Source organism: Oncorhynchus clarkii, chromosome 11, assembly GCF_045791955.1.
Source record: "Oncorhynchus clarkii lewisi isolate Uvic-CL-2024 chromosome 11, UVic_Ocla_1.0, whole genome shotgun sequence".
Classification (NCBI taxonomy): domain Eukaryota; kingdom Metazoa; phylum Chordata; class Actinopteri; order Salmoniformes; family Salmonidae; genus Oncorhynchus; species Oncorhynchus clarkii.
In genome coordinates this window covers 24,969,385-25,041,473 of record NC_092157.1, presented here as the reverse complement: position 1 = coordinate 25,041,473, position 72,089 = coordinate 24,969,385, and the positions used below count along the sequence as shown (strand labels likewise).

The 72,089-nt window shown below is 41.8% G+C and overlaps 1 protein-coding gene across 1 annotated transcript; it reads left to right on the top strand.

The window, feature by feature from the left end:
* Nucleotides 1–38,829: 38,829 nt before the first annotated feature.
* Nucleotides 38,830–44,522, top strand: LOC139420405 (Kruppel like factor 6a). The gene is made up of 4 exons (XM_071170467.1): nt 38,830–39,268; nt 41,278–41,860; nt 42,894–43,017; nt 43,381–44,522. The coding sequence occupies exons 1-4, from the start codon at nt 39,167–39,169 to the stop codon at nt 43,430–43,432; spliced, it is 861 nt and encodes a 286-aa protein (XP_071026568.1). The 5' UTR covers nt 38,830–39,166; the 3' UTR covers nt 43,433–44,522.
* The last annotated feature ends 27,567 nt before the right edge of the window (nt 44,523–72,089 follow it).

Genomic DNA, 72,089 nt, shown 5'->3' with positions numbered 1-72,089 from the left:
AGCGCCAAACGGCCCAAACCCATATTGTGCCAATGTTTGTCATCATAGTCATGTGACCCAAGTGTCTGAATTGGTGTTTTGTATTTGAAAATAAAAGAGAATACAATAAGCCATCACCCAGCCATCGCCCATGCCCAGAAACAGTAATATCTTGCCTCGCTGGGTTTTATGTAGTCACTGGGACATTCATACTGCACACAAATGTGCAGGTAACTATCAAAATAAAGGAAACACTTGAGTATATGAGGGATACAAAGTATTTTGAAAGCAGGTGCTTCCACACAGGTCTAGTTCCTGAATGAATTAAGCAATTAACATCCCATCATGCTTAGGGTCATGTATAAAAATGACCAGTTGCCCATTTTCTGGGCTAATATGGTGTCACATCACTCCAATAGAGTTCCAGACACTGTAGAATATGTGCCAAGACACATTGAGGGCAGCAGGTAGCCTAGTGGTTAGAGCGTTGGGCCAGTAACTGAAAAGTTGCTAGATTGAATCACCGAGCTGACACAGTAAAAATTTGTCGGGCTGCCCATGAACAAGGCACTGTTCCTAGGCTATCATTGTAAATATGAATTTGTTCCTAACTGACTTGCCTGGTCAAATAAAAACATTTGTAAACAAACATTGAACTGTTCTGGCGGCTCGTGGCCCTATTAAGACACATTATGTTGGTGTTTCCTTTATTTTGGCAGTTACATGTAGGTACATAATGACTAGATAACTGAAGGATGATAAGTTGTTTTCTTGAAACAGCCATTACTAGTATTGATGAAGATGATGTCAGCCCCCAAAAATTCCTCAGTGACTATGTTGTAACACATACATCACTCTTGTCGGCCTTTAAAATGATTGATAACGTAAGTGATTTTTTTTCTCCCTCTCTCTGTTATTACTCTTTGCTTGGCAGCCTGCCAATGGGTTCTGATGATGTAGTTTACTACTGTGAACAAACAAAGGTGACTTACACCCTCAACTCCCAAAACTGCCATTATCTTCTGCTGTTCATGCTGGGCGGTGGCCATCTTTACGATCACATTATGTGCATGTACTGAACATGTATAGAACTACGTCAAGGAGAAATTATATTGCACTGATGTCTGTTGAAGTTTAAAACCAATACCTCAACAGGATTGTTGATACTTTGAATGACTTTGTTCGTGTTTGACATATTGAAAATTATACATTGCTATGTAGCTGGTATTCATTTAACAGGGAATCATTCAAATTTAAACGTCAAAGTTGAATTGGCAGCCCACACTATGTACTACAGTCATATGACCTTGAAAGAAGAAATGAAAGTTTGAGGCTTTACAGAAACATGACATAAGGAGTACAGTTTATACACAGTTAATGCACTGACATGTTGAACTGTTTGGAATGTTGATTGCCACATTGTATATATTAAGTCAACGTATGAGTTGGGGCTACAGTATACTTTGAGTATACATGCCGACAATAGTACAGACATGAATTAGTAATGTCAAAAGCTGTTTAGTTCCTTATGTAGAGAACATATGGGTTAGGCCAATGTATGATCACAAAATGTTAAACAACTGCTGAGTTTAATAATATATCTACGGTCAGTTATTCCAAAGGATTAGAGTGTGTAGACTTATGACTATATTTGGACTTAGATGCTGCAGTTGTGGATTAATTCAGGCACATGAGTAGCACGGTAAGCACATCATTTACTTCAATCTATTTGCTTGTTTTTCCTTCCCCGGTAAATCTTTTCTGGTGCTGTGCACAAGTTTACAAAAAACGTCGAGGCTGAGTTCAATCAATGCACTGCAACCCCAAATGGGAGATTTTATTGCAAGGTTTGACCCAGTTTGCAATTGGTCAATATTTCCAGGCAAAGTTCTGCTATTAAAGCTAGACTTTGACATGTACTGCATACCATCTCATACACTGTCTGATTCCTTCCTATTCATACCCTGAATATCTATTTTACATCCAGTTACATATTCAATGCATCCACTGGTATAGCAACCAGACCATTATACCCTTTTCCATTGCCCCAACAGTTCAAAGTTGCATGCAAGCCTTGACCTACCGGCTGGTCTGCAGCACACTCATCCTTCATGTTGAGGTTCATATTGAGTGCTGCGGAGGCCCCGTGGAGTAGTGGGCTACAGGGGCATCCCACTGGGACCTCAGGGTTATGTGAGGAGAGATGTGGCCCCGGGCCACTGATCTCAACTTGCTGACACAGCGAAACTCAAATGATGTTTTGACATGCAGCTTCCAGGAAAACTTGGGCAAACGTGTTTTTTTATTTTTTAACCTTTATTTCAGTTAAGAACAACTTCTTATTTTCAATGACGGCCTAGGAACAGTGGGTTAACTGCCTGTTCAGGAGCAGAACGACAGAGTTGTACCTTGTGAGCTCTGGGATTTTTACTTGCAACCTTTCGGTTACTAGTCCAACGCTCTAACCACTACCCTGCCGCCCCAGGGTAGCCAAGTGTCTTTTGTTAAATTATGAGGCCAGGTTTCAGATAGTATCTGTTTTATATGCTTTAGCTATGCTTAATTAAATTTACCTATCACAGTGGATCCAATCGAGTAGACCCAAAAGTGTAGATCCCTGAATCAAAAGCTCAAAGTACAGTGTATATTTGAAGGAAAACATACGTTTTTAACCGAGGACTGAGGGGGCCCCAGCCCCAGGTCTGATGTCATATAGCTGATACTCAGATGACATTTGAACACTAAAACCAAAATATATCTGAATTAATTGGGAGGACAGTACACACCACTGAGTTAAAACAGGCACCCTATTCCCTATATAGTGAACTACTTTTGACCAGGGTCCATAGGGCTCTGTGTAGGGAAGAGGGTGCCATTTGGGACACAGCCTAAGTCTCATTCAAAGCATCTGTCCACACCACAGATTGGCCTTCTCCTTTAACATAGTGTACATGCAGCTGGTTGGGGGTGGTGAGTCCTACAACAGGAAGGGAAGGGATAGAGTTGGTGTGTGTGGGGAGGGGAGGTTTGTCACGTTCTGACCTTAGTTCCTTTTTTATGTCTTTGTATTAGGTTGGTCAGGGCGTGAGTTGGGGTGGGTAGTCTATGTTCTTTTTTCTATGTTATATTTCTATGTGTTTGGCCTAGTATGGTTCTCAATCAGAGGCAGGTGTCGTTCATTGTCTCTGATTGAGAATCATACTTAGGTAGCCTGTTTTCCCCATTTTGGTTGTGGGTGTTTAATTTCTGTTTAGTGTCTGTTCACCTGGCAGAACTGCTTCATTTTCTCTTCATTGTTATTTTGTGTAGTGTTCAGTTTTTCAATTAAAATATGACGAACACTTACCATGCTGCATATTTGTCCGATCCTTCTTACTCTTCCTCAGACGAAGAGGAGATTCGTTACAGGGTTGTTCTCGACATCATTAAGACCTACTGTAGCAGTTCTCAGTAAACCTCAGGCTATACGAAGACAATCTAGACTCAATGGATCATGGATTTTCATTCAAAATGAATAGATGCTCAAACTAAACAAAGCACAAACCTGGCATGTGTCCCTCTGTGTCCTTTTCCCACTCAACACAATGCCAAATGTAAATCCTAACAAGCAAGAATAAACTCTATTGAGGTTCATGCTATTTACAATGTTTGCAAATGTAAACTACTTCTGCAGACAGCTAGTTGGGTTGAGTAATGGTTTTCAAAGAGGATGTCATACAAATTTAATTCAACCCTATAGTGTTAACATTAGGTACGGAAACCTACCTACCTTTCGGGCATGTTCAACGAAACTATACTGTAATGTAACTCATTCAGCTGGAGCATATTGCTATGCTAATGTTATGGGTTCATATTTTGTTTCCTGATTTGCAATAACCCAACTTCCTCCTCTATTAGAGGGAATGAATAATGCAACAATGTCTACAATGTTTAGAAACGCATATCTTGCGATATTAACATTTATGCCAACCTTGAGTCTCTCTCTCTCTTTCCCTCTCACACACACACACACACACACACACACACACACACACACACACACACACACACACACACACACACACACACACACACACACACACACACACACACACACACACACACACACACACACACACAGGATTGGTGCTTTGTAGTTAGACCTCAAAGCTCTTATGAGGGGGAGACCAATAATACAAAAATACTGAAGCTTACCATATTGCTGGCGGTTGCCTAGGGTTTGGCACTCATAAAAAGTGACACATTTGAATATCAATATGCATATTTATGTACAGTGTATTGACTCAATGTTGAAACATATCTCTACCTTCTCTTCCTTTGGCATGGTCATTGTCATCAGTACTTGTTTACATCACCTACACATAATCTAAAAATGTAGAGAGGCAAGCTGGCTCCGGCTCAGCTACCCTCCCTCCCATGAGAGCAGTGCACATTCCACCTCCTCTCTCTGTTTAGGGACCCGATCTACCCATCTGCCCCAGAGCCAAATTCCTTCCCTGGTTTCTGGGAACGTATCGCTCTGCTTTAGATACCCTACTCTGAAAGGGCTGCAGCCTGTCTGCCTGCCTATCAGGGGCCAAAATGCTACAAATTACTTCAAAATCAGCCGGAAGTCTTCCTTTTAACCCGTGACAGATCACTGCTGGGCCTTTATGTTGGGGATGAATGGAAAGAAATAGGACACATGATACAACAGTAGTCATGTGAATGGCGACAGGATGGATGTCTACAGGAATAATATGTGAATAGAGATCTTCTTAATAAAGCATCGTTCTGATTAAATGTCACCCTTTTAAATCAGAACGGCAAATAAGCATTGCAGATAACAAGACGCTTAATAGTTGGACATATACAACAGTACAGTACAGTATGCCCACCTTCTACAGGTCTCCACTTTCTGATCTTTCTGGTGTTTCTTTCCTACAGAGTCAGTGATAAGTGTGTGTGTGTGTGTGTGTGTGTGTGTCTGTGTGTGTGTGTGTGTGTGTGTGTGTGTGTGCGTGCGTGCGTGCGTGCATGCGTGCATGCATGCATGCGTGTGCGTGCATATGTGATACCCCAGTACCACATTCCTCCTGTGAGTCAAACAGACAGAGAAGTGTGGGGAGACAGCCTGAGGCTTCTCTGGCCTAGTTCACTCTTATCTTTCGTAATGAACCCTTCTGACATTGACCTGGCAAGCATCAGCCTCAGCAGCGCTGAAGGGAACATCACATGAAAGCTGACCTCTTAGTTCAGATATACGTAAGCTACACCATATCCATACCGTACCAAACACACTGGTCTCCATCCAATCAATCCTACTCCTCTGTCGCGTGACGTACTCTAGATTAAAATGCTAAAATGTGCCCTGTGTCCTAATCTTGTCCACATTCTGATTGTATGCATATTTTCAGAAATATGTCTACAAGGGACTTCCGGCGCCGACAGAGATGGCCGCCTTGCTTCGCGTTCCTAGGAAACTATGCAGTATTTTGTTTTTTTACGTGTTATTGGTACCCCAGGTACCAATAATCTTAGGTTTTGTTACATACAGTCGGGAGGAACTACTGGATATAAGAGCAACGTCAACTCACCATCATTACGACCTGGAATACGACTTTCCTGAAGCGGATGCTGTGTTTTGCCCACCACCCGGGACAATGGATCGGATCCCAGCCGGTGAACCAAAACAACGGCGCCGTAAAAGGGTCAGATGAAGCGGTCTTCTGGTCAGGCTCCGGAGACGGGCACATCGCGCACCGCTCACGAGCATACTACTTGCCAATGTCCAGTCTCTTGACAACAAGATTGATGAAATCCGAGCAAGGGTAGCATTCCAGAGAGACATCAGAGACTGTAACGTTCTTTGCTTCACGTAAACATGGCTCACTCGAGGCACGCTATCGGAGTCGGTACAGCCAGCTGGTTTCTTCAAGCATTGCGCCGACAAAAACAAATATCTTTCTGGTAAGAAGAGGGGCGGGGGTTATGCCTTATGATTAACGAGAAGTGGTGTGATCATAACATAATACAGAAACTCAAGTCCTTCTGTTCACATGACTTAGAATTCCTCACGATCAAATGTCGACCGCATTATATACAGAGCCTCATATATTCCCCCGCAAGCAGACACATTGATGGCCCTGAACAAACTTTATTTGACTCTATGTAAACTGGAAACCACATATCCTGAGGCTGCATTCATTGTAGCTGGGGTTTTAACAATGTTAATTTGAAAACAAGACTCCCAAATTCTATCAGCATATCGATTGTGCTACCAGGGCTGGTAAAACCCTGGATCATTGTTATTCTAATTTCCGCGACGCATATAAGGCCCTCCCCCGCCCTCCTTTTGGAAAAGCTGACCACAAGTCCATTTTGTTGCTCCCGCTCTCAGGTCTGTTTAACGCTGGTCTGACCAATCTGTTTCCACGCTTCAAGATTGCTTCGATTACGTGGATTGGGATATGTTCCGCATTGCGTCCAACAACAACATTGACGAATACGCTGATTCGGTGAGTGAGTTCATTAGAAAGTGCATTGGCGATGTCGTACCCACAGCAACTATTAAAACATTCCCAAACCGGAAACCGTGGATTGATGGCAGCATTCGGGCGAAACTGAAAGTGCAAACCATTGCTTTTAACCAGGGCAAGGTGACCAGAAACATGACCGAATACAAACAGTGTAGCTATTCCCTCCGCAAGGCAATCAAACAAGCTAAGTGTCAGTATAGAGACAAAGTAGAGTCGCAATTCAACGGCTCAGACACAAGAGGTATGTGGCAGGGTCTACAGTCAATCACGGATTACAAAAAGAAAACCAGCCCCGCGGACCAGGATCTCTTGCTCCCAGACAGACTAAACAACTTCTTTGCTTGCGTTGAGGACAATACAGTGCCACTGACACGGCCCACTACCAAAACCTGCGGACTCTCCTTCACTGCAGCCCACGTGAGTAAAACATTTAAACGTGTTAACACTCGCAAGGCTGCAGGCCCAGACGGCATCCCCAGCCGCGTCCTCAGAGCATGCGCAGACCAGCTGGCTGGTGTGTTGACGGACATATTCAATCAATCCTTATCCTAGTCTGCTGTTCCCACATGCTTCAAGAGGGCCACTATTGTTCCTGTTCCCAAGAAAGCTAAGGAAGCTAAACAACCACCTCCCCGTAGCACTCACTTCCGTCATCATGAAGTGCTTTGAGAGACTAGTCAAGAACCATATCACCTCCACCCTACCTGACACCCTAGACCCACTCTAATTTGCTTACCTCCCCAATAGGTCCACAGACGACGCAATCGCAACCACACTGCACACTGCCTTAACCCATCTGGACAAGAGGAATGTGAGAATGCTGTTCATCGACTACAGCTCAGCATTTAACACCATAGTACCCTCCAAACTCGCCATCAAGCTCGAGACCCTGGGTCTCGACCTCGCCCTGTGCAACTGGGTACTGGACTTTCTGATGGGCCACCCCCTGGTGGTGAGGGTAGGTAACAACATCTCCACCCCGCTGATCCTCAACACTGGGGCCTCACTAGGGTGCGTTCTGAGCCCTCTCCTGTACTCCCTGTTCACCCACGACTGCGTGGCCATGCACGCCTCCAACTCAATCATCAAGTTTGCAGACGACACTACAGTGGTAGGCTTGATTACCAACAACGACGAGACGGCCTACAGGGAGGAGGTGAGGGCCCTCGGAGTGTGGTGTCAGGAAAATAACCTCACACTCAACATCAACAAAACAAAGGAGATGATCGTGGACTTCAGGAAACAGCAGAGGGAGCACACCCCTATCCACATCAACGGGACAGTAGTGGAGAGGGTAGTAGGTTTTAAGTTCCTCGGCGTACACATCACGGACAAACTGAATTTGGTCCACCCACACAGACAGCATGGTGAAGAAGGCGCAGCAGCGCCTCTTCAACCTCAGGAGGCTGAAGAAATTTGGCTTGTCACCAAAAGCACTTACAAACTTTTACAGATGCACAATCGAGAGCATCCTGTCGGGCATCCTATCACCGCCTGGTACGGCAACTGCTCCGCCCAAGGCTCTCCAGAGGGTAGTGAGGTCTGCACAACGCATCACCAGGGGCAAACTACCTGCCCTCCAGGACACCTACACCACCTGGTGTCATAGGAAGGCCATAAAGATCATCAAGGACCACAACCACCCGAGCCGCTGCCTGTTCGCCCCGCTGTCATCCAGAAGGCGAGGTCAGTACAGGTGCATCAAAGCAGGGACCGAGAGACTGAAAAACAGCTTCTATCTCAAGGCCATCAGACTGTTAAACAGCCATCACTAACATTGAGTGGCTGCTGCCATACATGTAAAAAAAAAATGTATCACTAGCCACTTTAAGCAATGCCACTTAATATAATGTTTACATACCCTACATTACGCACCTCATATGTATATACTGTACTCTATACCACCTACTGCATCTTGCCATCTTTATGTAATACATGTATCACTAGCCACTTTAAACAATGCCATTTAATATAATGTTTAGATACCCTACATTACTCATCTCATATGAATATACTGTACTCGATACCATCTACTGCATCTTGCCAATGCTGTCCTGTACCATCACTCATTCATATATCTTTATGTACATATTCCTCATCCCTTTACACGTGTGTGTATAAGGTAGCTGTTGTGAAATTGTTAGGTTAGATTACTCGTTGGTTACAACTGCGTTGTCGGAACTAGAAGCACAAGCATTTCGCTACACTCGCATTAACATCTGCTAACCATGTGTGTGTGACAAATACATTTTGATTTGATTTGATGTGACATTCAAATATGTCTCATATTTGTCCACTGTGTTCGCATTGTGACCACATTTCTTGGTCTTGGTCTGAATGCAAATTATTAAACAGCTATTCTTTCAAAATAATATTTATTTATATATTTTAAGACACATACATCTGAATGATAGAAGTCGGGATAATGAAGATTTAAATGGTTTCACTGTCCAGATTTGTCTACACTTGTAAGATATCCATATACAGTGCGTGCCTGACTACCTCCGGAGGTGGTCAGTAAGATTTGATCACAATGTGTCTTTTAATCATCTCACCAGCCTGAAAATGTGGGCTCAATTAGAATGTGGACAAGATCTGGACAAAGGATGCATGTTAGAACCATGTATAAACGGGGCTTAAGAGAATGGTGCAACAAACACTATCCAGTTTGGTACCACACGGTACAATACACATTTCCAGTTTGTTTACATCAACAACCAGTCACAAATCACTTGTCCTCTTTCGGTGAAAGTACTATTTTGTCATCATGAGTATCTGTGTGATTTGTAGGAGTGTTCCCACGTATTTAATTAAGTGAGAGAAGATTTGTTGAATAACACTATCCACTACTTTCTCTCTTTTGAATGAATGGCTAGTCTGGAAGTGCAGAGTGCATGCTTTGCTGTCAGTGCAACTCAATCATCAAGTTTGCAAACGACACAACAGTAGTAGGCCAGATTACCAACAATGACGAGACAGCCAATGGGTAGATGTTGAGGGCCCTGGGAGAGTGGTGTCAGGAAAAGAATCTCTCACTTAACGTCACCAACAAAACAAAGGAGCTGATCGTGAACTTCAGGAAACAGCAGAGGGAGCATGCCCCTATCCACATCGACGGGACCACAGTGGAGAAGGTGGAAAGCTTAAAGTTCCTCGGCGTACACATCACTGACGATCTGAAATGGTCCACCCACACAGACAGTGTGGTGAAGAAGGTGCAACAGTGCCTCTTCAACCTCAGGAGGCTGAAGAAATGTAAAATCCTCACAAACTGCACAATTGTACAATTGAGAGCATCCTGTCGGGCTGTATCACCGCCTGGTATGGCAACTGCAATGCCCGCAACTTCAGGGCTTTCCAGGGGGGGAAAAAACAGCACCTATCTCAAGGCCATCAGACTGTTAAATAGCCATCACTAGCCAGCCCTATATACTGTACATAGTCTTGGAATCACTGACCACTTTAATAATGGAGCAATAGTCACTTTAATAATGTCATATGTATATACTGTATTCTATTCTACTGTTATTTAGGCAATGCCACTCCAACATTGCTATATCTAATATTTATATATTTCTTAATTCCATTATTTTACTTTTAGATGTATATGTATTGTTGTGAATTGTTAGATACTACTGCACTGTTGCTAAACTCGCAATAACATCTGCTAAATATGTGTATGTGACCAATACAATTTGATTTGATTTGGTTGCACATTAAAGGGAAGAGACAGTGAGATCATTTCCTGTTATTGAGTTTCGACAGAGCATTGTTTTGTTTCCTGGCAACGCAACCATGACAACATAGGGGTCATGTTCTAAAAGATTGTTCGATTTTCACTTGGGGTATTTTCCACATAACGTACACTGAGTATACCAAACATTAGGAACACCCCACCCCCCCACCCCTACTACCATACCCTGTTCAAATGCACCCTCTGAATGGCACACATACACAATCCATGTTTCAATTGTCTCAAGGCTTAAAAATCATTATTTAACCCATCTCCACCCCTTCATCTACAATGATTGAAGTGGATTTAACACAAGACATCAATAAGGGATCATAGCTTTCACCTGGAATCACCTGGTCAGTCGATGTCATGGAAAGAGCAGGTGATCTTAATGTTTTGTACACCCAGTGTATGTTGATGAAATAATACCTGCTTGTTGACAAGCACAGACACATAAGCTGTTACACAAACCGACATTTCGTCAAACCAAGCAGAAATAGTAATCCACGATGTGGATAGCTTTCTAAATAGGTATCCCCTGATGGTGTAATGTATCTATTATTGCTTGTTATCTGAGGCACCAGCTTAGCTTTCACTCCCAGTTGTGCAAGTCATAGCTAGGGGCCCCCTCCTGTGCATAACATTTGACTCAGTATGGGCAGTCGGTACGTGATCTCCCAAGTCAAACATGTACAGAGAATAATACCTTTTAATTACATTTTCTAATGATTTAAGCAAGTTATGTTTACCATGTGGTCCGGTGTGGTTCAGTTAGTAGAGCATGGCACTTGTCATGCCAGGGTTGTGGGTTCGATTCCCACAGGGGACCAGTATGAACAAATATGAAAAAGTATGCACTCACTACTGAGAGTTGATCTGGATAAGTGTGTCTGCTAAAATGGAGATGTTGAATACAAGCTTATATTAAGCTACAGAAATACATACCTGCAGTTGCAAGTCCAAAATGGACAAATTACATGGTGTAGCCTACAAATGGCTAACTGTTATCACAAATAGTGTAAAAAAATTGGCATGAACTATGATCCATTGTATTGAATAACTGTTAACTTGTATCTGCCCTAATATTTTCAAATAAATCCATTTGGAGTTGGCTACATGTTCAGTGGTAACTCTCCCTCCAAGGAAGCATTTATCCCTCCAAGGAACTGATTTACTGCATTTCTACACAATCTAAAATGCTATTTGGAGAACAGCAAAAATGACTCGCGCCATCATCACCTTGGCTGCTGTAGCTTCGTTCACCTGAGTTGATAAGGGACATACATAACATTCTGGAACAAACACGTGCCATAGCCTACAGCAATAAGCTGCTGAACACTAGCTCAGCACAGGGATTAAAAACTCTAGTTTAGTTTCCTTTCAAGTCAAACAGCAGTTACCTAGCCATCTTCCCACCTCTGCACTGCTTTCGTCAACACAGCTGAGAGAGAAGTTCTCTCACTGCCACTGGGCTCTCCAAAGTCCCCCCAAAAAAGCCAGCCAGCCAATCAAACAGACTTCCCCTTGGCATGGAGCCTCTATTACCGCTAAACTGCTTGAACAAACGGAACATCCACTCGTGACGATTTCTTCAATAATATGACAAACATTCTTGGTGGGCCCTCTCATTGGCCCATTGAAGCTCCGCCCCTGGTGTGTATACTGTACATCTTATCTTATAATGATATTTCTTATAATGTGTGTGTTTCCTCTTGTGAATGTCTGCTGTCTCAAACTGCAAACATGAATGTGCAACTGATGTGTACATTCTGATCTAACATAAATGTGATTAATAAAATATCCAGCGAATGTGAATCTATACTACACAATCACAACAGTCATCATTAAAGGCCGTTGCAAACAGTGGATCAGTGAAGAGATTGATACAGATTGTAGACGGGTTGTAAAGGTTGACATCATGAGGATGAAAGCATGCACAGGAAGTGATGTGGTGTCATAAAGAGGGGCCACACACACCACAGAGGAAGACATGAGGTTGTATGGCCGCACTGATAGGATAGGCAGGAAGTATAGACAAACATAGAGAGGTAAACAATACCATGTCTCTTAGCAACAAGAAGTGACTGTGGTTTCATCTAAAAGGGCACCCTATTCACCCTTTTCCCTATATAGTGCACTACTTTTAACCAGAGCCCCATGAATAGGGTGCCACTTTGGACTCAACTTGTCACTTGACTTCAGATGATGTTTAGCCATCATCATTCCTCGATAGGTATAATTGTACAACATAATATCCTGCTTTGGGTTATCTAACTCAATAATGTTCCTGACTGTCATGTCCACAACAATACATTTGTTTCACATTATGCATGTTTCAGAATGAGAATGAGAATGATGTAGGCTTGCCCTGCTTGCTGCATTGATATCCATATTATTTGCATTAAGAGAGCGTGGAGAGCTCTGATACTCTATGTTGGGTGCTGCTGTAAACACCACTCTAATGATTGGACAGTACTGATAAGGGGCCAATGTGAGGAGAGATGATATATGCCAGGAAGTTGCCTGGTGGTGACCTATGTGTCACAGAGACAATGGTGGCCAAGGTTAACCATGAGAGAGCAGGACCACAGAGAGATAAGTGACCAGAGAGATACTGTTAAAGGGGTAGTGCAGTCAAATACTTGATTTACCTGTTTTTTTCCAACACTATGAGGTCGAAATAACACTTTGAAATTGTGAAAATTATGAAAATGCCCTTCAGTATAAGATTGTTACTTTTTTTATGCCTGGAATTTCAGCCCGTTCAGGTGGGAAGTTTTTTTTTGCCCAAAAGCATGACATCACAATCTGATCTGATTATCCTGACCAATGACCTGTCATCTTTTATTTGCATATGTATCCTCTTACTTTAATTAAGTGGGGTAGGCTCTCTAGAGTCTAGACGATCCTGTCCACCAACCAGGGCTGTGTATGTAAGTATATTTTATATGTTTGTAATAACATGCTCTCATTGGACTGAGCATTTCAATGGCAAAAGGAAGCTTGCTATTTTCATGAAATAAACACACACAGTTATGTATTAGACATACAGTGATGATTTAAAAATACATTAAAAAGACTGCATGGGTGCTTAAAATAAAACACATGGTCAGCCAGGATTGCCAGGAACAGTCAAACAGTCAGTCAATAGTGAATCCCTTTCCAAGAGCGGACTCCACTACTGACACCAGAAACATTAGTGAATCAGTAGCAAAGCCTGTAACATTCACATTATAGGCCATCTCTGTTATTACCCTGGTGGGGACAGAAATCCCACTGCACTGGGGCAGAGTTTGAAGTAAAAAGTCTAGTGACGAAGAGGACAGGAAGTAAGCAGGCTAAGCAGGTGCAATTTCATGTTAATGCTGAGAATGGATATGGGGGAGAGGAAGAGGAGGGGGGGGTTGTGGGTAACAGATGGTTGGATTTTAAAACTGAGGGAGAGCAGAACCGAGATACGAGGAGAATAGGAAGAAGGGAAGAAGATGGAAAGAAGTGGAAGGATGTGGGTTGGACCGAGTGGAGGATGAGGTAGTTGGGGTTATCCAGCGGCTGCTACGTGGACTAGCTGAGGCTAGCTAAGATTAAGGGGGGTTGATGGGGTCATGATGTCAGGAGGATGGGGGGGTGGGTCAGTCACTGCAGGCGGACAAAAGAGAGTTTAGTGAAGTCATCAGATGAAACAATTGTAAGAGAATTTAAGAAAAAGAGAGAAAGACAGTGTGTAAGTAATACAATTCTGAGAAAAGGAGATTTAGGAGTTTTAATGTGAAGTGTATTATGTATTATAACTGAGGGGTTCCAGATGAGCTGTCAGTGGGGAACATTGTTCTTTCTAGGGATTAGAAGCTAAATCTGGTGGCAAACCAAAAAAAAACTAGATTTTATATCTCAGCTAGGACTTTAATCAGCTTCTATTTGTACAAAAAGCAGGTGTGAGTGCAGTGTTTCTTTTTTTTGCACTTCCATGAAGTCAAACAATATCTCAGAGAGTGGAGGGGGAATGTTGTACTTCTAAGGATGAAAGCTCAAATAGATTTTCAACTCGAGTTGCTGAAAGTGTGCAACTCCCAGCTATGTCTGCCATATGGCAGCTGTCTCACTAACATCTGAGATGACACAGCAGCAAGCATCCTGTTTATTATGGCTGCCAGCAGGAAATACTCTTTACTGCTAACAATGTGCACTAGGTACACAATACTCTTTTTTTTTACTATCGCTCTACCAATAAAATGAGCCACCAAACTGAGAGAAAACTGACATCAACATGCAGTACATGAAATAGAGATACAGCGTAAGTGATGCATTCACCTATCATTAAGCTGTTGAAAAATATATTTTGCATTCAAGGGAAGAAGGGAAGAAACTACTGCTTTTCCGTTTTCACTGTTTCTTAGAAGGAGAAAGCTAAAGTCAGTGTAATATTTTCCTCTGAGCTCAGGCAATGGATGAAATCATTGATTCCACCTTTAGGAGCTGATTACATTACGTGTTCCTTACTTCGTTCAATAAATCACGCCAGTAGCATTAGTAGAACAGGAGAAAAGGTAAAGCAAAGTATATATGGCCATATGGTCAATTGATGATAGTTCTAAACCAGCTTGACAGACATGGTTGTCATCCCTTAAATGCAATCGAATGTAAAAGCCATATTGATAAATTGTCTCTTTTAAAACTCTGGTTCATGAGTAAATTCGAATTAGATTTTGAGACGGAGAGAAAGTCTGCAAGATCTGCTTTTGAAAGCAAAGGAAAGAATGACCAATGATGCTAAATGAATAACAGAAAAAGTCTGGAGTCGTTGTCATTTGATCTTGTTACGTTTATTAGTCATGAGTGGAAATATAGGACAATTTGAGACCATTATTGTTCTTAAATATGAACACCAAATGTACTTTTCAGATCCAACCTTTCTGTAGAAAATATTATTTGATTTCTGTAGAGCCCATCTTTGTAAGTGATGGACGTGTAAGGTTAGTGTAAAACACAGAACGTTGTGACATGAGCTACCATCAGCAGCATGGCCTTGTTTATAGTAATGGGGTTATATTATGTGGCACAGACTTGTACAGTGTATGGTATATATGGTATATATATGGTATAAACACTATGGCTCTCTAAAAATGTGTTTACCAAAGCTGACAAAGACAGAGGTTTTTCAGAAGCTTTGGAAGAGTCTGCATCATTTCAACAATAATGGAGCTATTGCTGTAGGCTATGTCAGAACCACAGGGGGTTGGTGGTACCTTAATTGGGGACACGGTTTCCGTGTGTTTGAAGCCATTCCACTCTGTTCCAGTCGTTATTATGAGCCGTCCTCCCCTCAGCAGCCTCCACTGGTCAGAATGATGTGACCAAAAGCATCTCTGTAAAACAGAGCACACTGTAAGATCTATAGGAGGTTGATGCTGAAACACTGTACCTGTTGTGAAATGCTATGCCCTTAAAGCCATTTAAAAAAGTGAGAGGAGACTGAGCTTTTAAATGTGGTTCTAAAAATACTTTTTATGGAATGTATAAAACTAAGATGTTCACCTTATGACATATCAAATTGACATTGTAGGCCTACAGTGTTAATATGGACAATACAAAATCCATTAAATACAATGAAAAAAAAAAAGGTGGACCCACCAGAGCTTCTCATTTCATATCCACTCCGCTCATAACTGAATTGAACCTAAAATGTCGGTCATAGATGGACATGTTTGTAATTACGGAGCCGTCAGTACTCACCATGTCTCACCATGAACCTCTCTCTTTGAATGACATTGTTTATGTTTCACTTATCTCTGGCAGATGTTCCCTGAGTGAAATTGATTTCCTGGGGAGGAGAAAGGAGAGATAGAGAGAGAGAGACAGAGAGACAGAGAGACAGATAGACAGAGAGAGACATCCTTTTAATGTCTAGAGGGACAGGATCTCTCCTGCCTGGCCTTGATCCCCTGATTGCCTGGCCAAGGTGTTGTCGGCTGGATAATAGCAAAGGTCAAAGGTCAGGGGTCAGACACTCTTTCCTGAGTCATGGGGCCAAAGCAGCCCTTTCAAATTGTGAACGTTTTAATCTGGCAGGAACATCTTAAGGGGTTTAATAGAAGACCTCAAACTATCAAAGGATGAATGAAAGATGTAGACTATCTGAAATAAAACAACAGCAACAAGAAAAACAGTTGGAATGCTACCTTAATATCAATCGGCCAGTAACATCTTTAGAGCTGAAAGAGAAAAAGCTAACTAGCACAGAGAATGAGTAAGAAAACTGTGCATGTGTTTGACATTCAACAACACAAAGGATGTGGAATGCTACCCATTCAGTAAACATCATTGTCATTTAGTCTATTTTAAATGATCTTTATACGATTTATATGAGTGATGTAAAACCTCTATCTGGACTCTTTTGTTCAAGTATAAACATTGGTAGAATAACGTTCTGTGGGTTCATACAGTATTTATCGATGCTTGCGATACCCTCCATATCTGCTGATAAGCCACATTGTGAAATGTTTTCTCCAGAATATTCCTCAGAAATAAGACGTGATCAGTCATCTTTATTGGATTTCCGGGACTCTTGTGATGACTCAGAAAGTTTAAATCACTGAGTACAACAAAAAACAAGGCTAAAACATCGCTTAAAGATTCTCTGTATACTGAATAGCATCCATTGATTTCAAACACGGTCAGTCAGATGTTCTCTCAGCATTAGAGCATTACCACAGAACTCTGGTTAGCGCAGCAGCACTTTACAGTAAAACCAATGAGAGAGAGAGCGAGAGAGAGAGAAAGGCTGCGAGGATAGCAAATCAATGCTATTTGCTATGAGGCAGGCACACTGTCTTCATGTATAGACTCTCTGTTAGCTCTTGTTTACCCCGAGCTGTTGCCTACGTTGAGATAACAACCCTGAACCAATATGACTATCAGCTGATGTTTAGAGGACTCAGTGAGCATGTGCAGATCATGACACTCATTACCAGCTCAGGTCAGAAGACTACTGGATGACGAAAAAGGGGATGTGTGCTCAGAAAACAGCAAGACACCATTTCCTGTTAAATTACACACAATTTGAGCAACAATTTACAGTTACATTTCAAGAAGGAGATTGGATTGTTTATTATTTGTTTATTTTTTGAAGGTATAATACTGTAATTGAAGACAAACTAATTTAGCCTAGCTCTCATGTCATTGTGATTCACTATGAGGAAAGTTGCATAACACCACCACCATCCCCTGATATTGCAATCCTAACCATGGGACTCATAATGTGATGACCTTTCCCTAACACACTGATAGTAATTGTCTGTTAATATGCATGCAGGCAGTATCTGTGAGACGGAGCACAGACCATATTAATAATCTGCCCTCCGATACTGATCATAAAATGGGTCTGAGAGCCGTCTCCAAGCAGCAACAGTTGGCTTGTTTCCAAACTTCTGCAGAGGACTTAATAAATAAAATCTCCTTACTGTAATAACTCATTCCTCGTATCTCCACCCGGCATCACCATGCATGTGCCACAGTGTTCTTTCCTTAACCGCTGCAAGCATGAAGGTGCCCTTCAGAAGAATGAAAAATACTAACATGAATGCGCATAAAAGACCAACCAGAAACAAACCCCTTGGTTTCAATTTGATCCCACAGCATCAGGATGACCCTTTATCTACTCCACTGAACTGCAGTCGTAAAGTAAGGACCGGTGAGAAATGAGACTATTTTCTATGTAGATTTTTAAAGGGGGGTCTTGGGTATCAAATGCATGGATAATGGTACTAAAGCATGCACTTCAATGAAAAAAATCTGCCCTCATTAAGCATAAAGGGTGGCATCATCAGTCAAAGGAGACATAAGAGATTTAGATCAATCCCTGTTTTATATGAACACATATGCAGAAGACCTTATCTCCATATTCATATGGGGAACTCCATGCAGTGCCATTAATAATCCCAAAGGCGTTCCGTAAACCCAATGGTGTAGCCATGGCAATTCAATATAAGCGGATTGTGCATGGAGGAGGTCTTGGAAATAGGAGCGTCTGTGATTAGGTATAGGGATGGGAAGAGGGGAAAGGAAGATATAATATCTTTCCACGTCTGTATCTCCCCATAGGAGGGTTTTCTATCGGAGCAAGATGAATATGGATTCCCAATAGGAAGCGAATAGTTCATATCCAGGTAATTTGTTCCAAGATATCAGCTAGTGGAATCTACCACTTGGCTCCACGGCTCCTCCAACTCCTCCTCGAGTGAAGTCATTTGTGAAACGAGATTTCTCCAGACACCAAGATTAAAATACAGTTGAATGAAATGGCAGCCGGCAATCACCACCAAATCTCTATGTCTACCTTCCTATCCCACACCTCCAACTCCTTTCCCTTCCTTTTTTTTAAGCACAGGGTAAAAGACACACTACATGACCAAAAGTATGTGGACACCTGCTCGTCGAACATTTCATTCCAAAATCATTAGTTGGTCCTCCCTTTGCTGCTATAACAGCCTCCACTTTTCTGGGAAGGCTTTCCACTAGATGTTGGACCATTGCTGCAGGGACTTGCTTTTGTGAGGTTGGGCACTGACGTTGGGCAATTAGGCCTGGCTCGCAGTCAGTGTTCCAATTCATCCCAAAGGTGTTCATTTGGGTTGAGGTCAGGGCTCTGTTCAGGCCAGTCAAGTTCTTCTACACCGATCTCAACAAACCATTTCTGTATTGACCTCGCTTTGTGCACGGGGGCATTGTCATGCTGAAACAGGAAAGGGCCTTTGCCAAACTGTTGCCACAAAGTTGGAGTCACAGTATTGTCTAGAATGTCATTGTATGCTATAGCATTAAGATTTCCTTTCACTGGAAATAAGGGGCCTAGCCCGAACCATGTAAAACAGCCCCAGACCATTATTCCTCCTCCGCCTAACTTTACAGTTGGCACTATGCATTGGGGCAGGTAGCGTTCTCCTGGAATCTCGTCCATCGGACAGTCAGATGGTGAAGCGTGATTCATCATCCCAGAGAACGCGTTTCCACTGCTCCAAAGTCGAGCTTTGCACCACTCCAGCTGATTGGCATTGCGCATGGTGATCTTAGGCTTGTGTGCGGCTGCACGGCCATGGAAACCCATTTCATGAAGCTCCTGATAAACAGTTATTGTGCTGATGTTTCTTCCAGAGGCAGTTTGGAAATTGGTAGTGAGTGTTGCAACCGAGAGATGATTTTTATGCGCTATGCGCTTCAGCACTCGCCGTTCCTGTTCTGAGCTTGTGTGGCCTGCCACTTCACGGCTGAGACGTTGTTGCTCTTAGACATTTACACTTCACAATAACAGCACTTACAGTTGACCAGGGCAGCTCTATCAGGACAGAAATTGGACGAACTGACTTGTTGGAAAGGTGGCATCATATGATAGTGCCACGTTGAAAGTCACTTCAGTAATGCCATTCTACTGCTAATGTTTGACTATGGAGAATGCATTGCTGTGAGCTCGATTTTATACACCTGTCAGCAACAGGTGTGGCTGAAATAGGCGAATCCACAAATTTGAAGGGGTGTCCACATACTTTTGTATATAGTGTATACCCGCCACAGATCTGAGTTAGTGCTGGCAGTCAGGTTTCAGGAACATCGGTCACACAGACCTGATGCTAATGATCCCTCATGAAAGGAGGAAGATGATCCAGTGTGATGAAAATACATGTGGGTGCCTGGAGCGAGAATCCACAATGAAGTACTATAACGAGACTCCATAAATAATAACCAGGTACTCCAGAAGACTTGAGCAATTCTTGACAAATGCGCTGTGGCAGCGGCGCCCCCGACACTGCTTAGTTTAGATAATGGTATTCGCTTCCATTTTGGCTGGCTGGTGTGCTGGAGTTACCTGGTTATATTTAGAGTGAGAAAGTACATGTTCACATCCCAAATTGTACCATATTCCCTATATAGTGCATTAAAGCCCTGTGGGCCCTAGTCAAAAGTAGTGCACTTAATAGGGAATAGCGTGGCATTTGAGATGCTGAGTTCTAGGACTCTTTTCACTGAGAGTAGGCTACTGACCTGGATTTTTACATAGTAACTGATGTTACCGGTTTTCCAAGTGCAGGTACAAACCCACATATGCTGTTCCTTGTCTATCATTTAGCCTGAGAAAAAATGTATGCATGTAAATAGCTTCAGCAGTAAAACTAATCTCATAAAAAAGCATAACATTTAAAAAAATATATACTGAACAAAAATATAAATGCAACGTGCAACAATTTCCAACATTATACTGACATATGGCACATATAAGGAAATCAGTAAATTGAAATAAATGAATTAGGCCCTAATCTATGGATTTCACTTGACTGGGAATACAGATATGCATCTGTTGGTCACAGATAATTAAAAAAAAGGTAGGGCTGTGATCAGACCACCATTTGCCTCATGCAGCACGACACATCTCCTTCACATAGAGTTGATCAGGCTGTTGATTGTGGCCTGTGGAATGTTGTCAAACTCCTCTTCAACGGCTGTGCAAAGTTGCTAGATATAAGCGGGAACTGGAACATGCTGTCGTACACGTCGATCCAGAGCATCCCAAACTTGCTCAATGGATGACATGTCTGGTGAGTATGCAGGCCATGGTAGAACTGGGGCATTTTCAGCTTCCAGGAATTGTGCAAAGATCCTTGCGACATGTGGCTGTGCATAAGCATGCTGAAACATGGGGTGAAGGCGGCAGATGAATGGCACCACAATGGTCCACAAGATCTTGTCATGGTATTTCTGTCCATTGAAATTGCCATCAGTAAAATGCAATTGTGTTCATTGTCTGTAGCTTATGACTGCCCATACCAAGAAAATGGTGCCGGAGGAGATGGCCGCCGTTTTACGGTCTCCTAAACAATTGTGCTATTATGTGGGTTTTTTTTGCGATATTTGTCAATTATTTTGTACATAATGTTTCTGAAACCGTATCTTACGGAAGAAAATACCTTCTGGATATCAGGACAGCGATCACTCACCTCGGATTAGATGAAGATTTCAACAACAACAACAACCAGGACTCACACGATATTCTCCAAACACCCCACAGGGCAGACATCCCAATTATTCGCTAAAGGAAGCGACGGATGCCTCGTCCGGACCCGCAGAAGACAACTAGGAAAGCTGCCTTTACCGTCAATCTTACTCGCCAACGTGCAATCATTGGACAATAAACTAGACGAGGTACGATCACGAACATCCTACCAACGGGACATCAAAAACTGTAATATCCTATGCTTCACGGAATCGTGGCTGAATGACGACATGGATATAAGGAAACCACTCACCCAGAGGCCGGAGACTTTAATGCAGGGAAACTTAAATCAATTCTACCAAATCTCTATCAAATGTGCAAACAGAGGGAAAACAATTCTAGATCACCTGTACTCCACACACAGAGACGCATACAAATCTCTCCCTCGCCCTCCATTTGGTAAATCTGACCACAACTCTATCCTCCAGATTCCTGCTTACAAGCAGAAATGAAAGCAGGAAGCACCAGTGACTCGGTCTATAAAAAATGGTCAGATGAAGCAGATGCTCAACTACAGGACTGCTTTGCTATCACAGACTAGAACATGTTCCGGGATTCTTCCGACGACATTGAGGAATACACTACATCAGTCACTGGCTTTATCAAGACGTACATTGAGGACGTCGTACCCACAGTGACTGTACGTACATGCCCCAATCAGAAGCCATGGAAAGCTACCGCTTTCAAGGTGCGGGACTCTAACCCGGAAGCTTAAAAGAAATCCTGCTATGCCCTGCAACGAACCATCAAACAGGCAAAGCGTCAATACAGGGCTAAGATTGAATCATACTACACCGGCTCCGATGCTCGTCGGATGTGGCAGGGCTTGCAAACTATTAAGACTACAAAGGGAAGCACAGCCGCGAGCTGCCCAGTGACACGAGACAACCAGAAGAGCTAGATCACTTCTATGCTCGCTTCGAGGCAAGCAACACTGAGGCATGCATGAGAACATCAGCTGTTCCGGACGACTGTGTGATCACGCTCTCCGTAGCCGATGTGAGTAAGACCTTCAAACAGGTTAACATACACAAGGCTGCGGGGCCAGACGGATTACCAGTACGTATGCTCCGGGCATGTGCTGACCAACTGGCAGGTGTCTTCACTGACATTTTCAACATGTCCATGATTGAGTCCGTAAGACCAACATGCTTCAAGCAGACCACCATAGTCCCTGTGCCCAAGAACACAAAGGCAACCTGCCTAAATGACTACAGACCCGTAGCACTCACGTCCAAAGTCATGAAGTGCTTTGAAAGGCTGGTAATGGCTCACATCAACACCATTATCCCAGAAACCCTAGACCCACTCCAATTTGCATACCACCCAAAGAGATCCACAGATAATGCAATCTCTATTGCACTCCACACTGCCCTTTCCCACCTGGACAAAAGTTACACCTATGTGAGAATGCTTTTCATTGACTACAGCTCAGCGTTCAACACCATAGTACCCTCAAAGCTCATCACCAAGCTAAGGATCCTGGGACTAAACACCTCCCTCTGCAACTGGATCCTGGACTTCCTGACAGGCCGCCCCCAGGTGGTGAGGGTAGGTAGCAACACATCTGCCACGCTGATCCTCAACACTGGAGCTCCCCAGGGGTGCGTGCTCAGTCCCCTCCTGTACTCCCTGTTCACCCAAGACTGCATGGCCAGGCACAACTCCAACACCATCATTAAGTTTGCTGACGACACAGTGGTAGGCCTGATCACCGACAATGATGAGACAGCCTATAGGGAGGAGGTCAGAGACCTGGCCGGGTGGTGCCAGAATAACAACCTATCCCTCAACGTAACCAAGACTAAGGAGATGATTGTGGACTACAGGAAAAGGAGCACCAAGCACGTCCCCATTCTCATCGACAGGGCTGTAGTGGAGCAGGTTGAGAGCTTCAAATTCCTTGGTGTCCACATCAACAACAAACTAGATTGGTCCAAACACACCAAGACAGTCGTGAAGAGGGCACGACAAAGCCTATTCCCCCAGGAAACTAAAAAGATTTGGCATGGGTCCTGAGATCCTCAAAAGGTTCTACAGCTGCAACATCGAGAGCATCCTAACCGGTTGCATCCCTGCCTGGTACGGCAATTGCTCGGCCTCCGACCGCAAGGCACTTCAGAGGGTAATGCGTACAGCCCAGTACATCACTGGGGCAAAGCTGCCTGCCATCCAGGACCTCTACACCAGGCAGTGTCAGAGGAAGGCCCTAAAAATTGTCAAAGACCCCAGCCACCCCAGTCATAGACTGTTCTCTCTACTACCGCATGTCAAGCGGTACCGAAGTGCCAAGTCTTGGACAAAAAGGCTTCTCAACAGTTTTTACCCCCAAGGCGTAAGACTCCTGAACAGGTAACCAAATAGTTACCCAGACTATTTGCATTGTGTGCCCCCCCTGCTGCTACTCTCTGTTTATTTTATATTTATAGTCACTTTAACTATACATTCATGTACATATTACCTAAATTGACCCGACCAACCAGTGCTCCCGCACATTGGCTAACCGGGCTATCTGCATTGTGTCCCACCACCCACCAACCCCTCTTTTTACGCTTCTGTTACTCTCTGTTCATCATATATGCATAGTCATATATGCATAGTCACAGCAGTTTATGGTAGAGAAATTAACATTCAATTATATGGCAACAGCTCTGGTGGACATTCCTGCAGTCAGCATGCCAACTGCACGCTACCTCAAAACTTGAGACGTCTGTGGCATTGTGTTGCGTGACAACATTGCACATTTTAGAGTGGCCTTTTATTGTCCTCAGCACAAGGTGCACCTGTGTAATGAGCATACTGTTTAATAAACTTCTTGATATACCACACCTGTCAGGTCAATGGATTATCTTGGCAAAGCAGAAATGCTCACTAGCAGGGATGTAAGCAAATTTGTGCACAAAATTTGAGATAAATAACCTTTTGCTCGTATGGACATTTTCTGGGATCTTTAATTTCAGCTCATGAAACATGGGACCAACACTTTACATGTTGCATATTTTTGTTCAGTGTAACTTCAAAAGAGAAGCATAAAATAATTTAAATCATCTATGGAATTGTGGATTAAATATGACTAGAGAGCAGTGTGCCAGACACTCCCATACAGTCAGCTGTTGAATAGCTAGCCAGAGTCAATATGTTTGCATGGGTCAGAGTTTAGAGGAGCTATGTCAGGGTCAAAAGTTTATCACAGGGAAGAAAAGCGCCATTCAGCCTCACCGTCATCGATGGACAATGGAGGAAGATGTAGATAATCAATGAACAATACAACTGCCCTCTGTCTGACACAGAAAATGTTCTCTTGTTTTCCTCAATTCTTGGATTTCTAAACACATCAAACCTTCGACAGCATGTGTTAAAATCTCTATCACACTTGACATGAATATAATTCTTGTCTGAACATAGAAAGAAAGAGTATTACTAACAACCATAACAATTTGACTTGAAGCTTTGAGCTGAAAACTTCCACGCCTTCTTATTTCTCTAGTTCTTCTCCCATTGAAATGAAGCTGCAAAGCCCCACAGATAACATCCAATGACAGCCGGACATTATACACCTCCCCAGTGTGGCATACCTCTTCCTCCAACATGCTCCAACACAGGACCCTATACACTGGGTATTTTCTCTCCCCTTGTCTACCAGTGACAAGTCCCGACCTAGGCCCCAAACACTACACACACACGCACACACGCACACACGCACGCACACACACACACACACACACACACACACACACACACACACACACACACGGCTATCTAGCTGACACATTATTTGAGGAAGATAAGGTCGGATTCCCCTGCTTTGTGAAGTGTGTGGTGGGGGATCAAACCGTGACGATAATGTCTGCCAGGTATCTGAGATATGCGGGCGTCCGCACCTCGCGTCATCCCCTTTCATCGACACTTCCCAGAACAGGCCAGGAAAACAAAAACAACACGGAAAACAAATGCAGAGAGAGAGTGGATGGATGGATGAGCGTTAGAGAGGCAGGGAAGGATTGTTATGTAAGACTACCATTCAACTGGGGAATGTTTTTGCGTTTTGGTGGTTACTGTTATACGCACTTGTTTTTGGGGCTTAAAGCTAGAGTTATGACAGGAGTGAAGGATCTGGTAGATCAACCTTGCATGTTGCGGCACATTCAGGGCTTTGCACTTGAATGTGAAAACATAGCACTTATAGGCTGCAGTGTCGTAGAAATGTTGGGCAAAACGCCTTTCGATTTACCTGAGCAATGACAGATGGGTGGTTCTGTGTGTAGGAAAGGAATGTCAAACAGTGCTCATGTGATAGCATGAGGTGGAGGCCTTCGCACAACACACAATACAAGCCCGGTATGGCAGTGCTGTGGCGTACCTTGCAATTATCAAACTATCCAGTCGTCAGTATGTAACAACAACGTTGTGACTGTAGTGATTACACTGTTACTACGCTGGTATAAAAGCGTATTCATGTCAAATGTCATCTGCATTGCTTTTACTTTGTTTGTTTTGGCACAGAAACATGTCGTTCGATCTTCCATGGATATCAATGGGGTGTATCTCCACAGGTATGTAAACGCAAAAACAGCTTGCAGCCGTTGTCGTCAGGGTTGCCGTCGAACACTGACAGTGACTGAAGTTAAAGCAGCATAGAGACAGAGGACCACTCGTTATATAGATAGAGCCCTCATTAGTGTAATTAGTTGCTGAGAGTCATGTTGGAGCCTCAGTACTCTGTCTATGACAATATTGCTCAGCTAATTATTTCATCATTAACATGTTCTCTCTAAAACTTAAACCTTTACACACATCACATTTCTGTCTAGCCGTCCAAATGATAAAGATCAGCAGCAATACAATAAAACTGTACCACGTTTAAATAGGTTTATGATGCCCGTAAAAATGTTTCCACATACGTACCTCTATGATTTTAGGGATTAGAGTGGCCCCCAACACAGCCTTCCCCATCTCCCATCAGCCATCAGCAGTGTCCTCACAGATCACCAGCAATGACAAACAAACTTCAATTTGACTAGTGTGTGTGTGTGTGTGTGTGTGTGTGTGTGTGTGTGTGTGTGTGTGTGTGTGTGTGTGTGTGTGTGTGTGTGTGTGTGTGTGTGTGTGTGTGTGCACTTGTGCTTGCAGGTGTGATTGCATTTCCTTCACCATGTCCCATGGCACCGCCTGGCACGCAAGGCAAGCACACTTCACATTTCTCTCCAAAATCAGCCTACTGTTTCCCAACCATGCTCAGAGGGAGAGGAGGAGAGGAGGTGAGGGAGGGAGGGGTGGTCTCACAGGCAAACACTAAAGGTTACCATTCCCCATTTCACATCAAATATCAAGGACACGGGTAATTACCTCGCACAGTTGTGAGGTTCCGACAGTATCATAGGGTATCTCTCCTATCTGACCTTGTGGAACACAGAGACACTGGAACTGCTTCTATCGGAAGGAAGGTGACTGAAAATAATACATTTGATAGTGGTGGTACACACTCGCTAATTGCACATTTTCCAATGATTGTGTGTCAATGTCAGCAAACGTGTGCAGTATTTTTTTTTAAACACTGCCGTGAAGGAAATAGATTTCTCTCTGGGGTTTGATCCTATTGCCCCTTTGCAAATGCAGGGCACAGCTCTCTGGCCGTCCAGTGTAATACAGGTGAAAGACTCCAAAGGCCAGCTTATACAGTAGTAGTAGTAATAGGCCCAAAGCCAAGGTCAGCTGTCAGATCATGGGAAAACATGGGAAGAAAAAGAGAAACATGGAGAGAAAAAGAATAGGCATTAAAAACGAAATAGAAGTATCATCCAAAGATTAATAGAAAGAGCAAAAAAGATAGAAGAATATAAGGAAAGGAATTCGCAACAGCAATTAGTGTGTCCCTGTTACAAGATGTTGGGTGTGCAGTCTGCTGTGGTTCATGCCGAGTGAACCAGGGTGTGAGTGTGTGAATTTTCTGGACTGCTTTGTGGGTGGTGGGTAGTGGTGGGTGCTCAAATTCAAATATAGTGCCATGCAGTGAGCCAGGGAAAGGGAATCTGATCCATAGTGTTGAGGGCCAAGCGCATTGTTAAATTCCAGGATTAGGGCTAGTGTATAGTGGGTGAATGTTAATTGTGCCGGTCAACAGACAGGGCCAGGATCAGTAGTCTTATCGTGGCTGCTGTGTCGAACGGCTGTCGTCGGCTGATGGAGTGAGATGACATGCAGACCCGAGCGCAAGATGTTTGTGTGTGTAAATGTGTGTGCGTGTATGGGCCATCTTCTGAGAGCTCCACCAGCGCCTACATTCAGAAAGTCCCAAATAACTGTGCTGGCCCACAAACCTTCATTAATTCACACAATAGGCCTGCTCCCATTTCAGTCATGATCTCTCCAGACTGGACTCAAACGTCATGAGCTGCTGATTGTTGATCTCCTATTGTGACTGAGGGATGTTTTAAGCAGAACGTGAGCAGAAATGAGCTATGCATTGCGAAATCCCAAAGAACTATAAACAGTTTAGCAATGCACTGCAGCCATGTTAAGAATAACAACACGTCTGAACTATGTTACATTCAATAACTGGATGTTTTCAGTCAGGGGTAGAGGATTGTAGAAGCAGGGGGAAGTTTCCAACTGAGAATGATCAATTATAAACTGGCTCAGGTACCTACAGCTGTCGTGGCTTATTTGGGTTCTTGTTGCCGTCGTTGTTGTTTTTCTAAGCCACAGCCATTAGACTTGTGGGGAAGTGGAGTTTTCTGGTTGCTGTGTGTTTCTTCCCCCCCCCTCTGTTAGTCCCCAGGGAGGAAGAGACACATCTCTGATCATTAGAGCTGAGACATTTGAGGTGAGCAGGGTTCTGTGATGAGAGAGAGAGAGAGGGGAGGGGGGGGGGGGGGTAGCAGGCCTGTCTGTTGTGGGGCACTGTGTTAATGCTCTCTACGGACTTTTGGCACTTCTCATCCCCTGCTGGCGTTGTCTTTCTGTCTCAATCATTGGTTCAGTTTTTTTTTTTATATATACTGAATTCAGTGTTATCCAAATGAGTAGTCTGGTCTATAATCTACGTAACAAAAATAAAGATAAAGGAGGTCAAGTTGAAGGCATAATGAAACAGACATTAAACTAACTGGAATATGGCAGTGAGGTATCCAGTTAGTATGTTGATTTGTTATAAAGCAGAAATTGAGAGTGAGTGAATGTTCCATATAAGAAACATATACTGAAACAACATTGGCTGTGTCACGCCACCATTTTCTATAAAGGTCATGCTTTTTACAGGTTGACTCAAAGCCTGTATGTTGACTCAGCTTCTGTCTACAGACTGTCAGCCAGTCAGTACACCGATACTGTACTAACGGCTAACTGTTGCCAAAGTAACCTGTGGTGTCCCCGTGGTAGCCGTGGTGACTTCATTTTAGTGCTGTACTTTGGACGGTTACGTCAGGTATTTGATCTGTGTGTCATCTACCTTTCTGTTCACACGTCTCTCTTTCCTAACTCTGAATGTTTTCTTTCCCTTCCTCTGGGAAATCCCTAAACCCTTCCCCTTCACAACCTATTGTGTCATTACCTTTGTTTTACAACCCCCATTGTTAAAAAGCATTCTTTTCAATAGTCGTTTCCGTATTTGCCCCTTTTTTGCTTGTGCCTCTGAAGTCCTGCTTTCCCAAGCCTAGATAATGGTCATGTTCTTTGTTTTGGGTTGTTTCAGATGAAATAAATGAACACATTGTTCATCGAGCTTCCACACGGTGTGATTTACCTTTTGCACAGATTGAATAGTATTCAATGAAGCATGCAGGTAAAGTACATATAGTGAATACTATGTGACTTCTGATTGTTAGTCACATGAAATGTCATGAGCTAAATTGTAGGCTTAGTTTTAGCACTTCATGCTTCAACAATCACATGAATAAACCTCTAGTTAGAGGATTTCTCTCTCTCTCTCTCTCAGCTGATACCGTCTACCCAGCTGAGACTGACTCACTGATATCTCATGACTTCAGATGAGACATATTGGCCCTGGCTGCCATACAGCCACAGGCAACTCCAGGAAGCAAATACAGCGTGAAGTGTGCCGTCAACATTACATGTGCTTCAGGGATTCGAGCTGACAAAAATGAATAGACTAAACAAAAATAATTAACCCGAAGAAAGTGGAAATCAAAGACAAAGGAATGGTTTCGCTAATGCTCTAATAATCACTGCTTAAACGTCCTCTGAGGCTGGAAATGACACCTACTTCATTGCCAAAGAGGACTTGCTTCAGGGCTATTACTGATGCCAAGACACATTATTGCATAAAGAGAAAGAGAGAAAAAGGGGGAAGGAGAAATACTGAGCAGAAACGTATCATCCTCACAACCCTAGTCACTTCTAGACACTGTGATCCTGTGCTACGTTAAGATTAAGGATAATGTCACAGTAAGTTAATAATTGCACCGCCTTTCAGCTGCCCTATTATTTGTTACGCAATGTACATTTCTAGTTGGGGTCTCTGTCCATCCGTCCGTCTGTCTGTCTACTTTTAACTGAACCAATGAAAGAGAACAACACATTTCTCCTTTCTGATCTGATATCCCCATTGTAAGCCAAAGTTTTCGATCGGCTAGCCAACAAAGCATGCTCCCCTGGCTACAAGACTGGGAAACCAATCCTTGATGGTGACACAGATTCAACTAAGTGATACCTAAAAGATGTGGGCCTTGATTAAAGATAAGCTGTGGTGGAGACACCATTGTTTCATAGTGTGTGGGGACAAGGAGGACAGGGACCCCCTGGCATTCACCTGCCTCCCAGGTCATTGTGGCGAGATAGATATGCGATCCTGTGGTGAAGGGGTGGGGGAGTGTCACTGACACACACACACACACACACACACACACACACACACACACACACACACACACACACACACACACACACACACACACACACACACACACACGCAGGTAACTGCCAAAATAAAGGAAACACTTGAGTAAATGAGGGATACAAAGTATATTGAAAGCAGGTGCTTCCAAACAGGTGTGGTTCCTGAGCAATTCCTAAGGAATTAACATCCCATCATGCTTCCAGGCCATGTATAAAAATGCTGGGCAGGCCCAGTTACCCATTATTTTGGCTACCATGGCTATGTCCCCACAGCCCTGGCTACAGGACAATATGCCTGAGGGGGTATTTTACAACCCTTGATTGCTGATGCTGTGTATTGGCCATTGAGAGGCTTTGAAGCCACTGGTCGGCCATATTGGCCCTCCCCAGTAGGAACAGTCCTCCATAGGAATGAACTGAATTGTAAAGTATTTCAATTCAATGCTTCAAGGACAAAACTACATGTATTTAAGTATTTTTGTTGGCGTACTGGGGCCAGTAACATTAGAAATCTAAAAATATATATACTTTCATGACAATATATGTATATCTTTTTTAAATTAAAATGTTTATATTTAGGTCACATAATATAATTTAAATGTATGCATGAAGGTGTCTGTAAAATAATTTATGTGGCAAAAACGAATGTAGACATGAATTAAAAAAAAATCTAAAGCTTAAATAAGGGAGTGCCAAGATAGAGGCATGGTGGCTTCAACACAACGCCCCTATCAGTCATCTAGTTTATATATAAATCATTGGGCACAACTATTGTACTATTGCTTTAGAGCCCTAATAAAACAAGGTAGGTTTGTCCTACTGCAGTTCATAGGTATAAAATTGTATCTGAAATGTAGCGGTACACATCAACAACTGTTGTTTTATATAAGAACACAAGAAATATATGCCCCCACCAAGACACACAAGTGTATCCGAAATCCAGCTGTTGCTGCAGTATGCCTACACATAATTTGTGCCTACCAACAAGCACAGAACAGCTCAACAGGATGACCACCACTAGACTATCAAAGACTCTTACATACTTCATAGCGCAAACTTCAATAAATAGAACTATAGCTTATATCTCTAGCAAAATTGTGACACTACGCAATGAGTGTAACTTACAGTAAGCCAAGCCGCCACTTGTCCAGGGCCGCAATATTTTCTGTGGAGAAAAAAAAAGCGATCGAAATTAAACTAAGTGCATATTCGATATTCATAGCTGATTGTGACATTTATTACAAGACAGTAGCCAATTTGAATCTGCCGCGAATAAAAGTAAATGCCCATTCAGAGAGCAACACACACACACACTCACACACACACACATACACTATAGCAAGAGAGCAGGGAGGGGGCGAAAAAGTAGGCTGTGTCATTTTCATAGTACTGACATCACTATTACAGTAGCCTGTCACGCAAAGACAATTTTTCACACAATTAATTTAACTGCAATAACTTGTTAAGCGGTCGAGGAGCCCCAGGATTTTGAAAGTCACGTTAGCAATAAACTTAAAGCTCGGCTATGTCTCTGCTTTCAATAAGCCTATGGCCTCAAGTCTCACAAGTAGTGTAGATTCGATTTCACCGAGCATCTCTGTGATATTGTCACTTGATTTCAAAATGACTGACACTGTGGTGAGGTGGCCAGTCCATCTCTGATCAGGAAGTCTTTTCAGTTTTCCCCAGTGTACTGTGCAGCCACCGTTGGTTTCCTAAAGAAATTCTACTGGGAGCTACACACATTGAAAAAGTCCTCTATCGCCTCCTCAGACGACATACCGTGCACCACAACCAAATGCAGACTTTGAACCAGACGCTACAAAAGGCCCACTTTCTCAAACAAAAATACGGCTCGGTTAAGTGTCAAGACAAGCCTGTGCTGGCTCCTCATCACAGAGGTCATCAGATGCTAGTGGCTGGGGTAACTGAGGTGCAGGTGCTTGTTGTGATGTTACCCTCATGCTGCTGGTGCTATTGCCATGGATCTTCTCGATCTTGTTGGTCAGCAGGCGGTATGGGGGATGGGCGGGTATTGCATTTGCTGCAGGCTCCTCGACCTTGGAGGTCGGGCTAAATGGCTACTCGGTGAGCTTGGCGTTGGTCTCTACAAGGTGATCCTCCGTTTTTTTGGTCTTGGCAGTGCCCAGCCCTTTTCAGATATGCATGCTGATCAAAGCTTAGCCAACTAACTATAAATATTCAATGCGCAACTACCAAAACTTAACAAAGCTAGCTGTGTAGCTGTCTGCAAAAGTGAACAACCTCTTTCCTTCTCTGTGAGAAAAGAAAATGGTTAATTTGACCCCGCCCTGGGATCCAATGAGCTTCCTAAACAAGGTATTGAATTCAAAGGCAGTACCTTATGCATTCTGGCTAGGTGCCCAATCAGATGCATTTTGCAATATTAACTACTAAATAATACATTCCCCCTCCCTCCCCCCTCCTCAGATCATGAGCACACACCGGCATATAGCCTCTGTCCCATTCTACTGGCAGGCCCAGCAGCGCTACATTGGCAAAACCGGAAATAAATATAATGTCTTATGTTTATGGGGGGGGTGCACAAATTCTATCTAGGGGGTCCATGCCTGGCATTGCCACCCTGTAAAGCCGGGGGAAATGAAAATTCCCCCATCCACAGAGCACGAGTGGTCACTGAATGGTTTGATGAGCATGAAAACAGTGTAAACCATATGCCATGGTCGTCTCAGTCACCAGATCTCAACTAAACTGAACACTAATGGAAGATGATGTCGCATCCCTTCAATAGAGTTCCAGACACTTGTAGAATCTATGCCAAGGTGCATTGAAGCTGTTTTTGGCGGCTCATGGTGGTCCAACGCCCTGCTAAGACACTTTATGTTGGTGTTTCCATTATTTAGCCAGTTACCTGTGTGTCACATTAACATAGGTAAGGTGGTATCAGATTCTGGTAGAAACACAACAGGCAGATCTTTCTTTCACTCCAACAGGTCAGGTCACTTAAGGCTTGGTAGCTTTCATTCAATCCCTCATGAGGTACCTAGATTGTCTGTAGATCTGTAACTGGACATTGTGTTTCTGTATGACGCATGACAGGCCATACATACTGTAGGATACGATTGTAGAAGCATTTAACCCCAAAAAACAACCCACTGGTCACAGACGTCAGTTCAACGTAACGTAACGTTACGTTTGGTTAAATGTCACTATGTTAAAAGTTGGGTGAAAAAAATATGAATTTCCCTTTCGTTGATGACTTTTTGCGATTCCAATCAGTTTTCAACGTTGATTCAATGTCATCACATTAAAAAGAAATGTAAATGATGTTGAAACAATGTTGATTCAAACAGTTTTTGCCCAGTGGAAATGACCGTTTTTGTGGATTGTATTGAGAGTATAGGTTTCATCTAAATTCAAAATATTGCCTTTTAAATTTGAAGGCCATGGATTGGTTCTTTTAAAGACCCAATCCGCAGTAAAGGAAACAGTAGCGCTGTCCGCCTCACCACTGCTATTGTTTTGTTGATAAAGCGTGCAATGATGTACGAGGGGAAAAAACACTGCTTGTCTTTTGCAGTAACTTATATGGGGCGGCAGGTAGCCTAGTGGTTAGAGCGTTGGATCAGTAACCAAAGATCGAATCCCCGAGCTGACAAGGTAAAAATCTGTCGTTCTGCACCTGAACAAGGCAGTTAACCCACTGTTCCTAGGCCGTCATTGAAAATAAGATGTTTTTCTTAACTAACTTGCCTAGTTAAATAAAGGTAAAATTCAGAAAATATGTTTGTTGCATTGAATCATTGTTTCAAGTTGTATTAGTCGTATGCACAGGATACACATGGTATTCAACGTCCAATGAAATGCTTACTTGCAGGTTCCTACTCAACAATGCCACAACAATAAGAAATAATCAAATATCAGAATACGAACATAAAGTAAATGGCTTAGTAGAATAAACATTTTAGCTTAAGTATAATAAAGGAAGGCACAATTTATAGTCCAATATTTACACATGTATCAGAGAAAGGGGAGATTGCGGGGCAAGAGTTTAAATTGTGCAGTATTGTAAGAGTCTGGTAGCAGCAGTTGTGATATGTGTGTAGCATTAATATGTGTGTGTGTGTGTGTGTGTGTGTGTGTGAGTGAGTGAGTGCATGTGTGCTAAGGTGTGGGGAGTTAGAGCAGGTGGTCAGTCCAGTTCAAGTGTTCAGCAGTCTGATGGCTTGTAGATGGAAACTGTCTCTAAGCCTGTTGGTGTCAGACCTCATGCTCCGATACCATCTGCCCGACGGTAAGGGAGTGAACAGCTCGTGGCTCATGGCTGCGGTGTAACAATATTGTTGGCTTTAAATAAATAAATATATTCAATACAAAAAATATATATTTTGTTTAGAAAATAATTACAAACAAATTATCCACCACAGCACACTCAAAACTAATATTACACCAATACAAACTGGTAACGAGTGCTATTCTATTCATATCATGGTATTAAAAGATACCAACAGTCGGCAACAGTTGTAAAACTAAATGCACAGAACATAACATTTAGAAGAACTTTCTATCAAAACAAAACCTGTTTTTTGTCACGTGATGTCAGCTAATGCATTAAATAGAAGAGAAAGGAGAGGAAAAGGAATTCTCAGCAGAGGGATCAGGGATTTAAAATACCAAATTCAGGTCTACTTGTCCATGGTCAGGGTAACCTGATATAGACGCCCCTCGCCCTCCCCTACTCCCCTTCTTTACTAGTCTCCCACCCCCGAAAGTGTCAAATGAATACACCCTAGTAGTCTGTAATCAGTGGGTTGGGTCATTGTTTATACACTTGATAAATGCCTCCCCCGTAAAAGGAGAGAGTGGGTTCCCACAGAGTGGTTTCGGAAAATAATAAAATATCTAACATTCCTTTGGCTCTGTATAATGGTTGCAGGCCTGAAGCACAGGGAATCACAGGGGGAAACAACTTGGTGCCACTGAATATGCCACCCCTGGGACAAACAATGACCATTGAACTGTCCTTCAGATTTTCCACCTAGCACATTTAAAGATCTAGTACCAAATCTGTCCTACGTGCTGTGAATGCAATGCTTAACAACATCCTACTTGAAACAACTCGATTTTTTGGGGGGCATAATGTATTTCCTAATTTTCAAGGTATTTTGTGTGGTATAGTGAATCCGAAACTGTTGCCCACAATAACAATTCTGTAAAACCTGAATGATTTAGGAAAGATTTTTTGACAGCTTAAGTACACATTTCTGTATTACAAATGTTATTGCCGAACTCAAGGCAGCAGCAGAGCTACTACCCTATACAGCTCTGTTACAGGGTGTGTATATATTATACGCCTACTACATGTATTTTTTAAAGTGTCTAAGACTACTGGTCAGTATTTCACAAGTCATTACAAATATGTTAGCGACCATTTTGGTACACGTATACCACTCAGGCAGACGATAATGATTAAACTAGCCATAGTAGTGCTAAGTGATGTATCCATGTTGTCCACTTAGTGATTCCGCTCAAATACATCCCATACTACAAACACACAGCCGACTGTTCTCCTCAAGGTCGAGTGCTGCTGAACACACACCACACACCACACACACACAAGGTCAAGAGCTGCCTGCGAGGCAAAGGGGCTTCTCTGATGGGTTGACGCCACATGGCCCAATGTACACACATCTATCCCCCGTCCTGTGACATGGCCTGATAGCTTAATATAAGGCCAACAACATGTCAACCCTTACTGCCTTTCAATGAGGACTTCACCAAACAAATGCTTTAATACCAAACAGGATGAGCTGAAACCCACAGAGAATGTGAAATAAGACCATAGTGGCCAATCATCCTCTCACTGTGAGCGAGCAGTGCTGACTCTGTCCAGATTTATGATATGTTGAATTAGAATGAATATTGATTTTTGGACAGGTTTTTTTCTCTCTCTCTGTCCGTCTTTTACAAAGAGTGATTGATGTAAGTGCATTGATTTCCAATCAATTGCTTCATTTTCATTTTATTTAAGCTTGAACAAATTACAATGCCTCCGCAGAGACAAATGCATTACTCTATCAACTGTACCTTGTGCTTTATCTGCCAACTGGTTGTTTGTAAAGTATTCCAGAAATAGTCTGACATTATGTATTAAACTATTAGGCATTCTGTATTTGCCTATCAAAGCCTTCTGTGTTGAATGTGTTTTTGATGCCTTTATCAAAGTATTATGCCTCTGTTTTACCATGATTGTCCAATTATACTGTCCTACTAGTTGATATAATATGCTTTATCCCGGTATAAAGACACATACATAACTTAGAAAACTACCACAATGTTAATTAATTTTACATCAAGAGCTGTAGCCTAGACTTGGAGACAAAGAATGCCTCATTGCATGTTAACAGTGTCCATCAATGGAATTAAATACCTTAAAACAACTTAGTAATTGTCTTGACAATGATGCATTAAAGTGGGCCATCTTCTAATGGCTCTTTCCTATGCCTACTGGTTGCCTGGTTAGGATTGCATAATGATGATATAGCTTTAGGACCTAGCCTGCCTGGTCGGCTTTCTAAGATAAAAGCTGCCTGGTGTCATGCAGACACTACTGCATTCTCTGAATGTTTCAACTGATCAAGGTAGTGATAAGTCTGGAGCTACCTGGTAAATACTGTACCTTACAGAAGCTGAACTTGGGTTAGCCAGGCCTCAATTGTGCAACCACACAATGTACTGTGCCAGACAAAATGGGCCTCCTTCAGACTGTACTTAGCTGTACTTAGCATTTTACTCACAGAAAGACTACATCTGGTTATTTAAAAATCCTACATAGCAGCGCTGACAGCATACTGTGGGCTGGTCACAAGGTTCACAGCTTCACTCTGTTGCTGTAGGCTGAGCTACAGGATGTGAGGCAGCAATCCTGTCATGCATCAAGTACAAGCTGCAATGCATGGATGTGCAGTATCATTCGATCGATCCAAGACAATAATTCTAAATTGTATAATCTTCTATGTGAGTTTGCAATTAGGGTGCATCATAGTCAATCTCTAGCATAAAGGTTTCTGAATAGACCTCATTCAGTTTAAAGACCATCTTCAAAGCTACCATCCACCATGGATGACTCAAGATATAATGGACAGCACCATTAGTGTGCACATAAAAAGGAATTGCTTTGAATTCCAGTGACAACTGAGGCCTGCTTCCTTTAGGGTTCCGAATACATCACCATATGACTACATCAGATGCTGCAAGCCACAAATATGCACCAACAGCTGATCATTCACAAAAGACTCTCAGTTCTAGAATCAGGAAATAATTCCAATGGAAACAATGAGGTTCTGTTCCAAATATGTTGTTTGCAACTCTTCTATCTTTAACTCAGAATGTCACTCAGGTCATGATGATCACCGAGCTATATGACTTCATCCTATAAATTTTCAATTATGAAAGAATCTATTTGGTGCCATTCCCAACATATTGGGAACCTATACAAGGAGGGGGAGATACAAAGTATGCAATAGCGTAATGCCATGGTTGTAAAAAATATTCTGTGATGGAGTTACATTTGAGTGTGGATAGCAATTCACAGTTTATTTATTAATATCAAACTACTGTTAGAATAAAGCATATAAGATGACAGAATAACATGATTTTGTTGATGCACTATACATATGAGATGTTATGGAAAACTGACACTTATACAACAATTTTGAAACCTGTGTGGCTTCGAGCATAGATAGATAATTAAATAGATTAACTGCATTTGTGTGTGTTTTGGTTCTTTCGTTCAACTGGTCATAATTTCTAAGTAAACAGGATGTTACTGAGAACTAGGACAATCTCTTCAGCTCTAATCACTAAATGAGCAGCCTAAGCCTAAAAGCATTAATCCATCATCCTTCTCAAATTTTTAAGTCACTGCCACTGAATCAAATTCAAATATCATTAAAGATTGTTATTCTTTTTTCTTTTTTGTAAAACAAGTGCAAGTCTCCAAATTTTTCAAACTCAAGTTTCCCCCCAAAAGTAACCTACTCTGCATGAGTGTGCTCTTCATAAAGTTTAAGGTTAAGCGTATCTAAATCGTTGACTATGACCATCTTTCAGTTGCAGGACAAACAAAATACTGGACAACTGCTGTGCATTCTGCATAGCTGCGTTTTACCAGAGTGGTGTAGCCCATTTGAGTCATGAGCGATGTGGCACTTGGCTCCCCTTGTGGAATTTAGCTGTAGCCTACTATCGTGCGACTGGAGACGGTGGTATGTTAGTAAGAAATGCCAGTGTGTGAAACTCCGAACAACTTCAAAAAATAAGAGTTTGTTTCAATAATATAGTCAACAAAAAAAGCGTATGTCAAAAGATTCAAACGAAATTCCAGTCATTCTCGCATACTGTTTCAAAAGTATTTGTCTTGTACTGTATGTTGAAACTCTGTCAAACAACTACACCGTGAAACTGTTTACAAAGAGGAAAAATTGTTGCTTCTCAGATGCGCTCTCTGTGGCGAAATATGCAGAGAGAGGCAACTCGCTGACAGTTGAATAGAGTACATCACACATATATATACTTTTCTAAAAATAGCTGTCCAATGAATGTGAAGGAACTACGAGTCAAATTCACCAATAAAAAAAGAGACAGGACCAAATTATGTCAGGAGACGATTATGATTGGTTGGTTGTGATATCATATGCGCGCGGGCAAGCTGATTCGAGTTCATTGGTTAACGTTCCAAAAGCGTAATGCTGTCACGAGGTGGTAGGTAGGTTGCGAGGTTTGAATAAGGAAGTTTACATGGTACGGGCTTCGCATTTAGTTCAGTGTTTGCAAATAGAGTAACTTCATCACCAGTAAGCAGTGGTCTGCCAACGGGGAAGCAAAACAACGCTTGTTTGCAGTGCGTGCTATTTGCATTAGCTACAGATAGGGTTGCATGTGAAATTTAAACAAGGATCTTACTTGCCTGTTCGAGAGTGACCAATATTTTGACTATTATATTGATTCTAAAGAAAACATATTTCAGTGCAGCTCTTTAGCCAACATTTGGGATTTGAAATGGATGTTCTACCCATGTGCAGCATCTTTCAGGAACTTCAGATTGTACATGACACGGGCTACTTTTCAGCTTTACCATCCTTGGAGGATTACTGGCAGCAGGTAACATTTTTATCCGTTCATTAAACTGAAATAAAGATAACGTGACCAATCATACTGGCTGTTATCCTGGCATGACGATAGGCTACATGTGTTCAAGTACGTGCAAACTAATATTAATTGATACATTTATATCCTACTAATACACGTTGTTACGGTATTCTACAGCACTTTGTCAAACAGTTCCTCATGCATACATTTGTTTTCATTTTTAAACACAATGTAGATGATCAATGTGTCAGCTTTGTTTTGTAGTAGATGATCATGAATTGTAACATTGCAGAAGCGTCAGTAAGCTACAAACATGCAAAATTCCGTAGCTAGCTGGATGTGTCAAATTCGGCGCGTGTGCTAGAGAATGCGAAAAAGAACCAAGCGTGGTTCGTATTTCTAGGGACACCTCCGAATGGAGGACTAAACGTGTTATTTAACCGGTTACCCACAGATGCACAAGCTATGATCTTATCTTGTTTTATACAGATGGCTTATTCGAAGTAAAGCATTGTTGCCCGTCAAAGCACGGCACAAGTCTAGTTCAGTGAGCCAGTGTTTGACAGCTCGGGAGTCTCACTTGAAATGAATGAGACGCGACCAATATAATTTCCAGTAGTGTTGTGTTATTTCTGAGCGATGTTAAAGGCTTGTTTCTGAGCGATGCTACTGTAAGTAGCCATCATATCGGAAGTGAATTTGAAAGCAATGATTTGGTTCGAGTAACGGAGTTGTTGTCGTTCAAAATGCTGCGGAGCGGAACTCGTTCGTAAGCGGATCTGTGAAGTAGTCTAACCGGAATGAAGCCAATTCAACAATTACATTTTGAAAGTGGATGCAATTTACACCAATAAAGTGTAACATAACTGACCCCTCGTATTAATCATGACGGGACTGCCTCGTTTAGTCATTTTTTTCTGAAGATATTTTCAGTTCATACGTGATTGAAATCGATCCAAGTAGTTTCCTTCAGGCATTTGCGAGTCGGGCACGGAGCCAACTTCCTCGCTGCCATAAGAGAGATTTAACTCTTTCAACACAGCCACAGAGAAATACTGTCGAGACGGGTAGTGTTAAATATAAAAATGTAATATAACTTATTTTTACCAAAGAGAACTGGAAAGGTTATTTTACTTATCAAAACCATAGTTTGAACTAACCATACGGTTTATATTCCTCTGAAACACGTCGCATTAATTTGCATGTCGTTCACTGGGTTTCAGTATGCTCATATCCACACTATCAAAGGTCAGCAGTGACCAATTCCGTGCGAATTCGTGTGCGCATGAGAAGATAGTATTGCAACTGGAAATGATTGGTTTAAATTGTGGAAGGGGCATTATGTGCTTTGCCTGGGGCAGAATCTTTTTTTCTCCAACTGTTCATGTCAAACCAACATGCATCCAAACAGATTACTCTTTATTTTATTTTTTTATGAATCCTCAAGATATAATATCAAAACTGAATTAATGTATTATAACATTGAGAAACTGAGTTCTGGGGGGGTAGGAAGGATGTGATTACATGCAATGCATCGTATCAGTCAGTCTGTGGCATCTGAATGAGTCTTGGGGAAGCAGGAAGTTCAGTGGCTTCCTTAAAAGGACACCAAATGTGCTCTGAGTCATTCATTGTACCACAGAACTGACAATGGATATAGTCCCTGTTCCTCCACACATACACACCGCTTAGGATATGCAGTTTATGACTGCTCAACTTGAGTATGTAAACATGTAGCCTAGCTAGCTTAAATTTGGTCACAACCATGTGATAGTCAAGAGCCCATTTCTTGTTTGAACATGTGTTTTCGTACTAGTGTGAAGCTGTAGTTTACTCAGACTAACCTTAGCTGGTCTGCCTTGTGAGCCAAGGGAAACAAGTTGCACAAGTCTCTTGTCATAAAACATCAATGAGGTTGATACTGCTTCATGTGTTGGTGGTCTGGTAGCTCCCTGAAATGCAGTACACCTGTGATCTCTTCTATATATTCTAAACATCTGTTTTGTTTGTTCCTGAACCAGACTTGCTTGGAGTTGGAGCGGTATCTACAGAGCGAGCCTTATGTCTCGGCGACATCCGACATCAAGTTGGAGCCGCAGGAGCAGGACCTCTGGAGCAAGCTGATCTTGGCCTGCGGTGATAAAGCGATCGACTCTGACCCAAAGATCCCTCTGGTCAAAGAAGAGGACAATCAGGATGGCCAGATCTTGGAAACCAACAGTGTAAACTCTGACGCCAGCAGTGAAGCTTCAGACAGTTCCGTGGAGCTCTCGCCGACACACAGCTTTACCTTGAACCCTCTGGGGTCGGTTCTGGCAGGTTCTGGACCTTTTAGCCCTTCTATCATTAGCACTCCCCCATCCTCCCCAGAGGTCAGCTCGGAACCCAGCATCTCACAAGGCTGGGGAAGCGTAAACACAGAATTGACCTTGCCGGTAAAAGTCCGGACAGGCGGCATCGGAAAGAACTCGGCAAAGACTGGGCTGGTTGGTGGAGACGCGTCACCGGATGGGAGGAGACGGGTGCACAGGTGTCACTTCAACGGATGCCGCAAGGTTTACACAAAGAGTTCCCACTTAAAAGCACACCAACGCACTCATACAGGTGAGAAAGCAGACATTTCCCTATGCTATCACACCCCAGGCCTCTGCATTGCATAACCTTGGGGCAAAATACAAACCCTGTTGGCGGAAGTGACAGTGATAGTACTAAGTTTCCTTACTTCCTCACTGTTACACAAAAGCAATGTCTTATTTGACTGCCATTCTTTATTTAACCAAATGGTATTGCCTGTCTGGTTAGCTAGTTGTGTAATGTAATTTAAAGAGCCAAAGCCAGTTCATTGTGTGTCCTCATGCAGCCGCAGAGAGAGTGCCACACAGTGCACTCACTCTCAGACTATTAGCCGTACATGACTGGATACCTAAACTGTGACCTAATCTATCTGGAATGTGTCTGAATGCTGTGGGGGAGGGGAGGCATTCATACTGAGGGATGCAGTCCCAGTGCACATGGGAATACAAGAGACTTGGGCTGTGTCCCAAATGGTACCCCATTCCCTTTATAGTGCACTACTTTGACCAGAGCCATAGTACGGCTAGTAGTGCACTGTATAGGGACTAGGGTGTCATTTGAGATGCAAACATTAGCCATGGCTCTTCAAAACGGATTGTTTCGCCATGGGAAAAGGGAGGCTGTTGAGTGGGGGCCTGTATGGTCGTTTGACCGTCCCTTGTCTTTTTATTAGCAGCATGACATTGCACGTGTGTGGTTTTCTCCATGGGCTCTGACCCTTGAAGGCCGCTATTACGTCCGGTGTATAAAGGACTTTCTGCGTTCCAAAACATGTTTTGCGTTGTGTTAGCGAAGTGTAACCAGTTCATTTGAATTTAGACCAAGAGTCATTGAGTAAAGTTGTATAGCTGTCAAGTGACTACCGCTGCATCATCTCATCTGGTCATTTCCTTTCTCTTTACTACCAAAGGTCATTGACCAGAAGAAAGCTCACAATTTACAAAGACTTTAGCTTAGCACACAGCATTTTTTTTTTCTCACTTTGACTGGAGGTTAAAAATGTATTGTGCAATATTACATGCATTTCACAATTATTAATGTTTTTATTTTGTTTATTTCATAGGTGAGAAACCATACAGGTGTTCATGGGAGGGCTGCGAGTGGCGATTTGCACGGAGTGATGAGCTAACCAGACACTTCAGGAAGCACACTGGGGCCAAGCCATTTAAATGCAGTCACTGTGACCGGTAAGCTCCATCACTCTGCTATCTACAATAGAGACCACCTGAGTGTTTACCCAATCCCTCTTGATACCGTTTAATCAAGTGTTAGAAAATAATGATTGTTTTACTAGAGTTGTAACGATGTCTGTTCATTCAGTGATGTGAATAGCATTGCATTGTTAACAAGTGCATAATGAAAATGGTTAGTCATGCATAATGACATTCTTCAAATATGTAATTATATTGTCAGGCTGTTTTTATGTTCAATTGGAATCTGTACTTGTATCCTTGACACACTTGTTGGTTTTTGTAGTAGTGCTGCTACTACTACTACTACTTTTTAGGTACCCTCCTGTTCATACTTTCCTTCTCTCTCTTTCTCTCAAGGTGTTTCTCCAGGTCCGATCACCTTGCCCTCCACATGAAAAGACACCTCTGAGCAGGTCGGAGTGGAGCGATGTTAGCCGTTTAGTGAAACTAACAAACGCAGCGAAAGGAAATGTCGTCTCCTAACCAGCCTCATGGTTGAACTGCCCTTGAGAGGAGCGAGCTAGGGGAGCGTGTTCTAGCCAAAGTATGCCATTTTGCACCATACCCAGTGCCTCCGGGATGGATGGACCTCTTGGAGAAGGAAGGCGCACTGAAGGTTGCCTGTCCAAAAACCACAACAACAGAGGACAAAATCATGTACAGACAGACAGAAGGAAGCAGCCAATTGAATTGAGGGACTTGAAAGAAAAAGACAAAAAAAACTAAAACTAAAACAAAGACAAAAAAATTATTAACGAATGAATGATTTGAATGTGTGGTTGGTGCATGATGTTTTTGAGGTGAAGCAACTGTCTCCTGGACAACTGATACACTGGTACTGCTTTACAAAAATGGTTGTCTGAGGTAAGCATGTGTGCACTGCGAATGTCTGACTTGGTTGACTGGCCTGTGTGCAAAGCGGGGGAAGCAAAGGCGGTCTGGTACCAGTGTTGCTGTGGACTGAATGGTGTCAGGGAGCAAGTTTTATTTTCTTGTAGTTGTGAGTACGGGTGTGTGAGAACGTGACTGCCTGCCTGACTGTCAAGCAGCAGTGAGACTGAGTGAAGATTGGGGTTTCTTTGCCAGAAGCCTTGAGGGGTTGTGGTGTTGAGTGGTATGGGGGGGGGGGGGTGATGTGTTTGGTTCCCCCCCCCCATTCAGCAACCCAGGCCAGGGGAGAAACTCCACAATGTGAGTCCTGAGTGAGAGGAGCTTTTTTTGGTGTTTGGTGCAGCTACTAAATGTGCAATGTGTTACGTAGCTTGTTTTTTTTTACAAGTTACAAAGCAAATTTTTAGTCCATTGTATAAGCTGTGTGCTTAGAGGTATAACACAACTATACTATAACTTCAGTATCATAGACAGGTGTTGCATGGTTCTAGGGTTTGTTCTCTCTTCCTGTTATTCTGTAATCAGGACTGCAAATAGATTCCAATAAAAGCGCAGCTAAATACAAACGGTTAAATGTTACAATATTGTACATAAAGCCTTGATGATTTTTTAAAATTATTATTACTTCAGTACTTCTTTCTCTCTTTTTGGTTTGAGAAACCACTACTGCTTACTTAGCAACTGAATCATTCATTCATTAAGCTATTTTTTTTTTTCTTTCACTCATCGATGCCTTGAGGACTATCGGATTTGATTTTGTATATTCTATCTTCTTTTCTACCTGGTAATGCACTGTTGACGACCTTAATGGTGCCTTATGCAAGTGACCTATCCTTGTGGGCTGGATGACTACTCCTTGGAGAGGGGCGAGGGGGGTCACATTGTTGTATGGGTGATTGAAAAGCTTTATTAAGGCTCAATTTCACATGAACTTACTTGCACCTTTCCTTGTTTTCAGAGACTGCTAGGTCTATTAGCCCTATGTAGATTGTGAATAGTGTTTTGTGTTTAGAGCATGTACAGTAAAGATCCTCCCTTTTTAAGTTATATTGCATAGCGCCCTGATGATCTATATAGTACATTCAGTCGATTCAAACCAAGACTTGTGTAAAATAACTTCAAGTCATCATTTAGAGAGCACTTATAACGGTATATTATTAACCCAATTTACTACCACTGTAGTATGTACTGTATCTACGTAGTTATACACATTTGGTATCAAGTGACAATGTTGCTCAAAGGTACAAAAAAAACCTGATGAGACGATTGGACTAGATCTGGGCAGGTACCCTATTCCCTCTTTAGGTCACTACTTTGGGTCCATAGGGCCCTGGTCAAAAGTAGTGCGTCATAAAGGGAACAGGGTGCCATTTCAGATGCAGTCTAGGACATGAACTTGTGGTTTGCATAAAGACAAGGCTGACTTGAAGGGAATGTGATGGTGATGCAGCTGCTCTCAACAATGCCCTAACATTGGGTTTGTAGAGAACTCGGGGGCCCAGACTCACTGTAGGGCAATATCACCCCCCCTGCAACCAAAGCTGAGGAAAAACCCTAAAGATTTATTGTAATTAACAAGCTCCAGTTGGACAGCCCTTGCCTTGTACTGCATCTCTGTAATAAATTGCTAAAGGCTTTGCTGGCATAGAATTTATTACGGACTGCTGACTCTGGGAGTTTGCTATTGACCCGTCTGGGCAGCCGCAGTCGTTGTTTTGGTCCAGGCAGCTACATTATTATCAAAACCAACGTGAACAGGATTCTGAAGAGCGGGGAAAAAAAAGATCTACCCCCCCCCTCCCCATTTGAAGCTGATTCATTGTTTATGTACACACTTGAAATAATTTGAAGACTTCAGGACATTTTTGCAGGGTAAGGGACCAAAATAATGTTAAAGGATAGCTTAATGTGTTATATTTGTCATTTAAAAAAAGTCTACTCTCAAGGATTGGTGAGATTAACATTGATATATAACAAAGTACATAGACTTATTTTATTCAGTATCAGGGACATGCTTTGTGGGTGGAAAGGAATTTGACATTGCAGCAAGATCAGTGTAGCAGGGCCACAACATGGATTTTAGATCAGATTGTTGTAAGAGGGAGGATGAGTACAACTTGAAACGGCCTGCTATAATAAAATTACACCGCCAGCAACAGCAAGGCTTTTGTGGCACAGAATTGGAACAATGACTTTCTGTCTTTGTAACAGAACAGCAGCCAATATCTTTCAGGTGATAATCGAGCCTTAATTAAGCCTCATGTTTGCTTGCATCTTAACCTACAGTTTCCCATTGCTGTCTGCATCCCAAATGGCACTCTATTCCCTATTAGAGTACTACTTCAGACCAGGGACCATAGGGCTTTGTTCAAAATTAATGCATTATATAGGGAATAGCATGTCACTTGGGATGCACTCTGATTCTCTCTTCCTCTTCCACACACAGCGCCCCTTGTTCTTTACAGAATCTTTGTCAAAGAAAAAAAAAAAGGAAAAAAATCATTTTTGTAAGATTTTTTTTGTTGTTGCTTTATGACATTTTATTTGAAATTGTTTTGCAAAATTGTTATATTTCTGTATGAATGTATTTTTTATTGGAATAATAAGAATCTTATCAGACTTATGCTTTGTTTCATTTTTTAAAAAATCGTCTCACTTTATTACATAGTTCATATTTTCAGGGCTGCAGATCGGTTTATGTAGTCAGAGGGCCGGTTTCCCAGACATAGATTTAACCTAGTCTTCTATTAAGAAACTCTCTCAATGGATAATCTCCATTGAACATTCCTTTTAGTCTGTGTCTGGAAATAACTCTGGGCCAGTTTTCAAATGGAAGCCAGTGGAACTAGCTTGGTCCCATCTGCTGTAGCCAACTCTTATATTTTAAGTAGTCTTATCCAGAGTGACTTACAGAGCGTAGTAAGTGCATACATTTTTCAAATTGGTCCTCCATAGAAATCGAACCCACAACCTTGGTGTTGAAAGTGCCATTCTCTAACAGCCTTCATGTCACATAGTTGGCTACTGCAACAGTATAGGATCAGGCTTGTAGAACTAGCCCATCCAGTCAGCATTTCTACAACACATAACGAAGTTGTCATTAGGTTTATAGTCTTGAGATTGTATTCCAAATGGCCAATAGAATTAGACAGGGAACATATAGTCAACATACTTGTGATCAGGACAGCTAGATTGGTGTAAGGGAGAAATTGAAGGCAACAAAATCCTTTCCCATTTGCTCTGATACTAATCTTATGCTGCACATTCATTGTTTGCTATGCATAATCACCATAATAGTCTCCACAATTAAACTATTCCTCAAGGTTTAGGTATAACTGGTATCCCTAATACTCTCAACATGTATGTGCAAGAGCTGAAGAGCTTTGTCAAGCATAATACTTTTCTCCTTTTGGATACAACTCATAGCCAGGAGTTAGTTAAGGAGTGTGTTAAAGGAGAATTGAAGAGCTGATTAACTTGTTTTCTAGGACTTTTGCCTTCCACTATGTTTACCTAAAAGTAGGTATCTTGTAATTCATCCAATAGCTCCCAGCCCCCTCCCTCCTTGTGGTAGTAAATACCAGACTGAAAATATCTCACTAAAAAGGAGAAAATGGATACCTTGGAGAAACTGGTTGGGAAACAGAAACCTGCAGTAGCTGTGTGGGTAAAATCACTGGGAAAAGCCAGAAAAAATCCAACCTGTGTGATAATTGTGTTTGCTCTATAATCTGTTAGTTCATATGCCTTGTGACTGTGGTATAGAGGCCTAAAAGCCGAGACAATAAGACAGTGTCAGAATAAATTCAACCACACATTTTCTTCATCACAAACTGAAGAGCAACCTCTGTCCGGTCCTCGGTCCTCCGAGTCCTCAAGGCATACTGCATGTAACTAACAGTTACAGTTGAAGTCGGAAGTTTACATACACTTACGTTGGAGTCATTAAAACTCATATTTTAACCACTCCACAAATGTCTTGTTAATGAACTATAGTGTTGGCAAGTCGGTTAGGACGTCTACTTTGTGCATGACACAAGTAATTTTTCCAACAATTGTTTACAGATTATTTCACTTATAATTCACTGTATCACAATTCCAGTGTGTCAGAAGTTTACATACACTTAAGTTGACTGCCTTTAAACAGTTTGGAAAATTCCAGAAAATGATGTCATGGCTTTAGAAGCTTCTGATTGACATAATTCGAGTCATTTGGAGGTGTACCTGTGGATGTATTTCAAGGCCTACCTTCAAACTCAGTGCCTCTGCTTGACATCATAGGAATATCAAAATAAATCAGCCAAGACCTCAGAAAAAAAATTGTAGATCTCCACAAGTCTGGTTCATCCTTGGGAGCAATTTCCAAACGCCTGAATGTACCACGTTCATCTGTACAAACAATAGTACGCGAGTATAAACACCATGGGACCATGCAGCCGTCATACCGCTCAGGAAGGAGACGCATTCTGTCTCCTAGAGATGAACGTACTTTTGTGCGAAAAGTGCAAATCAATCCCAGAACAACAGCAAAGGACCTTGTGAAGATGCTGGAGGAAAAAGATACAAAAGTATCTATATTCACAGTAAAACGAGTCCTATATCGATGCTCAGCAAGGAAGAAGCCACTGCTCCAAAACCACCATAAAAAAGCCAGACTATGGTTTGCAACTGCACTTGGGAACAAAGATTGTACTTTTTGGAGAAATGTTCTCTGTTTCGCCATAATGACCATCATTATGTTTGGAGGAAAAATGAGGATGCTTGCAAGCCGAGGAACACCATCCCAACCGTGAAGCACGGGGGTGGCAGCATCATGTTGTGGGGGTGCTTTGCTGACATTTCACATTCTTAAAATAAAGTGGTGATCCTAACTGAACTATTCCAGCACCATTTCAACGTCAACATTTCAGCATCATCAAATCACCTATGACATCATCAAATCTATTACAGTGACAACTAAAAAGTACCAAAAACAATTTATTCCAATCAACATAAGCTAAATATGTGGCTGTCCATGGTTCTGATTTCTGTGTGTGTGCGTTCGTGCAAGTAGAAACAACATATTGACTCACCCTACTTGTAGAGAAACACCAATGCCATCGTCCTCTCTTTCATGTTGATGAAATGGTCTATCACTCTGTCATATAGTACTTTTTTTTTTGTCCTAGGCTACCTGGCTAAAATGCTTGCTCTCTAGCCTAACTTCCTTTCATGGGCAACATTAGCCTTCTACATCTACTGTAGCTACAAATTGAACTTCCATTAATGGTTGGATCAGAATCACCGTTATAATCATTGGCCAGTACGGAGAATTAAGTAAAACCACAAGTCCAAATCCCTATCTCCATCCATGGCTTATTTAGGAAAGGGTCAATTTTAGCTAGCTAACTAGCCACCGGAGGACAACGACACAACGAGATGCAACAATTCAAGTTGTTTCTTTCAATGACAAATGCTATCAATGCGAGTTAATAGGAGTGACGTCAAATCCAAACTGGCTTCCCTTGACACTTTCTTTGGTGATCCAGGACCATTCACAGTTGAGCTCCCTCAGTTTAGCTCAATGCTGATTGGCTATTTTTTAATACTTTTTTTATCTAGGGAGGCCAAATGCTAGCTGAGGGTGCTTTCTCCTGTAAATTGAAGGAAAATTATGAAACACAGAGAGACTAAATATAATTTGATTTCTTTTTTTCTTGTTACATTTTTGGTGGAAGCCTGGCTTCCCTTGGCATCCATTAATGCATGCCACTGGAAACCTGACCTACCTATCGAGTTCTGTTTACTCAGTCTCGTTTTGCCATCAAGGTTTGGGCTGCGTTCCTCATTCCCCAAACATCTTGAAAAAGTTCAGGTTTCTTGAGTAGTGCACTTCTTTCTGCACCGCTAGTTCTTAGGGCTACAGCAGCTTTGCTCTCATCAAAGCAGTATAAATAATTGATCTCCATCTCTGATTGCCTTTAGCATTTATTAGCATGATGCTTTCATACACTTGTTAGATAATTACTCTAACTTGACACTAATAACGGTAAGATGCATTGCAGTTGATAAACCATTAGTAACTAACACACACAAAAATGTAAGTGAAAAAAACGGAATGTTACTTCCTTCCTTCCTTTCCCTATTCCCTTGGTTGCAGTGGGAGAATGGGAGAACTTCTGCATCTCTCTGATTCCCAATAAAACCCCTCTGGTTTTAAATTGAAGTTCAGCCCTTCAGTTGTTAATTAAGCTCACTGTAGAGACCCTCCCAACCGCAGGATGTGGAGGAAGGGGAATGTTATTTCTGCCTTCAATGCTGATATGAAGCTCTTCATCTCCACTTGATATCCAACTTGTAAAACGTTATCAAAAGCATGAAGGGTCGGTGCCTTGCATAATGTATAGATGAGGTGCAAGACAAGCCTCTATGTACTGTAATATTTCTCTGATGGAGCTGTGATTGGATGAGGACTATGTAGACTAGGCTCAAGTAGAGAGATTATATGATTCTGAAATGATTGCCTTGAAAGCAACGTTTCCCCGAGGGGCCATGTAAAAGGTATGAAATGGCCATGACATTCTTCAACAACATTGATGGGGAAGAAGTGAGTCGTTTTAAAAGTAGAGTAGAAAAAAATAGAATGGGATATAACTTCAGTATCTCTGTTCCATGGAGCTATGACACTTGTTGATCCCCTGATGATAGACCTGTGTGATGATAAGCGACGTTACGTCCTTATGTCCCCTATAAAAGGAAGCAGTGCCTTTGATTTCACATGTCATATTTGTCTCAAGATCCTGGATTATCAGACATCAGTACATCAATTTAAATAAATCCTGTCTCAACCTTAATGTACCAGGAAATACATTCAAGATTCTGGGGTCGTGCCCTTTCACATCATTACAAAGAAGAAGAAGACATACTATCCATTCTAAACGGTCACAGTTGCACGGCACAATTGCAAAGATTTTTTTTTTTTACTTGTATTTCCTCTTCCAAATTTTGATAGAGTGAGAGCAAGGGCGAGAGAAAGAAATGAATACAAAACTGTTTAAAATTAGAAACCCATGTCTATCCACCAGACACTGCTTTGCCTGACTGAATGCAATAAATGTTTCAGAAAACGTTTGAGTGCAGTGTGGAAGCAGCACAGCGAGTTAAATGAGGGGAAATAATAAGGGAAGAGGAGGTTATCAAGCCCTGAGCCCTGTTCATTCAGCCAGCCAGACTGCAAGTCATCATCACACCATGCAGGCTTTGCTTGGAAAGTGCTGGCGTCAGGGATTTCTCCCTCTCTCCTTGCTAATGGGTTCTATTATGACTTAGGTAGGTCGGATGGAAACGGCCACAGCTGAAATCAGAGGTCATTGACCCCCGTTACTGCTTTTTGATCATCATCATCATCATCATCATCCTTATCATTGTCAGCAGCAGAACTTAGATAAGGATACGATTTGCCCATCCTTAAATAATGCATATTTACCTAACAACGATTCGCCCTAAATTGGATTCCTCAGCTAATTACCACGTTGCAATTAGTTGTTTGAGAGAAAAGGGATCTGAGGAAGTCGTCGTCCACAAAGGAGGATTAGAGGCGTTTTAGCCCAGAAATGCCAGGATGAGCTCTCTCTCACTACAACACTTTTCCCTTTTAACTCAAGATTAATTTCAGTCACGACATAACTATAAAGGCTCTGATTTCTTTTTGTGAAAATTTAGCCATCCCTTAGAGAGAACTCATTTGGAATGAAGAAAGAGAGGAGCGGGAAGCGTTACGTCAGAGATTTGAGGGTGATGTATTCTTTTGTAAGAGTCAGCGGGGGGTTGCTAGCAGAACTCACCAGGGTGATGTCACAGGGCGTGACCTTGTCACGGAACTCTGGGTGAGCGAGTGAGCATGGCAAGAGCATGTCTGAGCTCTATGCAAAGTGTAGCCAGCCAGGGTGACATCATCCATACAAGTCCTGACTGGGGGGCCGAGAAGCACTGTGTCCATGTAAGCCTATAGTGCGCTAGTTCAAATAAATGGGGATGCAAAATTTCAACAAGTGATACCATGAAATTACATTCTTTTGAAATGTGAAAATGCAAATCCACATGAGTTAGATTTTCACATGGGAACGTTTTTCACATAATAAGATTTTCACGTGGAAGTTTTCAACATGTGAAACTGCACATTTCACATGGGAACGTTTTTCACATAATAAGATTTTCACGTGGAAGTTTTCAACATGTGAAACTGCACATTTCACATGAGGGGAAACATGTTATTTTCCTCCCGTGAAAAGTTGGAGTTAACATATTAACACAAAATGCAATACATGGTTCCACATGTGAAAAACAGACCTCACGTGAAAAGTTGGAGTTAACATATTAACACAAAATGCAATACATGGTTCCACATGTGAAAAACAGACCTCACGTGAAAAGTTGGAGTTAACATATTAACACAAAATGCAATACATGGTTCCACATGTGAAAAACAGACCTCACGTGAAAAGTTGGAGTTAACATATTAACACAAAATGCAATACATGGTTCCACATGTGAAAAACAGACCTCACGTGAAAAGTTGGAGTTAACATATTAACACAAAATGCAATACATGGTTCCACATGTGAAAAACAGACCTCACGTGTTAACATATAGAGTTAACATATTAACACAAAATGCAATACATGGTTCCACATGTGAAAAACAGACCTCACGTGAAAAGTTGGAGTTAACATATTAACACAAAATACAATGCATGGTTCCACATGTGAAAAACAGACCTCACGTGTCTCTGTTCTTTTCATGTGAAAGTTTCAGCTCAACATGCGAAAACAGCTTTCACATGTGAAAATGCACATTTCTCGTGTGGTTTTTTTGGAAGGGAAGTAAATATAATGATATGGGGGTTTTAAGATACAGGGCCTTCAGAAAGTGTGTGGATACTTTCTGAAGGCAGCCTGAATTAAAACATGTATTTTTTTTATGTCACTGGCCTACACACAATACCACATAATGTCAAAGTGGAATCATGTTTTTACCCATTTTTACAATTTAATAAAAAAATAGAAGCTGAAATGTGTTGAGTCAATATGTTTTCAACCCCTTTGTTATAGCAAGCCTAAATAAGTTCAGGAGTCATTTTATGTGCTTAATAAGTCACATAATAAGTTGCATGGACTCACTCTGTCTGCTATAATAGTGTTTAACATGATTTTTGAATGACTACCTCATCCCTGTACCCAACACATACAATTACCATTAAGGTCCCTCAGTCAAGCAGTGAATTTCAAACACAGATTCAACCACAAAGACCAGGGAAGTTTTCCAATGCTTTGCAAAGAAGGGCACGTATTGGTAGATGGGTAAACCAATTATATAAAGCAGACATTGAATATCCCTTTGAGCATGGTGAAGTTATTAATTACACTTTGGATGGTGTATCAATACACCTAGTCACTACAAATATACAGGTGTCCTTCCTAACTCAGTTCCTGGAGTGGAAGGAAACCACTCAGGGATTTCACCATGAGGCCAATGGTGAGTTTAAAACAGTTACAGAGTTTAATGGCTGTGATAGGAGAAAACTGAGAATGGATCAACAACATTATAGTTACTCCACAATACATAATTGACAGAGTGAAAAGAAGGAAGCCTGTACCGAATAAAAATAGAAATGTTGCAGAGAAATTAACTTAATGTCCTGAATACAAAGTTTTATGTTTGGGGCAAATCCAACAACAAAGTAGGACTCTTGATACTTTCAAGCAGGGTGATGGCAGCATCATGTTATGGGTATGCTTGTCATTGGCAAGAACTAGGGAGTTTTCTTACGATAAAAATAAATGGAAGAGAGCTAAGCACGAGCAAAATCCTAGAGGAAAACCTGGTTCAGTCTGCTTTTAGACACTGGGAGACAAATTCACCTAAAACACATGGCCAAATCTACACTGGAGTGGCTTACAAGGACAACATTGAATGCTCCTGAGTGGCCTAGTTATAGTTTTAACTTAAATCGGCTTGAAAAATCTATGGCAAGACTTTAAAATTGCTGTCTAGCAATGATCAACAACCAACTTGACAGAGCTTGAATAATTTTAAAAAGAACAATGTACAAATATATTTCAGTCCAGGTGTACAAAGCTCTTAGAGACTTACACAGAAAGACTCACAGCTTTAATCCCTGCCAAAGTTGATTCAAACATGTATTGACTCAGGGGGTTGAATACTGATCTAATCAAGATATATTAGTGCTTAATTTTTCATAAATGTTTTCACAAATGTCAGAATTTTTCTTCCCCTCTGACATTACAGAGTATTTTGTGTAGATCATTGACAAAAAAACATAATTAAATTCATTTTAATCCCAATTTGTAACACAAGAAATTGTGGAAAGGGTAAAGGGGTGTAAACACTTTCTGAAGTTACTGTAAGTGGTACCCTGTTCAGCTAAAATAGTGTAAACATCTTTAATCAATATGACTACACTTGACATGATCACTTAGTGCTGACCTTTCAATATGGGATTTAAACTCACAATCTCTGTAATTCAGGGTATGCTGCCACAAAGTCTGTAGTGTTCACAGCAACAAGTCCCCAACAGATATATTACCTTTAATACATCTCTGCACTTAGCAAAAGAGTGGCATCTGCACTGCTATTTTACACAGAACAAAAATATAAATGCAGCATGTAAAGCGTTGGTCCCATGTTTCATGAGCTGAAATACAAGATCCCAGAAATGTACCATACGCACAAATAGCTTATTTCTCTCAGAGTTTGTACACAAATTTGTTTACATCCCTGTTAGTGATCATTTCTCATTTGACAAGATAATCCATCCACCTGACAGGTGTGTCATGATCATTACACAGGTGCTTGTGACAATAAAAGGCTACATTAAAATGTGCAGTTTTGTCACACAACACAACACCACAGATGACTCAAGTTTTAAAGGAGTGTGCAATTGACATGCTGACTGCAGGAATGTCCACCAGAGCTGATGCCAGATAATTGAATGTTCATTTCTCTCCCATAAGCCGCTTCCAACGTTGTTTTAGAGAATTTGGCAGTACGTCCAACAGGCATCACAACTGCAGACCCTGTGTATGGCGTCGTGTCTCCCAGTGGTTCCTAACTCTGGTCCCTGAGTAGCCCCAACAGTACATATTTTATTGTAGCCCCGGCCAAGCACACCTGATTCAACTTGTCAACTAATTGTCAGGCCCTTAATGAGTTGAAGCAGGTATGTTTGTCCAGAGCTACAACAAAAATGTATGCTGTTTGGTTGGGGTCCTCGAGGACCAGAGTTGGAAACCGCTGGTGTAGGCGAGCAGTTTGCTGATGTCAACGTTGTGAACAGACTCCCCAATGGTGGCGTTGGGGTTATGGTGTGGGCAGGCATAAGCTACGAACAACAAACACAATTTCATTTTATCGATTGCAATTTCAATGCACAGAGATACCGTGACGAGATCTTGAGGCCCATTGTCATGCCATTCATCAGCCGCCATCACCTCATGTTTCAGCGTGATGATGCACGGCCCCATGTTGCAATGATCTGTACACAATTCCTGGAAGCTGATAATGTCCAAGTTCTTCCATGGCCTAAATACTTACCAGACATGTCACCCTTTGGGCATGTTTGGGATGCTCTGGATCAACTTGTACAACAGCATATTCCAATTCCCGCCAATATCCAGCAGCTTCACACAGCCATTTAAGTGGAGTGGGACAGGGCACAATCAACATCCTGATAAACTCTATGCGAAGGAGATTTGTCAAGCTGCATGAGGCAAATGGTGGTCACACCAGTTACTGACTGGTTTTCTGATCCACACGCCTACATTTAAAAAAAAAGTATCTGTGACCAACAGATGCATATCTGTATTCCCAGTCCTGTGAAAACCATAGATTAGGGGCTAATCAATTTATTTCAATTTAAATATTTCCTTAAATGAACTGAAGCTCAGTAAAATCTTTGAAATTGTTGAATGTTGCGTTTATATTATAGTTATCAGTTAATCTGTCTATTCTCTCATCATTGATTTAATTGACTTATTTTGGCAATTTGTGTGTTTTCTGTGTTGTTGTCTAATGTTGATGGAGCATATTATTCTGCTTTAATGTTACTCCTGAATAACTATGATAAATATAATAGTTTTTGTTGAGCGTATTCTTTACAAATCTGAGATTTACTTTGAAGTCGAAAGTGTAGGAATACAGGTGAAATCAGTTATCAATTAAATCACGTTTCCATCCAACCATTCAATGTGGATGACTACCTGATACATTCAAGTACCAAGCTACAGACATGGTGGCGTAGCAGGAAGGTTGGACTGTTGTGAACCAAGAGGTTGTGAGTTTAAATCCCAGGTGAGAACCTGTTGAATTATAATTACTGTATACATAAACAATGTAATCATGTGTGGCAAATATGTACGTTTACTATGTGATGTTCCAGGGATATCCTAATGACATATTTTTGTTTGCAGGGCATCACGTGTGGAATCTAATTTGAAATATATCCACATTTGAAACTTTGGAACACTATCACAATGTTAAGTGTTCCAAAGCTACATGGTTCCACATGATTTCACATGTGAACGGTTATGTGATCAGATGTGAAAATCCACATGTGAAATATCATCACATGTGGAGTGTTCCAAAACCACATGGTTTCACATGATTTCAAATGTGAAATTAAATTGTACATGTGCAAAGCATGTGGAAATTTCACATGTGAAGTCATGTGGTTTTTCCATAAGGTCCGAACACGCAACCTTTGGGTTGCTTGACGTTCACATTATACGCCCCCCCCCCCCCCCCCCCCCCCCCCCCTCCTTTCGTTTTTGCCTTAAGTAACCTTCTGTCTTATGTAACCATACAATACGTGACATATCATACCAAATTCAGTGTCCCTGATTTTCATTTACTATGTTACATCTAGTCATGAGACCAGGCTGCAGAGTTTGACAGTCAAGATTGGTGAGTGGTGGTTCTTAGTGTACAGTCCTTCTTAAGTGTCCCTGACGTACTGATGTGTTTTTCCCTACATGCCTCACCTCATTATGAAAATTGTGATAGGTCACACAACCTTCAGAAGTGTGGATGCTATGCATCACCATTATATTTCCATTGATGATTAGTAGTTGTTGCGCAGTTGCCATTACATAATAAATGCATTGCTTAGAGGCTTAGAGGCTTAGTTTCAATGTATAATAGTTTCCACCGGAGAAACACTGGCTTTATAACTAGGGTTCTGAGTTTTTCCTGGGCAGGTTACATACTCAGGAAAAACTCTTGGCCCTACTAATTGTATGTAAAGGCAATATGTTCCTTTGAAATCCATACGCTTTATATTCCCTACGTTATTTTTTTACCTTTTCATTGGACATTGTGAGACATCTAGGGAAATGTTCCCTCCATTCAAATGCCCCCACTCCAACAATCAGAACTGCATGGATTGTATTCACATATCCAGGGGGATACCAAGCTCTTATAAAAGCCAGTATGATTTTCAATCTCTGAAAGAGTAGCCCGACACCTGGAAAGAACACAGACCCTTATTAGTTTGTGTCAAGGACTGATGCTTTCTGAAAAACCCTTCCTAGCCTTTCTCCAGGTGAGCTCCACACATTTGCATTAATCACCATGACAACTGCCTCCTCTACGCTTGCTATGCCCAGCGGAGGAAGGGAGAGATGGCGAGCGATAGAGAGATGGTGGGAGAGAGAGAGTCTTAACCATGTGTATTCTAATTTCACACTTTATGAATGTTTTTACTTTGTACTTACAGTGTCATCCATTCAATTTTGCCAAAGCTTTGACAAATGTGCCAAACGAAGAGTTCACAATGCTCAGGTTGGATTAGTTTCCCCTTCTGTCCCAGCCACTGATGTTCTGCTTTTATCACCACAGAAAGGATGAACTGCTGTCTGCTAGTAAGAGTACCAGCTGCATTGATAATGGGAAATATGAAAATAGGTACTAAATTGGACATACAACCATCCTGCAAAGCGATGGTGACATAAAGCTAAGACATGCACATTGATGACATACAGTAGAACTGTAATGGTTAAACGTCACTATTTTGACAATGAGACCATGTTGCATGGACACCTGACCTACAGCTTCACAATAAACATAGGAGTTCCACAGGGTTGGGTACTGCCCCCCCCTTACTCTTCCTCATAGGTATACTATTAGTATGAATCGAGTAATTCACAGTAATTCACAGATGTTTCAATGTCCTCAATGTCCTCAGTACGTCCAGGGAACATAGCAGCGACAGGATACAGATAAAACATGTATTATTCAACAAGTATTATTATTCAAGTTATTTTGGTATTTTAGATTTGAGATAAACCTGTATTTGGTCTATTTCATTTTCGATATAAAGTAATTACCTTCAGGTGTATTACGGATGGTATTAACTCCATTTGATATTTGCATTTCATTTAATCCTCTTCCACAAATGAGCACATGCTTTTGGAAAGTAAAATACTTACACAGAATATAAATCTGTCTCTCCTTTCCTCTCAACAAATTAATTTCTGAATATACACAGACCTTGGAGGAGACCCTTATGGTCAAACTAATTAATTATTCACTCAAATATTAAAGCACTAAGGACATGCATCAGGTGATTGTTAATCAGAGAAAGTAAAAATAAGTTTAAATAGTTAGATATTTTCAAGTAACAGAACTTAACCCATACACCCCACAATATGGCTGTAAATGCAACTAACTTGGTCCTGTTGGCATTTAATGGGTACAATGTAAACACGTATCACTCTGCACCTTCCAAAGACATCCACATCAAGGTATGAGAGACAAAAACGAGTTGGTAATGCATAGAGAAGGGTCATCCTAAGGCTTCATTAGCATACCACTCAGCCGAGGGAGGGAGAAGAGAGACAGAACATACACCTTCCATTTTCATCTGACATGTTGTGTTTCGGAGATTAGTAGAGAACTATTTGGGGGGAAAACCTCTCCTCCAATTATCAGAGCTATTGTTCTTTTTTCCACCATCCAGCCCCAAAGTTTTTTGGGGGGTTTCTTTAGTGAAATATAAATGACTTGTACACAATACCGTTTCTCACAGGCTAATGCTTGATGTTTTAGAGACATCACTTTGGAATGTTAAAATGTTTCATAACCCGGGCTTGACATTGAGGCTAATGGCAGAGCTACTTTCTGGGAATTAAACAACCTTTTAGTACTGTAGTACTGCACTGCGCTCGGAGCGAATCAAGACGTTAAGAATAGAGGCTATTTGTGTATACCGTAGAGGGACATTTCTCTTATAAATGCATATGGAACCACCAGACAGACCAGGTGGGCGGAAGTAGAGAAAAGGCATATAATTAATATGATTTTTCTGTCCTTCTATTGGTTAAGTCAGAGCCACACTATATAAACATATGGCTGTGGGTTATGTAAGCCAAATCAATGCGTTCTTAGCAGTTACTGTGTGGATTTCTAAAGGGATTATATAGACCACATTACTACATTATTATCGTCTTAAATTAAGATTATCCACTTTTCTGATAGATTTACATAACTTTCTTAACATACAGTATTGAACATCGAGTTTAGCAAAGTGGCTACAGCAACATGTTTAGCGATGCAGGTTATTTATTATTCTGGGTCAAAGACCACCATTAGGCCTATCAATGTATGGCCTGTGTATGCCCTACCCAGTGTATTGCCTGGAACATGCCAGGGGTGTCTAGGCCCAGTTTATGTCCTGCAGGCTGACAGGGGTCTGTCTTGCCAAGAGGCAACGGAGCAGTTCGTCCAGCACAATCCAGACATGGTGTCAGATTGAATCAGTATGGCGAACAGCAACAGGTTATTTGCATTTCAATTATCAGAAGGTCAGGCGGCGTTCGTTCGCTCATGTTATGCTTCATGTGATTAAACATGGGCACTCTGCGCATAATTTATGGGGCATTGGGATACTTTGACCCTGTCACACATTTTACAATCTCCACATGTCTCCAATGCTGCCATGTAAATAACATGTATGCTTGGAAGGATAACGAGGGGGGGGGGGGTTTAAAAAAAAGTCTACGTTAAACATTAAGCCTACTTCCATTTCATTAGCAATCGATTTTCTAGGAATCTTCTTACTTATTACATACTATTTTTGTTTTTGTTTTGTGAAAGTAGAATTCTGGTCTTGATGTGCATCAGCATCTGTCTGAGTGACCCAACTAGAAAAAAGGCCAACCTCAAAAGATCACGGGATGAGTTTCCCACGCTAAATGAATCTGACGTTTACAATTCTCATTTCGGTTCTCATGATGTTTTACAGTCGTTTGTCACCCAACAACTTGTTATATGGTTCCCCATTTCCTACATTCCTTATTCCAACTGAGATAAATGGTCTACCTACTATAACTTTAGTAGCTTCAAATGTTTTCTGTGCAGTTCCAACAACAAGCACGACCACGACTCTCCTCCTTCTTTTCCAATGGAATGTTGCTCTAATTCACATCCACATCCACATTAACCCCCCTTCTCTAAATTCATGTATTTTACAGATGCCTTTCGCCTCCAGAACACACAGTAACACACAGTCACACAGTCAGACAATAGCTGGGCTCTGCTCTTCTTCACTCTATCTGGTTCTCATACTCAGGCAGTTCCCATTTGCATACTGTATCGCTATGGGGGAGGGCTCTTGCTCTAGCTAACTCGCCTGGCTTTCTCACACGGGAGGCCAAACACTGTGACATAATTGTTCTGCACATTATTAACAGTCACTTGCTGTGAATAACACCTCCCATGCTTGGCTGAGGAATACATATGGCTGGAAATTGGGCATATATTAGGGGGTTGTGTTCAAACGAATGCATTCCCACCCTTTTCTCCCCACATTTTTTGTCCACCCGACCCAAAATATGTTAATATTGGAGAGATAAAAGCCATGCACTTTCCGAGGGCTCAGTTATTAGGCTGTAGGTGCTGTACTTTTCCTACGACCACACCACATAATAGACTCCTGTTCATATAAGATTACACAGCAATCTCAACCATCAGAAACCCTGGTTGTCATGTCTGATTGCATATCGTCAATTCCATCCTTCAAAGTCAGCTCTGTACAATCAGTCCTAACCATAGTCTCCTCTAGTTTTTTTAAAGAGTCATCCAAGCCAACCACCTATTTAGAGGTAATGACATAATACCCTCACGCCCCTCATCCTCCTTCAGATATTAGTCAGGGCTCTGAGAGAAGCTCCAGGGTTGCTTCCCAAATGGCACCCTATCCCCTATATTGTGCTTTACTTTTGACCAGGGCCCATAGGGCAGTACACTATATATGAAAAAGTAATGCACTTTATAGGGATTGGGGTGCCATTTGAGACGAAGCCCATCTAAATTCCCTTATTATGAGCTGGTGTTCTCCTTACATTGGAGAGGTGATTTCCCCTCGACGTGAGATCATTTCCCCTCTCTGTGAGGCCAGCTTGGTGATGGTTCCCCATAATTAGGCCTCAGAATGATCACTCCATCTATTTCCCAACAAGTACTGTGCTGCTCTGCTGCGCTGCCCAGCCTTTGCCAAGCTCTCTAATTTCCTGGAAGTGGACTTGTCCTTTAGAAAGGGGGAGGGCACTGCTCTGGTCTATGCCCCGCTGTGACTCACTTGTCCAAGTGCTAGGAACACTGGAGCTGTGACCGAAAAATGTTAACAAATGAAACAGAACAGGAAATAATCTGTCCTTTGTTTGTTTGTTTGTTTGTTTGTTTGTTCTAAACACAAACAAGTATCTCCTAGTGTTTAAATTGCCAGATACATTTTGTTTATCTTTTAATTAGTTTACAGAAGTCGTGAAATTTTAGTTCTGATAGCTTTTGATGCCATTATAGGCTGGCAATAAATTAAACTTTCATTTTGAAAGTGAAGACGGCAGGCTTCCAGAATCATAATCCTATTAATCTTTTTGGGAAAAGTTCTTCATTGATTTTCTGCATTCAGTATAATTATCCCCTCATATTTCTGTCTAGTTCAAATCTGTCTGGCTATTAATTACCTTGATTTACAATTCAGACTTTGGATAAAAACTGCTTTGGTGCATTGTTTGATTTGTATGTCTGTATCCTGCTAAAGTTCTTTGGGACTCTGTCAGGCAGCACCATGAATCTCCAGCATCATGAAGTCCCAGCATCACGGATCCCCAGCACCACCAAACCCCATAACCACAAATCCCCAGCACCACGAGCCCCAGCACCACAAATTCCCAGCACCATGAATCCCCAGCACCATGAAGTCCCAGCATCACGAAGACCCAGCATCACGAAAACCCAGCACCATGATCCCCAGCACTACGAAGTCCCAGCACCACGAAGCGCCAGCACCACGAAGCCCCAGCCATGGCCTAATGAGAAGTATGAGATAGTGTATGCTTGTCATGCCTCGCTGGCCCTCTGATCAGCAGAGTGAGAATAGTTACTCCCCCTGAATACCAATTAATCACATCCTCTGAATTTCCCACCATCATTTACTCTCTTCAGAGAAGAGAGAGGGAGGGAGAGAGCATTGAAGACGCCACATGACCAGCACTAGCACCTCACTATATAGACGAGAGACAGTTTAGTTTAGATCTAAAATACTGTGGATCAGGAGGAAGTCTACCTACTGTAGCTATGCACCTTTAGCATTTTTGAAGTTTGCCATTTTACTTACATGCTAAATATTCCGAGTTCATAATTTAATATGGTTAATATGGAATTAAAAGTGAAAATACAATTCCCATGCAATGTGGGACTAGGCCACTATTAGATTTTAAAAGGGCCTGCGGGATTAAAGTCTCTCCTCTCCCTGAAAAGGTGTTGTTGGATAATAAAAGGCACTTTCACTTTCGACTGTATTAATATGCAGCTCATGCATGTAACAGGAAGTTATTATTCTATTTTATTCATGTGAAAGCAGTGGGCGGAACCTGCAGTCTCCCCTCCCAACACTAATGGTTAGGCTCCGTCTCTTCCTCTCCACAGTCTGGCATCCCCACCATGCCTGAATATCTTTAAACACCCAGTCATCAACATCGGGGAGGGAGATAGAGAAGGAGATGGATTTCAGATGGAGATTCATCTCTGTACAGCAGACCTGAGTTAGCTGTTTTGGCTCTTTCTCTCGCCTTGTCTCATCCATCACACATCACCAATATGTGCATATAAATATAAAAAACGAATAAAAATATATATAAAAAACTACTGAATACAGCTATTTTACAAATCAAAAGTTGAATGAGAAAAATTTACTGCACATCCATCATTAATAATAGACAAGTTGGCTCGGTTTGGAAGCGCAGCAGAGAGACAGAAGAAGAATGCAGGTTACGATTTATGGGATCAATATTTAATGGTAAACATCTGTCTGTATATTCTCTTGCCAACATGTTCTGAAGTTTTTACAAATGATCGTCAAATGGGGAGGTAAATAAACAAGCAGTCAAGGGAATGGAACAAAGATGTTACAGTACAGAGAGAGAACGAAAATAGCAATACGGCAATCCACCCAACTTACCAAACAAGTTCAATATTCATATAGGTGGGCTGTGCTGTATTATCAGCATCTTGTATTGGGTAAAAACAAAACTGAGCAAAAACAAGATATGCTGCACAGAAACTCCACTGGGTGAGTACGTAGACATGGGGTGTGTGATGGGGATACTGTTCTGTCCCGCCTCCCTTTGGGAAGGGGCCATGACTTAGACAGGACTTGCATTCTTCTGCAGCTTACCCCAGGACACTCTCAATTAAGCACTAATAGGCGGCCATGTAAAAACAGCACTCAGAGACAGAGAAGGGAAGCATTCAGCTCCCTTAAGTTCAAATTATTTTCGGCCCCTTGTTCAGATCAAGACGTTCAGGGGAAATGCCCTCTAAATTGCCCTTAAAATTCTAAATCCGGTTTAGTAGAGTATTTGAGATACTGTAGATACTGTATCTGTGCAACATACTGTATCCTGTAGCCTATGTCCTTATTTTACACTTGAGGGAGGGTGCATTTTGCATTACATTCAGTTTGTCACAAATAGACCTCGGTTTTTGATTGAATTAAGAATTACCTTATGACATTTCCTGTGAAATCCCCTGAAAGACAAGAGAAATCTTCAGTTCGAGAGTAGTCAATGGCAGTCAATGGGAGGTTACATGTCTGGGAAAACACTTCAGACAGAGCATATACTGTAGATGCTTTGACAGCTACTAATCGCTATAGGTCAAAGGTCAAATGACTGAAGCTGTCCCATTTGATTGACAAACAACTTCATGTTTTGACGGAAATATTCGGACGATTTTCACGCTCGATAGCCTACAGTCCAGTTGAGAATTCCAAACAAATAGCCTCCCACATCGGCAATGAGGCATAAATAAAACACACCCAAGCATACTTTTCATTCAACTGATATTTTCTTTATTAAAATAATATTTTCCTTATTAAACTAATATTTTAATAAGGTATCGCTTCAATGAAAATGATGCTATTATAATATACACCAAAAAACATATACTAAAGCACCATGCTCCACCATACAAAAATAAATATGCAAAAATATAGCAGAGCACCATAACATGCAAAAAGGTAGAAAACAGAGACTTCAATTCAGAGAACATCCATAAATAATGAGTTACATGCTGTTACTGTTTTCAGCTTCAGAGAACATGGCAGTGGTTCAAAAGCACACGGATTCAAAAGGAAACTCAAGACCTCCCCCACCCCCCACCCCATGTACTCCCCTAACAACCAAAAAATAAGGTACATTAGCTCGTGTGAACATGACTCTTGTTGTGGAAAAAGAAAAGAGGGGGAATGGTTTTGATAAATGAATTATGTGAACATCAGCGGTGATTTGAACCAAGTTAATTGGGAGAATAAGGCCACGTTCAGGGGCAGATTGGCCATTTGGCAATTCTGTCAAATGTCAGATGGGCTGGACCATTTTTTTGTTGGGTGGGCTGGTAGAAATGTACCCACACATTTTTTTATATAAATATAAAAATACAAAATGAACAAGTTGACATGGCCAGCAGCCCATGGGCCTGTTAAGATAATTTTGTTAAAATATCTTTCTCTATTATACTGATCTATAATGAGCCTTTGACTGATCAATGCAATAGACCCTTCTCGATCAGTGGGCAACGACTGAGCTGAGCTGAGGTCACACAAACTCACATTCAAAGTCAAACGCAGCGTCAGCAAAGAGACCTGCTCCGACTCTGTCATCAGTTAGACAGCCAAGATCATGGATCATAAAAAATGGAAAGCGTACCTATTAACGTAGAAAGAGCACATTCACTCAAAACGTCCTATTTTTGGGGCTGCTTAAACCATGAATTGTTCAAACAGTAAAGTGCATCATCCTCATGATTTCTGTAATGAATGTGTCTGCCGTCCCCCTGTGCCCGTTTCGCAGTATTGAGCGAGCCACTCCTCTACCCCCATGCTCTCAAGAGAAAAATGTGTTCTGCACACATTTTGAACATTTCAATAATGCAATTGCGGGAAAAACACAGCCTTAGAAGCTTCATCCCCATGTCCCTGTCATAGAGAGTAGGGTCTCAGCCTTCTGTAGTTACATTTTTTTTTATAATGCAGCTTAATAGCAACTATTTTACAACCAAGATATGATATGGCTTTGCAAGGGCACATGCCTATAGGTCTCATGGGTAGTAGCCTGGAACTGCAAAGTTTTTTAAGACATTACATTTACTTGCAGTGGCTATTAAATTTAGAGTTAGCGACCCTATTAATATGCTTTGAGTTTCCACTTCCTAATGTGTTGAACCCCAAATTAATAAGCCTATGATATTAGTTAGTGGACATAAAGATGCATGTAATTCATCTCTATTGAACAAAAACAAATCTTGAAAATCTGGAGTCATATTTTGACATTAAAATATAGCAAGTCTAGCCCAAAATGCATGTCAGTCACTTGATTGGTTGCACATCAGAATTGCACATCATGCATTCCTGCTTGGACATGTTAGATGAAATGAAGCAATGTATTTCTTGAATACCTCAGTAGTCTATTTAGTTAGTTGGCAGCGTGCACAGTGATGTGGGCTGGCGTGGATAAAATGCCAGGGCCAAATTCTTGTCCCAGTCCGCCCCTGGCCGCATTGAATGCAGAGAAGCCCTTGTCTGTTGTTAGTCTTGACTCTACAAGCACACTCCAACAGCACTCCAATGAAGACCTCAAATTGAATGCACAGCTGGCTGTGCATACCAGCCACAATCTCAACATTGTACCCGATATTGCCTTTCATTAACTTATCATATCACAATATGGATATGTACTTTTGCACCGAATGTAAATTGTACTGTGCATGCAGTCAAATTCGTTGTGAATTTGAGCTTGCTAGAAAGCTATGTCAATGAAGGGCATTTCTGGAGAGCAGCATACCAACAAGCCAATTGAAACAAAGGAGGCATTTGACTTTTCTTCACCACATCATCTCAAGAGCTCTTGTCTCTATCAAGCCCCCTAGAAGCCACTAGAACAACTACAGAAAGCCATGGCTGCTTGGTCTAATTTGTAGGCTACCTGCAAGAACAGGGCTTTACTTGACAACACCAAAACTCACCACAGGGTTCAATGATCAAAGAACAGAGTAGGGTGTGTTGCTGGGTAGAATGTTCTATGGCACTCAATGCCTATTAAAGATCCTTGTGCAATGCCATGCATATACTTAATAGTTTGTGTCTTTCATAAAACACAGGCCACACCTCAAATTTCCAAAACAACTCCCTATATCTTCCATTATTGTTGATTGCCGGTTAGCTTGGATAAGAACAGCCCCCTGATTTTTGTGTGTGTTGTGGTGCTGAACTGATGGAGAATGTGCCATTACATCATGTACCAGGGTAATCCTGAGACCCTTGCTCTCCAAGTCGGCTTTTCAAGAGCACCAAACCGGCTTTGCTCTTTAGCCACGGTTCCTGTGTTCCCCTTCCTTTCAGAACGTCCTGGGAACCTGGAAAAGTAATTACATTATTGTGACTCTCCCTTTCAGCCCGTCCGATTGGGTCTGTGGGAACCTTGATTTCAGGAAGGAAGGGGATTGCAGGTGTGTTTAGAATTACTGAGTTAGAACAATGGAAAGCTGGCAGAATGGATTCTAGCCATCGTGTAATTATGGTACTCTGTGTGCATGTGTGTAGGTGTTTTGATAACGGGGATTCGGGGGACGTGCTCTGTTTGTCCACTCACGCATTTGTGTTGTCTTTATGATGTTCTCCCTGATAACATGTAGGCTTTGGTGTAGCCTAACGGGTGCTAATTATGATTAGCCCTAGCTCAAACAGCTTCGTAGTCTCACATTATCATGGGTCTGCATGGAGAAACATTAGAAACAGGTGCTGAAAGAAAACGTGATTCCTTTTCTGTTCACTTAAATCTGCATCAAAGCCAAAGCTAAGGGTCAGGGTCAGACATATTGGTCCGCTCATTAATGGAGTGTTTAGCCTGTGTGACTGAGGCACCCCACCATGTGTTTACATCTCTAAAATATACTCTCCCAGCCTCCGCACTGCTAATCTGACAGCAATATGCCAAGCAGCGAGCGACGTATAATGTGCAAACCCATCTATTAGCCTCGACTCCCAAAACAACAACCATTGTAGCGGTCACAGTATGTGGTACACTGTCTCCATGCCGGTAAGAAAACATAGTGACATACTGTTTTTTCTCTCTCTATTTTTCTCTCTCGCTTTTATCGCTCTGTGCAATATTTCTAATGCCATTCCTTCTGAAGTGGCGTTCCCATGTGACTGCCACTCAAAAGAGTGTTTCTCAGAGTGGAAATACGTAGCTGGAAGAGAATAGGCCGCCGTCATAATATTCATAGACTAATGAGACCATCTGTGTCTGACTAACGGACGAACGCACAGTGTTTTTCGTCAGTGTAGCGAGACAAAACGTTCACTTTAGACTTTAGGCTAGATGTTGTACTTGGCGCATAAATACAATAACAATGCTGGCAGAGAAACATCAAATTACAAATTGCAACTATTATACGTCAAGAAAATGTGCTGAAGCATGTCTATTAATATTATCATCATCCTAATCTCATCAAATGTAAAATGAACGTTCATTGGTTTATTACTCTTGGGTGTTGACAATGTTATTGAAGCGATGTTTTTGAAATACACTGATTCCAAGGCTGTGTATTGCCAAATCTAAACTTCAGCTGGCGTAACACCGTGGATTGGTAAAGACTTGCCAAACACCTCAAAACTAGTTTGCATTGTAAATTCCCCTCGACTTTACATTTCTCCAGGAGGTTGTCTAATGTGTCTGTTTCGTGAAACTTTCCCAGCTTACTACAGCAATTTTCAAATGGTTCAGTTTATGCAGTTCAATTCAGCTCACTTTAGGTCAGAAATTGTTCAACGAAGAATCCTATGTCTCTTCCTTTGCGTCAAACTGTTTTCCACTTCAAAGTCACACCGGTGCGCTTGAGGATTACCAGTGCTGCATCTCAGGTGGAGGAAAAGAAGAGATAAAGCGATACATATTGATCCCTAAGATGGTAACCTGGATGTCAGCCAATTCCTTTGTGATACCACTGTCGTGCAGCCCTTTGACAGTGATACCGAGGATCTGCTATTCGAAGATTCTGCTCTCTGTCGCCCCATGTGTCCACAGTGGAGATGTCTTCCCAGTGTCACCAGGTCGTGGAAAAGAGATAGCATATCTACAACAAAATCCACGTCCCACTCTAATTCACACAGGTAAATTATAACATAATCTGTTTGAACAGCCGACATATGATCCATTGAAAGCGGACACAGTCTTAATGCATAAAGAAATATATATATATATATATTATCGTGTAGAATATCACCACAACTGGATGCTGGACATTAATCGGCGTTGTTGGGGCTAATGTTGAATATTTGTAATAAATATGTGTTGCAGATGCAAATTGTAATTGCGGTTTCGTTATATAGCGCAGTGTGTAATGCTCAAAGCAAGTTTTAGGACTGCCACAAACTGTGTGGTATTTTGTATCAGAAATACTCATGATACAGATATACCCAGGGTGTAAAAGTATCGTGGTGTCATGTATATAGACTTTATAAGAAATCTGTGATTATTTATTTGGCCTGGTCTGATTTTTTTCTGTTGATATCCATGTTTGCCTGCATGTTCATAATGGACAATGGCAAGCTAGCTATACACTAAAAAAAGCACTACATACCTAAAAGGAGAACCCTTTTTGGTTCCATGTACAAACCTTTCCACAAAGACTTCTACATGGAACCAAAAAGGGTTATCCTATTTGGACAGCCCGAAGAACCCTTTTGGAGCGCTTTATTCGTAGAGTGTAGAGTGCATGCATACGCTTCCATAAATTCAATGTCAAACATGCTTACACGGGGCTAAAAAAAATCCTTAGTCCTGACACCACATTATTTTCACAAGTCTATTAAAAAATAACGACATTTGCAAAGATGAGGGAGGAATCCATTACGGGGCAGTTAGTGGGAAATGACACCATGCATTACATGGTGATTAGTTTACACAATGCAAGTTAATGGATCCAATCAGAGCACATTAATAAACAAGACATCCAGCTTTGTATCTACCTGAAGAGGCTCATCAATCTTTCAATGGGATAAACAGCCATCCAGGCAGAGAGAACAGCCCCTGACTTTGCATAGTAAAGCTGCTCAACACTAACACGTGCAGCGCTCAGGTAGCCAGGCAGGCAGCACAACACTAACACTGGATAGCCAAGCAGAGAGCACAAAAGCCCTGCCTGACACTGTGACTGAGAGGTGAAAGGCTACGCTGTTGAGTTCCTTAGGAAACTCTGGTACCGTATGTTACAGTACACATGTATCACTTTGACCAGCAAGCTGATAAGAAGTGTACCATTGTTTTATTACTTAGACTACACAGTGAGTTATTGCTGTGTTACTATGGCATAACTTACATGCAATGTCAAATGGTACCAAACGTTCTTTTTTTTTTTTATCATGAGCTAGCTAGCCTCACAGAAAATCAATCAGTGTATCAGTCAATCCATCATTTTAACCAACGCATGTTTATCTGTTATCAGTAACAATTTCATACTGATGGATCACGTGTATTATGGCCTTTTTGAATCTGATTTGTGTTCCCTGCTATGCTGATTACTAAATTAGACTGCTGATGCATCGGTTCACGTCATAGGCCACAGATGATTGATAGCGTGATGAACTGCAAACAACTCAGCCTCATAAACAATCTAGATGTAACAAATGCATAATGGATAGATACATAAATAAATGATTCGATAGATAAATAAATGATTAGATCAATAAATAAATGAAATAATGAATTAAATGTTAGCCGGTTGAGGTTCTGGTTTCCCTGTAGGGCCAATCTCAGTGTATCAGGATACGTCCCAAATGGCATCCTATCCTATATATATATATATATATATATCCTATATAGTGCACTTCTTTTGACCAGCCCTAAACAGAAGAGGATGCTGTTTGGGACGCAGCCTCAGACTATCTGCTGCATATCAGGCAGCTCTGGGCTGCTGTGCCCACTGTGTGTGCACAGAACAGGGTGAGACCAGAGGGATACAGCGGTGGTTCACACAGATACATGCACACAGAGAGAGAGAGAGCTTTAGTTACTGGTATGCTGGGAACTACAGGCCTCCCTGCCCCCAGGGTATCAGGTGCCATTAGGACATCTTCTGCTGGCAGCTCTGTGGGCTACGTGAGGCTACATGTGGGTGTTTCGCAAGAGTGGTAACATGTTGCTGCAACTTGTGCTGTGTGGGAATCTCAGTTTGATTGCTGTATTGCATTATCCATTGTTCATGATATATGGCTACTACTGGAACTATAGTATCAGTGGGCTGGTCCTTTGTGGTTGTATGCTAATGAGGTGTAATGCATATGGTATGTGTCATACATTTTTGTCAACCCGATGTGAATGTGCTGTGCATTGTGTTCATGATGTACAAGATACTGTCAGTGCTCAGGAACTCCCCTCTGCAAGTATGACCAGCACATTTAGTAGGCTAACTGCCGCTGACAGAAGTCGGGAATTCGCCATTGTCTTTCATCTGCGCACATGAAGGACACACTGATCTCGCCAGGGCTCAGTGGCAATAAACAGGACGCTACTATAACCCCTGGCCAAATACATGTACAGTCAATCTGCATCCTCATCATCTTAGCTGAAGAAAAGTTCACGTGTAGGGTTTCAGTTTACATACAAGACACCACTGTCTTTAATACAGGCATACGTCAGGTGCCAAGATAAAAGCTTTAGAAATCGATATCTAATGCAGTACAATGTTGCATCTTTGCATGTTATTTTAACACGCCATTCTTACGTGTCAATCTCAGGGTTTGTGAACACTTTAATGACACAGTGGGGAAAATGTTGCACCAGTCATTTTTTTTATTTTTATCGGTCTGCTAACCTAACCTGTGCTGAACCAGTCTGTACTTGTGATGTAAGGCTTATAAGTTACAAATCTCCTTCCCCCCGGCTCTTCTTCTCCACCCTCACACAACCTCCCTGTCACAATGTCCGCGTCTCAAATGGCACCCTATGCCTTATAAGGTGGACTACTTTTAACCAGGGCCCATTAGTAGTGCACAAGGGAATAGGGTGCCATTTGGTACCTGTACTAGGAGATTTCCAATGTGAACCATACAAATCCAGTTTGTGTCACTAATCCTTTCCTCTTTTATGCTCCCACAAATCCCTCCTCTGGGGGTGAATCCTAACAAAACAATAAGCACATCTAGCTCCTTTCTCTGTTTTAACTGGCTCAGGCTGGAGGCAGCAACCTACTGGATCGCAGCCAAAACAATTCATTCGGATGGAATTTTTGACCACACCCATGCTATGTTATTTCACTCTTACAGGACATAATGTTGTCATTCATTATCGGTGGAAGAGACACAACATCACAACTGTTGCTGAAAGGAGGTAACTGCATAGGCTATAATTCAGTGTGCTACCGGTTGTTGTTGTCGTGCAGATGGTGTCTAAATAAAAACAGAATTGACTTGGAACATTTATTGAATGCACATTGCTGCACTTCAAGTCATCTGTGTTTTTCAGAGTATCTCGCTGTCCTCCTCCCTCTTCTACCCATCTGTCTTTCATTCCCCCATTCCTCTCTCGTCCCCCTTCCCCCGCACATTCTGAAGTGTGTAT

What these genes read in the sequence shown, in the direction of transcription:
- LOC139420405 (XM_071170467.1), top strand. Translation starts at nt 39,167, where the DNA reads ATGGATGTTCTACCCATGTGCAGCATCTTTCAGGAACTTCAGATTGTA. An exon ending in TGGAGGATTACTGGCAGCAG is followed by an intron (nt 39,269 to 41,277) that starts GTAACATTTTTA and finishes TTCCTGAACCAG; the next exon opens with ACTTGCTTGGAGTTGGAGCG. An exon ending in ACACCAACGCACTCATACAG is followed by an intron (nt 41,861 to 42,893) that starts GTGAGAAAGCAG and finishes TTTATTTCATAG; the next exon opens with GTGAGAAACCATACAGGTGT.